The sequence below is a fragment of the Heterodontus francisci genome, unplaced genomic scaffold (genome assembly GCF_036365525.1).
Source record: "Heterodontus francisci isolate sHetFra1 unplaced genomic scaffold, sHetFra1.hap1 HAP1_SCAFFOLD_188, whole genome shotgun sequence".
Taxonomy (NCBI): Eukaryota; Metazoa; Chordata; class Chondrichthyes; order Heterodontiformes; family Heterodontidae; genus Heterodontus; species Heterodontus francisci.
The window spans coordinates 1,898,020-1,970,108 of NW_027140635.1; the positions used below are offsets into that span (position 1 = coordinate 1,898,020).

The 72,089-nt window shown below is 43.2% G+C and overlaps 1 protein-coding gene across 2 annotated transcripts; it reads right to left on the reverse strand.

The window, feature by feature from the left end:
- Positions 1-14,568: 14,568 nt before the first annotated feature.
- On the reverse strand, positions 14,569-58,434 carry LOC137360357 (deleted in malignant brain tumors 1 protein-like). Of its 2 annotated transcripts, XM_068025811.1 has the most exons (19): positions 58,346-58,434; positions 49,581-49,613; positions 47,930-48,244; positions 39,437-39,469; positions 38,369-38,683; positions 36,656-36,910; positions 33,301-33,615; positions 32,042-32,356; positions 28,780-29,094; positions 27,370-27,687; positions 27,230-27,286; positions 26,832-27,149; positions 26,638-26,679; positions 26,130-26,240; positions 24,073-24,180; positions 22,752-22,862; positions 17,315-17,446; positions 15,367-15,523; positions 14,569-15,096 (listed from the first exon to the last, which is right to left on the reverse strand). In XM_068025811.1, the coding sequence occupies exons 1-19, from the start codon at positions 58,389-58,391 to the stop codon at positions 15,093-15,095; spliced, it is 3,300 nt and encodes a 1,099-aa protein (XP_067881912.1). In that variant the 5' UTR covers positions 58,392-58,434; the 3' UTR covers positions 14,569-15,092. The 2 variants fall into 2 exon arrangements, with proteins under 2 accessions (XP_067881912.1, XP_067881913.1); XM_068025812.1 differs by lacking the exon at positions 17,315-17,446.
- Positions 58,435-72,089: the final 13,655 nt, after the last annotated feature.

Below are 72,089 nucleotides of genomic sequence, written 5' to 3' on the forward strand. Positions count from 1 at the left end.
ATTCAGTCCCACTTCTCCACAGGTCACAACAATTTTTCCTAATTTTTTCACTTGCTGAAACAGTCAATCAGATACACTATTTCCAACAGAATAGAACACACTTTACTGAACGAAAATACTAACAGTTTATTATAAAACAAGCTGATGAAAGTCCAGGAATCCTGCGGCGAGTAACTCACCTCCTGACTCCCCAAAGCCTGTACACCATCTACAAGGCACAAGTCAGGGATGTGATGGAATACTCTCCACTTGTCTGGATGGATGCAGCTCCAACAACACTCAAGACGCTCGACACCATCCAGGACAAAGCAGGCCACTGGATTGGCACCCCATCTACAAACATTCACTCCCCCCACCACCGATGCACAGTGGCAGCAGTGTGTACCATCTACAAGATGCACTGCAGCAGCACACTAAGACTCCTTAGACAGCACCTTCAAAACCCATAACCTCTACCACCTAGAAGGACAAGGGGAGCAAATGCATGGGAACATCACCACCTGCAAGTTCCCCACCAAGTCACACATCATACTGACTTGGAACTATATCGCCGTTCCTTCACTGTCGCTGGGTAAAAATCCTGGAACTCCCTTCCTAAGAGCATTATGGGTGTACCTGCCTCCCATGGACTGCAGCCGTTCAAGAAGGCAGCTCACCACCACCTTCTCAAGGGCTATGGAGAAATGGGTAATAAATGCTGGCCTGGCCAGCGATGCCTATTCCCAGGATCGAATAAAAAATTCTCAAGTAGTAATGAACTAAAACAATATCACACAGATCAATTTTTTAAAAATCCAACAATTAATTCTTAAAAGTCCCCTTCTCACCTTAAACAAACTTCAAAATCCCTTTTTACCAGAACCAAATTTTAAAGTTAATTTTTTACATTCGTCCCTTCAAACTCACACACAAACATATACACTGGTTAAGCGAAAACAAGATCTAAAAAAAAAAATTCGATCAGAGCTCTGTTGCAAAAAAAAAAGCATTTGGGTTAACTAGTTGCTCTTTTTGAAGGAAACAGCAGATGAGATATGTTGTTCCAAACTAGCATGCAGTCTAACTTCTGAGCACACACAGCCAAGTTACCAGACAGCAGTTCTCTTCAGGCGGCGTTGAGAATTATTTTAATCAGGCTTTCTTCAAATACAGGGAACAAGGCGACTGGACACCATGGACTTCACAGGGTCTGTTCTGGAATTTTTGGGAAATGAGCTGGGTTGTGGTCTTCTCTTCTTTCTTGACTTTTTCTTCAGACTTGACTTTATCTCCTTCCAGAAGGTAAAACCACACACACTGACCGACAACGAGAAAGCTTGTCAGTTTTTCTGCCCATCACAGTTGTTCTCTGTTACTACTGGGATTGTCCAATCAAAGGAGCACATCACTTTTCTGCCCGCTACCGGGGTTTCGGCTTACAGCCCTAACCCGAGCCTTGTGATAACCAGCAACTCTGTTGCCAGTCCAGCTCCCTCTCAGTGTCCTCTTGGTGGTTTCATTTTTAATTAAAAAAAACTGATCTAACCTTTATTCAGTTGAACCATAAATGCCTTCAAAAATATTTTTTGATCCCAAAAAGAATCACATTTGTTACTCTTGGTAAAGACGGATACAAAGCATTCATTTAACACCTCAACTGTGCCCTCTGCGTCCATGTGTAAATCCTCTTTATGGCCCCGAATCAGCCCAACTCCTCCTTTTGCCACCTTTTTATACGTCTACAGAAAACATAGGAACTCCATTTAATGTTAGCCGCCAGACTCTTCTCATATTCTATCATTGCTTCTCTTACTTGCTCTTCCGCTCTGCCTAGTTCTCAATAATATTTTCTACCTGGCTACTGCCATAAGCACACTTTTTCTTCTTTATATTAATCTCTACCTCACCTCTTTTGTCATTCAGGGAGCTCCGGATTTGTTTACCCTACCTTTCCTCTTCGAAGGAACAAACCAGACTGTGCCCAAACTATCTCTTCTTTGAAGGTAGCCCATTGTTCAGCTTTTGTTTTTCCTGCCAAACTTTGACCCCAATTTATTTTGCCAGCTGCATTCTTACCCCGCTGAAGTTGGCCTTCGCCAAGTGAATTATTCTTACCCTTTATTATTCTTTTCCCTTTTCCACAGTCAGCCTAAATCTTATGATGTAATGATCACTATGCTTTCAGTGCTTCCCTACTGCTACTTGATCCACTTGGTCCACGTCATTCCCAAGTACCAGATGCAGCAGCGACTCTTTTCTACAATGAGGGTTTCAGAAGCAGATGAGCTGAGGCAGGGCTTCAGTCAGGTGATGTTACAAAGAACAGTACAGCACAGGAACAGGCCATTCGGCCCTCCAAGCCGATCTTGATGCCTGCCTAAACTAACACCTTCTGCACTTCCGGGGCCCATATCCCTCTATGCCCTTCCTATTCATATATTTGTCAAGATGTCTCTTAAACGTCACTATCGTATCTGCTTTCACTACCTCCCCTGGCAGCAAGTTCCAGGCAGAAACCACCCTCTGTGAAAAAACTTGCCTCGCACCTCCCCTCTAAACTTTGCCCCTCGCACCTTAAACCTATGGCCCCGAGTAACTGACTCTTCCACCCTGGGAAAAAGCTTCTGACTATCCACTCTGTCCATGCCGCTCAGAACATTGTAAACCTCGATCATGTCGCCCCTCCACCTCCGTCGTTCCAGTGAAAACAATCCGAGTTTTTCCAACCTCTCCTCATAGCTAATGCCCTCCAGACCAGGCAGAGATGGAAATAGGCGATTGTGGTGATGGCACCAGTATGAGTTTATAAGCCTATTTTTTGGTCCAATGTGACACCAAGGTTGTGAACAGACTATTGCAATGTGAGACAGTTACCAGGAAGAAGGAAGGAATTGCTGGCGAGGAAAGGGAGTTTGGAACGAGAGGCAAAATCAATGGGCTGAATTTTAATCCTCCCAGCGGTGTGCAAAACATTGTTGGCCCATATGTGCAGTCTGCGTCTGCTGTGCCAGAGTGATGGAGCAAGCGGCAGCTCATTTTTATACAGTGAGCGGCCGCCCGCCCCACCCCCAATCACGTGGCAGGGACGCCCTCAGCGACAGCAGCAGTGCTGTCAGCTGTCTCAGTACAGACACTGGTGCCATTTTTAAAGGGCAACCAGACCTGCCACAAAAAGTGCAAATTTTAACCCCGAACACACACGCCCTCCACTGCACTGCAAATAAAATGTTGACCATTCCCACCTCCCCCACAAAACACTTAGAATGTTTAGTTGCCTTCCCACCCACCCCTCAAAGACTTAACCTGCTGAGCACCCTCGCAACCCAGCAACTGTCCAAGGTATAGAATTTGCCCCTTCTCCCCTGCACTATAAATGCAGAGTTGACCACGCCCGCCACAACCACCACCATCACCCCCCTACTACTCTAAAAATCGTACTTTCCCCCCATCCCCATGTCTGTAGCGTGATATTTCCTTGGCGGGGAAAGCGAAGGTCTGTAAGTTTCAGCCGCTGCATGGAAGATCCCGGGCAGTCACGAAGATCACAGGGAATTGGACTGAAATGTATGCATGCATTTTACTGAAATATTTAAAGGAGGGTACCGTTGCCGAGCAGTTGGGGTTAGGGGGGAGGGAGGTCACGAGCCTCTTCACAGCTGGGACGATCAGGCTCAGGAATCCCGATGTGTTGCTCCATGGAGACCTACATCATGAGACCAACAAAATCCAGCCCAAAGACTTCAGTCTTCCCTATATTTAACTGGAAGAAATGTCTGCTCATCCAGTACTGGATGTCGGGTAAGCAGTCTGATAATTTAACAACATTGGAGGAGTGGAGAGTGGTGGTGCTGAGGTAAACTTGATGGAGTTCTTGGATAAAACAATGGAGAATGTTGATGAGGGTGGTGTGATTGAAGTTCTAAATATAGACTTTCAAAAGGTGTTTGATCAAGTGACATTCAACAGACAGGTTCGGAAAACTGAAGCCTATGGATTAGAGGGACAGTGACAGTGTGGATATAACATTGTCTAAGGAGCAGCAAACAGAGAGAAGTGGTGAAAGTTTGTTGTTCTGACTCAATGGGAGTATACAGTGGTGTTCCCTAGGGCTCAGTATTAGGACCACTGCTCTTTTGCTCTTGGAGACCCAGGGGTGGGTAGGGCAGAGCTCCTTCTCCGTCTTAACAGAGTTTCCCCTCTCTGCAGCATCTGCTCCCTTTTTTGGTCATATTACAGACCCAGAGACACTCTAACTACAGTCTCCATACCTCGTCCAGAGTTGTGTCACCAAATCCTCTGTCCTCCCTGAATGTCAGCAGCAGTTCACAACACAACCTCCAGAAAACCATCCTCAGCACCTCCACTAACTTTACAATAGCAGAAGTAAGTCAAAAGCACCTCACCTGTAAGTTGAGTACAAAAAATACACGCATACGAATTAGGAGCAGAGGTAGGCCACTCGGCCACTCGAGTCTGCTCCACCATTCAATAACATCATGGCTGATCTATTTGTGTTTCGAAATCCACACAACCATCTAACGTTGATAACCTTTCATTCCTTTGCCTTACAAGAATCTATCTAACTCCACCTTCAAAATATTCAATGACCCCGTCTCCACCACCTTCTGTGGCAGGGAGTTCCGAAGTCACACAACCCTCTGAGAGAAAAATGTTCTCCTCAACTCTGTCCTAAAGGGGTGACCATCTAATTTCAAAACAGTGGCCCCAAGTTCTGGGGTCACCCACAAGATTAGATTAGAGATACAGCACTGAAGCAGGCCCTTCGGCCCACCGAGTCTGTGCCGAACATCAACCACCCATTTATACTAATCCTACACTAATCCCATATTCCTACCAAACATCCCCACCGTCCCTATATTTCCCTACCACCCTACCACCTACCTATACTAGTGACAATTTATAATGGCCAATTTACCTATCAACCTGCAAGTCTTTTGGCTTGTGGGAGGAAACCGGAGCACCCGGAGAAAACCCATCTTTTCCTCATACACCATATCAAGACCTTTCAGATTCTTATAAACTTCAGTCAAGACTCCCCTCACTCTTCTCAATTCCAGTGAAAACAAGCCCAGTCTGTCCAACCTTTACTAATAAGTCAACTCGCATATTCCTGGTATCAATCTAGTAAACGACCTCTCAACCGTCTCCAAAGCATTCAAATTCTCCATTAAATAAGGAGACCAAAACTACGGACAGTATTCGAGATGTGGTCTCACTAATGGCCTGTCTAACTGAAACATCACATGCTGACTTTTATTTTCAATTTCTCCTGTAATAAAAGGGAGCATTCTATTAGCCTTCTTTATTACTTGCTGTACCTACATACTAACTGTTTGTGACTCATGCACTAGAACACCTAGATCACGCAGCACCTCGGAAGTTTGCAGTCCTCCTGCCAAAGTGAACAACTTCACATTTTCCCACATTATACTCCATCTGTCAGAGTTTTGCCCACTCACTCAACCGATCTATATTGGCCTACAACCTCCTATGTCCTCTTCACAACATACTTTCTTACCTATCTTTGAGTCATCTGCAAATTTAGCTACCATGCCATCGCTCCCCTCATCTAAGTCTTTCATATAAATTGTAAAAAGTTGTAGTCCCAGCACAGATCCATGATGGACTCCAGTTGTTACATCCTGTCAATCTGAAAAGGACCCATTCATGCATACTCCCTGTTTTCGGCAACCGGCCAATCAATCTTTGATCCATGCTAATATGTTACCCTCTACACCATGAGCTCCTACTTCGCGCAATAACCTTTTATATGGCAACTTGCCTAATGCATTCTGGAAATCCAAGTGCAGTATGTCAAAGGGATCCCCTTTACCCATTTCGCATGTTACTCCTTCAAAGAACTCCAATATATTGGTTAAAGATGACTTCACTTTCACAAAACCATGCTGTCTATTCGCGAGTGCCTTGAGTTTTTCTAAGTGCCCAGCGAAAGCCTCCTTAATGATTGATTCTAACATCTTCCCCACGACCGATGTCAAGCTAACTGGCCGATTGTTACTTGTTTTCTCCATCCTCCTCTTCTTGAATAGAGGGGTTATATTTATTATTTTCCAGTCTGATGGAACGTTTCTAAAATTAATGAACATTGAAAAATTAACACCAACGCATCTACTGCCTCATTAGTCACCTCTTATAAGACTCCAGGATGAAGCTCATCAGGACCCGGGGACTTGTCAGCCCGCAACTCCGTAAGTTTGCTCAGTGCCACTTCCCTGGTGATTTCAATTTCACGAAGTTCCACTCTTCCTTCCACCACCTGATTTACTGCAATTACTGGAATGTTTTGTGTATCCTCTATAGTGAATACAGAAGAGAAATATTTGTTCATTGCATCCGCTGTTTCCTTATTATCTACTATTAACTCCACATTCTCACTGTCCAGAGGACCAGGCGCAGTGGCGCAGTGGTTATCACCGCAGCCTCACAGCTCCAGGGACCCGGGTTCGATTCTGGGTACTGCCTGTGTGGAGTTTGCAAGTTCTCCCTGTGTCTGCGTGGGTTTTCTCCGGGTGCTCCGGTTTCCTCCCACAAGCCAAAAGACTTGCAGGTTGGTAGGTAAATTGGCCATTATAAATTGTCACTAGTATAGGTAGGTGGTAGGGAAATATAGGGACAGGTGGGGATGTTTGGTAGGAATATGGGATTAGTGTAGGATTAGTATAAATGGGTGGTTGATGGTCGGCACAGACTCGGTGGGCCGAAGGGCCTGTTTCAGTGCTGTATCTCTAATCTCTAATCAACACTCTCTTTACTTACTCTTTTCATTTTTAAATACCTGTAGAAACACTCACTATCTATTTTTACATTTCTAGATAGCTTCTTCTCATACTCTCATGTGTTTCTCCTGATTAACCCGTTAGTCATCGTCTGCTGTTCTTCATATTATGACCAATTATCTGAACTACCACTCATCTTTGCACACTGATATGCATTTCCCTTAAGTGTGATGCTTTCCTTAACTTCATTACCTAACCACGAATGATGGGTCCTTCCCCTTATAGTAGGAATAAACTTATCGTGGATTATTTTGAAATATTCCCATAAATGTCTGCCACTGCTTCTCTAGTTATCTATCTCCAAGCCTAGTAACCCAGTTCCCTTCAGCTAGCTCAGTTTTCATGCCCAAATAGTTGCCCTTATTCAAGTTGAAAATGCTGGTCTTAGATCCACTCTTCTCTGTTTCAAACTGGATGTAAAATTCAGTCATAATGTGGTCGCTGCAAACAAGAGGTGCCTTTACTCTGAGGTCATTAATGAATCCTGTCACATTACATTATACCAAGTCTAATATAAACTGGTCTCTGGTTGTTTCCAGAACGTGCTGCTCTAAGAAACTATCTCGAAAACATTCTATGAACTCCTCATCCAGGCGACTATTCCCATTCTGATTTTTCCAGTTTAAATGTAGATTAAAATCACCCATGATTATTGCTGTACCTCGATCACAAGCAAACAACATTTCTTCTTCTATACTAAGTTCTACATTGTGATTACTGTTCGTAGGTCTGTAGACCACTCCCACTGGGGACTTCTTTCTCCTGGTATTCCTCACCTCCACCCAAATCGATTCTTCATTCTGATTAGCTGAACCAAAGTCATCTCGAACGAATGCACCAATGCCATCCTTGATTAACAGTGTTACCCCTCCACATTTATCTCGCTTCCTATTCTTCTTGAAAGTCAAATACCCCTCAATATTGAGGACCAGGATGCCTGGTCCTTTTAAAAATCTTAGAGGGGATTCCTGGTGCTGCTGAACGTATGCTCAGTTGTGAATGACTAGCACAGGCAGTCAGTGGACACGCACAGACCAAGTTTCAAAGATGTACATCAAAGCTGCTGGAAAGGGACATTGACAATAATCCAAACCCCTCCTCAGACGAACAGCAAATGCAGAGTACTCCCAGGCTAGATCCCTACACAGCATAGGGGTCTGTGCTGGACACACTAGAAGTGGTTGGCTGTTCCATTCACATCATTTTATTGATCCAGGTTTCTGTATCATTTGCACCAATGGCACTTTCGAGTGAAAATCACAGCTGGAGGAGACAGGGAGGGGAAAGCAACTCACTTTAAAAAGGAAATTGCAAAAAGACTCAAAGGCATAAGATTTACAAAAAATTGTGAAATCGAGAGGGGAATGGGACTAATTGGAGGAGTGAGGCCATGGAGAGATACAAACACGAGAATGAGAATATTAAAATTAAGGTGCTGCCAGACCGGGAGCCAATGTAGATCAGTGAGCACAGGGGTGATGGGTGATCGGGATTTGGTGTGAGTTCGGATAAAGGCAGAAGAGTTCTGGATGGGCTGTGGTTTATGCAGGTTTATAACTGGGAGGGTGACCAGAATAGAATTGGAATGGTCAAGTGTGGATTTAACAAAGGCACGGATGAGGGATTATGCAGCAGATGGTCTGAGGCAGAAGTGGAGACGGGACATATTACAGAGGTGGTCGTCGGCAGGGTTGGCGATGGAGAGAATATGGAGATGAACGCAGCTCAGTGTCAACTGGATGCCAGTGGTTGCAAACAGTCTGTTTCAGCCCCCAAACACTGGGCAGTGAGGGGAATGCAGACAGTGGATAGGGAATGGAGTTTGTGATGGTGACTGAAGACAATGGCTTCAAACTCCCCAAGAATGACATGACAAGAACATTAAATCAGTAAAATATGGTTCATAGTTCCAAAAATTGGATACAGACACTCACCAGGGACACCAATAATAGCGAGGATGGGGTAATAAATCGTTTGAATCATCTTCAGTGCATAATAGATCCGATCATCTAATGTTAGCCGAAAATAATCTGCAGTAACTAGGCCAAACCAATAGGAGAAACTCCTGCTTCCCATGGTTGTAACATTCCAATCTATTGCTCTCAGATTCTGATCCATGATTGTAACATTACAATCTATTGTTCTCAGGTTCTGACCCATTATTGTAACATTCCAATCTATTGTTCTCCGATTCTGAACTATCCTCTCTCTCACTGGGGCTGCTGATCCTTGATAGTGCCGGGATGATGCTGCTGTTGACACTATGGGATAACACATTGAAAGGAGACCTGTATTAATAGAAGAGGGAAACCCTCCAGTGACACATTTAGGGTCCATGGTGACTGACATTAATTACAATCACAGAACAAACAGGTTCAGTTAACCCCTTTCAATCCAACTCTTCTTGTGCCACAATAAAGTAGACCATTTACCCTGTCTGAATGGGATGTGCGGGGGATGCTGAGGGAAGGAATGTTGAAAATAGCAGAGGCAGTGGACAGAATGTTCAATCCTCATTGGATATGGGCGTGATGCCAGAGATGGGAGGGTTGTAAATGTTACACCCTGTTGGAGCAAACCCTGTAATTACTGACCAGTCAGTCTAACGTCGCTGGTGGGAAATTTATAGAGTTCACAACCCAGCACAAAAGCATTCGTTGCTTGAAAAAAACACGGGACAATAAATGGACGGCATCAGGGATATGGTAATGACAAATCATATCTGTCAAAGCTCAACAACAACTTACACTTCTTGGTCAAAGCAGAAGGTCTTAAGTCGATTCTTAAGGGAGGAATGTGAGGCATTGAGGCAGTGAAAGTGGTATAGTGGCAAAGTCACTGAACTAGCAATCCAGAGGTACAGGCTGATGCCCTGGGCTCAAATCCCACATGGCAGCAAGTGGGAATTAAAATTCAATCAATTAATAGTTTCAATTCATTAGTAAAAATCTGGAAATGAACGTTCGTCTCAGTAGTTGCCATGAATCTATCATCGATTGTTGGAAAAAAACGATCGGATCTACTGATGTCCTTGAGGGAAGAAAATCTGCTGTCATTCCCTGATCTGGCCTACATGTGACTCCAGACCCACAGCAATGTGGTTGACTCTTAACTGCCCTGTGAAATGTCCTAGCAAGTCACTCATTTGTCATGGGCAATTAGGGATGGGAACAAATGCAGGCCTTGCCAGCGATGCCCATATCCCACACACGAATAAAAAAAAGAGGTGTAGGTAGGGAATTCCAGAGCTCAGGGTCAGACACTGAACACGATGCACCCCACAATGAGACAACAAACTGTCCTCTCACTGCAAGCCAGAGGTAGATCACAATCTGTGCCCTCCCTGGCGCAGCTCAGTTTCCGATACTGAAAAAACTGCACCCCACAGGGACATCACCAACTGTCCCCTCCAAGGGAAAGCTCATGGTCTGGTACCGAAAACACTGCAGTCCACAGGGAAATTGCAAACTGTCCGTTCCCTGGGATAGCTCAGGGTCAGATGCTGAACACACTGCACCCCACGGACACATCATAAACTGTCCCCTTAAATAGACAGCTCAGGATCAGACACTGTACACACTGCACCTCACAGGGCCATCACAAACTGTCCCCTTCCCGGGACAGCTCAGTGTATGATACTGAAGACATCCCAAGACCCTGGGATAGAACATAGAACATTACAGCGCAGTACAGGCCATTCGGCCCTCGATGTTGCGCCGACCTGTGAAACCATCTGACCTACACTATTCCATTTTCATCCATATGTCTATCCAATGACCACTTAAATGCCCCTAAAGTTGGCGAGTCTACTACTGTTGCAGGCAGGGCATTCCACGCCCCTACTACTCTCTGCATAAAGAAACTACCTCTGACATCTGTCCTATATCTATCACCCCTCAACTTAATGCTATGTCCCCTCGTGTTTGCCATCACCATCCGAGGAAAAAGACTCTCACTATCCACCCTGTCCAACCCTCTGATTATCTTATATGTCTCTATTAAGTCACCTCTTCTCCTCCTTCTCTCTAACGAAAACAACCGCAAGCCCCTCAGCCTTTCCTCGTAAGACCTTCCCTCCATACGAGGCAACATCCTAGTAAATCTTCTCTGCACCTTTTCCAAAGCTTCCACATCCTTCCTATAATGCGGTGACCAGAACTGCACGCAATACAGCTGCAGGGTCAGACACTAAACACACTGTACCCACAAGGAAATCACAAAATGTCCCTTCACTGGGATAGCTCAGGGTCAGACACTGAACACACTGTACCCACAAGGAAATCACAAAGTGGCCCCTCCTGGGGATAGCTCAGGGTCAGATACTTCACAGACTGCACCCCACAGGGACATCACAAACTCCCACCCCCCTGGGACTGCTCAGGGTCAGATACTGAACGCACTGTGCACCACACGGACATCGTAAAATGTCCCCACGCATAGCTCAGGGTCAGACGCTGAACACACTGCACCCGAGAGAGACATCACGAAACGTCACTTCCTTGGGATAGCTCCCTGTCAGACACTGAACGCACTGCACCCGAGAGGGACATCAAAAAATGTCCCCTCCCTGGGACAGTACGTGGTCTGATACTGAACACACTGAAGTCCACAGGGTCATCACAAACTCTCCCCTCCTTGGGACAATTCAGGGTATTATTCTGAGCACACTGCACCCCACATGATGAACGTTTGTTACAACATTGCAACTGCAGACTTGGAGAAATAGCTTTCATGCCCTGCCCAGACGACTCTGGTTGTAAGCATATCGATGATTTGTCTTCACTTTTTTTTAAATCAGGAATTAGATCTAGCCAATTATTGAAAGAGGACAAAAACAATTAATCTACCACGGAATTCCATGATGGGATTGTTTATGTAAAAAGTGATGTTGTAGCTGTTGTGTGATTTACATTTGGAAAGCTTCTACATTATGGTTGAAAGCGAGTGCCATTGACCACATCAATGGATCTTGCCGACAGAATCCACTCGGAATTATGAGATAAGGCAAAACACGGGATCCAATTTACTTAATTCTCATTACTGAGTTGGTTAAAGACTAACTTATACCCAAGTTATCTTAGTTTTGATAATCCAGTGCTTCAAATGCAAATATTAAAAATAAAAATGCGTAGAAACAATATTTATTGGATCTATTCCAGACGTTAATTGGCATTGTGCCACTGTTTTTTTTTCATATATAGAGGGTGGGGGTTGAATAATCACCGTGGCTATCCAACCGTAAATGTTATTCTTCCACAGTAATGAATTAAAATACCCTGACATATTAATCTGCTGTTACAGTCTATATTAGTCAACCTAATAGCTAGTGTTCCTTGAATGAAGTATTCCTCTGATCCAAAAGTGCAGGTGTTATGTTCCATGGAAGTGAATAGAGAGTTGGCTATCTCTAGAAACTTTGGTTCATGTCAAAACCATTTTGAAGACATTAAGCAGTGTAGCATTATTAATGCAATATTTTCCCATCAAATATAAATAATTTCAAACAAGTTATAATGGCTGGAGAAGTAATGTTGATTGATTTTCAAAAGCAAGACTTTGCCCCATTATTGACAATTGATTGTTTCACTGTCACAGACAAGTAATATTGCAGAGACAAAAACATCTGTGAGCTTATCTAAAATAAATGTATATTCAACCATGTACATGTAGGAATATACAGGTTGTTAGGTGTTTTTTCCCCCCCAGAAAATGCAGAGCCTCTGGAATACATTGTCAGCTGGTGCCGTGCATACTGACTTTCTCAGCGGCTTCAAGAGGGAGCTCCATCAGTTCCTGACTGTGAGAAAGATTGTGTCGCATAGAAGGTACGTTTGGTTATAGGTAGCACGTTATCTATGATATCTCCTGGAAAAGTGTTTGAGTGTCAGGGGAGCTGGTCATTGGAGAAGAAATTTACTAGTTTTTTTCCCCACATTGTCCCAGGGTTTTTATGTTTTTTTGCCACTCCTCGTGGATTCAGATGCGAATTGGGGAAAGGGTAGAATCGTTTAGCCATGATGGCCCAGCTATCTTGATCTGGGGCATTCCTGATGGGCCAGCTAGTCTTCCTGCCTCATTTTCAGAAGTTCATAAGCTAGAAATTTCCCTCTACGTCTCCTCAGATTGCACAGAGACCTTAATGCAACAAATGATGTCAGTACTTCCTTCCTCAATGTTGTCGACAAAGAAGTAAGTAGCAGAGGATGGAAAGCAGACACAAGTTGGTTATGCTTTCTGATAGCACCATGTCTGGGTTCCTGAACTGTCTGCTTATGCAAGACTAATGTGGATGGCTGATCCTCACACTTGATGACTTATCATGTCTACCTCAGGCACCCCAGCAGAGTTTTGGAACTCTCTAACACAGTATTACTAATGTAAAGTTCCCAATTGCACGACTACCTGTCGTTCCCATCAGCTGGTGGTATTGTTTTATTTTTTTCGCAACATTTTTTGTCTGTTTCAATAATATGTTTGATATTTTAGGGTCGGGTTGGGCATGACCATAAATTAAAGGCCTCGGATCCGGGTCGGGTTTGGGTTGCCTTTTGTTGGGTCTGGCCCAGAACGTGTTTTAAATTCATCCCCGAGCGAGGCTTTATTTCGTGTATCCCTGGGTGCAGGGGGAGGGGGGAGAGGTGTGGGCAGCACTTCAAAACAACCAATGTTTAATCAATTGTTCTTCGACTTCTCCTGTTACAAGCTGCTTCACAATGCAATGACAGGCACACATGTCAGCTTTCGGTGTGTTCTCCAATTCTGCCTCAAATGTCACACGGCAGTGACTAGCACATCAGAGCCATCTCTCACTGTGGGCTCCCGGTCTGGCTGGTGACACAGTGCAGTGACTGGCACGACAGAGCTATGCATCAGTCCGGGCTCCAGGTCTGGCTTCTGACACAGTGCAGTGGGAGGGAAATATGGAAAATCTGTCAAAGAGGAGAAGGCTCTTGCCATCCGCCAATGTGGTAGGAAAGAGGAAGGTTGATCTCAGCGTAAATGATACTTTCCTGTCTCGATAGGGGATCCCCTCACGGAGCAGGAACCCACACCTCCTTCAATTCAAAATGCTCGTCCATTGCCAATACCCACTATTCAAAAACACAGGGGAGCTTTTAAGGCTGAAAAGAGCCCATAGAAAGTTGACATGTTCATCGAAGCATTATCCAATTTCTGTTTCCTCTCTGCAGAGCAGACTGCATTGGGAGTAGCCAATGCCATATACTAAGTTGGAATAAGTACAATTATATGCCTGATTCAGCCAGAAGCAATGTTTGGGACACTCTCCATGAAAAGCGAGGAGGGGAAAGAACAGGTGTTGCATCATCTGACAATTGCATGAGATGTTCTTTGTGGGAAGAGGAGTGATTCTGGGATTGATGGAGGAGTCAACTAGGGCATCACAAAGTGAACGGTCCCTTTGAATTGTTGAAAGGGCGGGGAGGGAATGATGCCTTTGGTGGTCACATGGCTCTGGAGCTGGCAGAAATTGCAGAAAATCGTTGAATGTGAAGGTGTTGCTGTGGAAAGTGTGGACAAGGCGAACTTGATCATGCATTGATTTCTGATCAGATTCTCTTGCTCTCCCGCCATACACCGGAATCCTCAGGGATAATGTAGCGCAGTGAAACAACATTGTATTGTATCTAGGAATTAGTGTATGTTTAGTACTTGAACCATAATATAGGCATTAATATAGACAAAGGCACAAATTCCAACTAAAACATTGAATAAATTCTTTATTATTATTTTAACGTTATTTCCATTGTACATTAACACTTACATTACAAACTGCAGTAATTTTTCCACATCGAGCATATAGCAGTGGAGGAAGCAGTTACAATAAATGCAGATAAAAGAGACAGACCGTATATTTGTTGCCTGACATATTCTTTAGCAGGATATGGAAAAGTGAAGCATATTACACAGCCAACTTTATATAAACTCTTTATTAATAAACAATGCTTTTAATCACTAGAAGACTTGGTTATTCCATGCAGATCAATGTATCTCAGTATTAGCATAGACAGAGACATGATCCGAAATCAATTCTGTTTTGTACTTAATTAAACAGAAAACACACACTTTCAGACAAAATATGGAGAAAAGTCAAATCCAGCTATTTCGACACACAGTAATATGATGATTGATTAAAATAAAGTAATCTTTATATGGTGAAGCAAAGCACATTCAGTATGTTCACATTGTTGGAAAAGTCTCAGATCTAACTCAGAATATTTTCCACCAGTCTCTGCTCCGACTACAGACATCATACACAGGATTTGAGGCTGATTTTTACCTGAAAGGAAAACAAAACTACCTTGAGAGTGTTGAAACAATGCGCACCACCAAAACAAACAAATCAAATACAGTATATGTTTTCTATCAGAATATTCCAGTTTCAATAAGCCTTCTATTTCAATAGTAAATACACAGAATGTTCTCTCTGATACCTAGTCGTCACTGATAGTTGAAAACACCACTCATTATCATATTACTATCAGAGCCAGCCGGGACTGCACACTGCCAGCATAAATTATTGGAACAAATAATAAAGCATTGGGCTTACCGGGTTGAAGTAGACGTGACATGTTGAACCATACAGTCACTGCCCATCGGCGGCGGAATGTCTGGCATTGTGAACGTGTCACAGTGAACATCCTCATTCTTTTCAGGAATGGAGGGACCCGGCAAACCGGGGTCAGTGCGGGTCTGAGTGATGTATACTGCGGACAGAAAGATTATAGATTAATGGTTGGACTGAAAGCGGGTTCAGTGCAGGTCTGAGAGCTGTACCCTGTGGAAAGAATGCCCCTCACCTCAAACTTGTGTTCCCTCGTTACTGACTCTTCAACGAAGGGGAACAGCTGCTCCCTATCCACCCTGTCCATGCCCCTCATAATCCTGTACACCTCGATCAGGTCACCCCTCAGTCTTCTCTGCTCCAGTGAAAACAACCCAAGACGATCAACCTCTCTTCATAGCTTAAATGTTCCATCCCAGGCAACATCCTGTTGAATCGCCTCTGCACCCCCTCCAATGCAATCACATCCTTCCTATAATGTGGCGACCAGAATTGCACACAGTATTCCAGCTGTAGCCTTGCCAAAGTTCTCTCCAACTCCAACATGACCTGCCTGCATTTATAATCGATGTCTCGATTGATAAAGGCAAGTGTCCCATATGCCTTTTTCACCACCCTATTAACCTGCCCTTCTGCCTTCAGAGATCTATAGACAAACACGCCCAGGTCCCTTTGTTCATCGGAACTTCCCAGTGTCGGGCAATTCATTGAATACTTCCGTGTCACATTACTTCTTCCAAAGCGTATCACCTCACAATTTTCAGCGTTAAATTCCATCTGCCGCTTTTCTGCCCATTTGACCATCCCATCTATATCTTCCTGTAACCCAAGACACTCAACCTGACTGTTAACCACTCGGCCAATCTTTCTGTCATCCACGAACTTCGCGATCCTACCCCCCACATAGTCACCTATGTCGTTAATATAAATGACAAACAATAGGGGACCCAGCACAGAACCCTGTGGTACGCCACTGGACACTGGTTTCCAGTCACTAAAACAGTCATCTGTCATCACGCTCTGTCTCCTACAGCTAAGCCGATTTTGAATCCACCTTATCAAGTTACCCTGTATCCCATGTGCATTTCCGTTCTTGCTACGTCTCTCATGTGGGACGTTGTCAAAGGCTTTGCAGAAATCCATGTAAACTACATCAACTGCCCTACCCTCATCTCCAGACCTGGTCACATGCTCAAAAAATTCAATTAAATTCGTTAGGCAGGGCCTCCCTCTGACAAAGCCATGCTGACTATGCCTAATCAAATGTTGCCTCTCCAAGTGGAGATAGATTCTCTCCTTCAGAATTTTCTCCAATAGTTTCCAAACTATGAATTAATGGTTGAAGTGAAAGCGGCATCAATAAGAGTCTGAGAGCTGTATACTGTGCATTGAAAGATTCTGGATTAATGATTGGACTGAAAGCGGATTCAGTGCGGGTCTGAGAGCTGGACCCTGTGGAAAGAATGATTGTAAATTAATGATTATACTTTTGGCGGGTTCAGTGAGGGTCTAAGAACTATCTACTGTGGAAAGAAAGATTATGGATGAATGATTCTGCTGGAAGGGATTTCAATACAGTCATCGATGTAAATCTCAATAATGTAAAAGGGGACTGGAATTTCTTGACCTCTGAATGTTTTCCAGCTCCATTCTGCATGCTGTGTTTTATTGCTGGATGAGAGCAGATGAAGTGGATCGGCTATCCCTGAATCAGGATGTTCAGATTGAACACTTGAATGATTTTCAGTGGGAGTGTTAACAAGAGAGATACCACGCACTGGATAACATCAGGACGCCTTTTCTCAAATAAATCAAACTTCGTTTAAACTAATTTCCTTCAATCACAACATGAATTTAAGTCAACCACGACATCTCCGATTGGAAAGAAATTCAAAGTAATGGCAGAGAGCTGGTGACTGTGAGTTGAACTCACCAAGATTGGCGAGATCACCGCTGGAACTTGTCAGTGTGAAGAGATCATCAGGCCCACTGTCCAGCAACAAGTGATCAGTCTGAGCGTCAATGGCTCCAGTCTCAACATCATCATAATCACCCGGAACAAGACCTGAGTGGAAATAATGATTTTCACTCGAATCAGAAGGTGACACTGAATACTTAGAATTATATTATTAGAAATCAATCTACCCGATCCGGCCAAGGTACACAGTGATCTTCAGGTGTAGTGAGATTAGAGACTGGGGAATAGTAGGACCATGTGTTGGCGCGGTAGATGAGACTTCCTAGGCCCGTACCATACTTAAAAAGACAGCCTGCAATGGATTGAAAGACAGGATCACTAAAAGGCATTGGGTGGTAGGACTGACAACTGGTGCGTTTAGCAGATGGCAGCAGCCAGAGCAAGGGTGGCGCCCAGGTTTTCTCATGCCTACCTGGAAGTCCCCCTCCAGGCAGCAAGGGTAATAAGATAAGTGCATTTCCCTCGTGTTGGGTGTAGGAGGCTTGCTAAGTAGGCAAAGAGGGCATGGCAGGAGACTGAGGAGGAGGTGAACAGCCTTGAGGTGGTCCCATGTAAGGGGCTGCAGTGCGGGAACAGGATTTCAATGGCCTGAAATAGCATGGCAAGGTGAGTGCAGTGCAAGAACAGGATCAATGCCCTGATGCAGTACGGCAAGGTGAGTACGGTGCAAGAACAGGAATAAATGTCCTGATGGAGTATGGCAAGGTGAGTGCAGTGCAAGAACAGAATCAATGCCCTGTTGTAGTATGGCAAGGTGAGTACGGTGCAGGAACAGGATCAATGTCCTGATGTAGTATGGCAAGGTGAGTGCTGTGTAGGACCCGCATCAATGTCCTGATGTAGTATGGCAAGGTGAGTGCAGTGTAGGACACGGATCAATGCCTTGATGTAGTATGGCAAGGTGAGTGCAGTGCAGAACACAGATCAATTCCCTGATGTAATATGGCAAGGTGAGTGCAGGGCCTAACATTAAACGCGCAGCATTAAATGTCACAAAGGATGAAAATAAAATTGGAGAAGAGGTTCCACCATTCATTGGATTCAGATCCTCCTCCATCATAATGCACAGCTCAGTGACCTCCGCCCTTGAGAGGCACAGTCTTCAGTGACACTGCTGCTCCGACATTTGCAGGAAGTAGAGCCTCTGATGGTAACTCCTCTCTACTGGGTAACATCTTCTGCACTAAAGAAGCATGTTGAATGCTACTGTGCGCCTTGTTCATCCACAGTCTCTTCCAGTCTCATGATCCTTGTCCCTCTCTGGTGCTACTGTGCGCCCTGGTCATCCACACTCTCTTCCAGCCTCATGTTCCGTGTCGCTCTCTGGGTGTCTCTGAACGCCCTGCTCATCTACATTCTCTTCCAGCCTCATGATCCTTGTCCCTCTCTGGTGCTACTGTGTGTCCTGGTCATCCACTCTCTCTTCCAGCCTCATGATCCTTGTCCCTCTCTGGGTGCTGCAGCCCAACTGCCAGAGACTGCAGTTCTCTCCAACTTTGATGCTCCTCCACAATGGGAGGCCTCAAAACCGGAGTGGATGAGACCTATTGTAAATTGATGCACTCATTTCTTAAGGACTCCATCCTTTTTACTCTTTATACATCAGTTGCTAGTCACAGTGGACACTCAACCTGAATACCTCCGATGTGTTTGCCTTGTTTGGTCAGTCTCCAGATGGTCCATACTATGGTTCAGTATGTCTCTATACCATCACTACACTGCCACGATGCTGATTGCAGCCAGAACTGGCCTTTCACTGAGAGAGGTAGCAGCGATCATAATACGACTGAATTTTACATTCAATTTGAGGGTCAGACATGTGAGCCCAAGACTAGTATTTTAAACTTAAAGGAGGGCATGGAAGCAGAGCCAACTAAAGTGGAACTGGCAAAATAGGTTAAGGAATAGGTCAATAGAGATGCACTGGCAGATATTTAAGGGGATATTTCAGAATACACTGATTAGATACATTTCAACGAGAAATAAAAATTCTGTGGTTAACTAAAACAGTTAAAGAGAGTATCAAACATAAAGATCAAGCTTATAATTGTGCAAAGATGGGAAGCAGGGCAGAGGATTAGACAGAAGATAAAAAACAGCAAAGAATGACTTAAATATTAATAATGAAGAGAATGTTAGAGTACGAGAGAACGCTGTCCAGAAATATAAAGTCAGTTAGTAAGAGTTTGTATAGATATTTAAACAAGAAAAGAGAAAACAAAGAGAGCGTTGGTCCGATAGAAAGTGAGCCTGGGGAATTAATAATGGATACGAAGGAGATGGCAAATAAATTGGACAGATATTTTGCATCGTTTTCACTATTAAGGAAGCAAGTAACATCCCAGTATTAGCTGCAAGTCAGGAAATGGAGGGGAGGAAGGAACTCAAGAAAATTACAAACACCAGGGAAGTGGTACTCAACAAATTGTTGGAGCTGCGGGATGACAAGTCCCCGGGTCCTGGTGGACTTCATCCTGGGATGTTGAAAGAAGTGGCTACTGAGATAGTTGATGAGTTAGTTTTAATTTTCCAAAATTGCCAAGTTTCAGGGAAGGTTCCATTAGATTGTAAAATAGTGAATGTAACTAAAACAAGAAATGCTGGAATCACTCAGCAGGTCTGGCAGCATCTGTGGAAAGAGAAGCAGAGTTAACGTTTCGGGTCAGTGACCCTTCTTCGGAACTGAGAAATATTAGAAAAGTCACAGATTATAAGCAAGTGAGGTGGGGGTAGGGCAAGAGATAACAAAGGAGAAGGTGCAGATTGGACCAGGCCACATAGCTGACCAAAAGGTCACGGAGCAAAGGCAAACAATATGTTAATGGTGTGTTGAAAGACAAAGCATCAGTACAGATTAGGTTTAAATAAACTGAATATTGAACAGCAGCAAGTGCAAACCTGAAGAAAAACAACCTGAAAAAAACAGTGGGTAAGCAAACTGAACAAACGAAGATGAAATGAAATAAATGCCAAAAAAGATTGTAAAAAATGTAACAAAGAATGTAAAAAAAAAGGAAGAAAAAATAACTAAAAATGAAAGTAAAATGGCGGGCTGTCATGCTCTGAAATTATTGAACTCAATGTTCAGTCCGGCAGGCTGTAGTGTACCTAATCGGTAGATGAGATGCTGTTCCTCGAGCTTGCGTTGATGTTCACTGGAACACTGCAGCAATCCCAGGACAGAGATGTGAGCATGAGAGCAAAGGGGAGTGTTGAAATGGCAAGCAACCGGAAGCTCAATGTCCTGCTTGCGGACTGAGCGGAGATGTTCCGCAAAGCGGTCACCCAGTCTGCGCTTGGTCTCCCCAATGTAGAGGAGACCACACTGTGAGCAGCGAATACAATATACTACATTGAAAGAAGTACAAGTGAATGTAACTCCTTTGTTCAAAAAGGGAGGGAGACAGAAAACGGGAAACTACAGACCAGTTAGCTTAACATCTATCATAGAGAAAATGTTTGCAGCTTTTATTAAAGCCATTATAGCAGGGCAATTAGAAAAAATCAAGGTAATGAGGCAGAGTTAAGATGGTTTTGTAAAAAGGGAATCGTGTTTAACCAATATATTGGCATTCTTTGAGGGAGTTACTGTGGATAAAGGGAAACTGGTGGATGTAATGTACTTAGTTTTCCCGAAGGCATTTGATAAGGTGCCACATAAAAGGTTATAGCTTAAAATAAAATCTCGTGGTATAGGGGGTAACATAGTAGCATGGATAGAAGATGGGCTAGCTAACAGGAAACAGAGTAGGTAGAAATGGCTAATTTTCTGAAAGGCAAGATGTAACGAAAGGTGTGCCAAAGGGATCAGTACTGGGGGCTCAACTTTTGCAATTTATATAAATGAATTAGATGAAGGGACAGAAGGTATGGTTGCTAAATTTTCTGATGACAAAAAGATAGGTAGGAAAGTAACTTACGAATGGGACACATTGGGGGTATAAATATATATCGATAGGTTAGGTGATTGGGAAAAGACCTGGCAAATGGAGTATAATGTGGGAAAGTGAGCAATTGTCCACTTTGGCGGCAATAATGAAAAAGAAGCATATTGTCTAAATGGTGAGAGATTGCAGAGCTCTGAGATGCAGAGAGATCTGGGTGTCCTAATGCTTGAATCACAAAAGGTTAGTATGCAGGTTCAGCACGTAATTAGGAAAGATAATAGAATGTTATTGCTTATCACTAGGGGAATTGAATACAAAAGTAGGGAGGTTGTGCTTCAGTAATACATAGCATTGGTGAGACCACATCTGGAGTACTGTGTATAGAAATGATCTCCTTATTCATTGAAGGTTGTCAATGCGTTTGGAGGCAGTACGGTTAATATTTATTAGACTGATACCTGGAAAGGGTGGACTATATTAGGAGGAAAGACTGGACAGGCTAGGCTTGTATCCACTGGAATTTAGAAGAGTAAGTGCCAACTTGATTGAAACATACACGATCCTGAGGGGTCTTGACAGGGTGGATATGGAAAGGATGTTTACCCTTGTGGGAGAATCTAGAACTAGGGGTCACTGTTTAAAAATAAGGGGCTGCCGATTTAAGACAGTGATGAGGAGAATATCTTTCTCTCAGAGGGTCGTGAGTATTTGGAATTATCTTCCTCAAAACGTGCTGCAAGTAGAGTATTTGAATATTTTTAAGGCAGAGGTAAATAGTTTCTTGATAAGCAAAGGGGTGAAATGTTAGGCAGGTAGGTAGATGTGGAATAATCATTTTCGCCATGAACTTATTAAATGGCAGAGAAAATTCGAAGGGCCGAGTGGCCTACTCCTGTTTTTAATTCGTATGTCTAATGGTCGTCTCTTCCGCCTCCTTATTGGTGGCGAGTCTCTGAAACTCCATTGTTCTCAAGCACCGTTCACAAAGCTGTGAAAAGCTTGGAAATTTGCCATGATTTTCCTCTTTTCAATGCTCAGTTACCTGCCCGCCGCCTTAGAGTGCGGCCTGCACCCACCAGCTTGGCCGACTCCGGGAATATCAACTAGTGTTGCAAAGACGTCGGGTTTCCTTTGCACCGTTATCAACCGGAAGTTTGCCTCCCAGTCTTTCGCCATTGCTGTGACAAAATTCTGCCCTCCGTTTTAAAGTCACATATATCCCTTTGAATCACCCATCCAACATGTGCACAATTTCTACATTTGACCACCCAGACAACAGTGTCAGAAAACATAATGAATTGAATGTTTCATTCCATTTTACTGCTGGGGGCAATAGGTATTATGTTGTAAAAGTCCAAATTATTTCTCAATTGTTTTCATTGAGATTAGTAGGCAAATCTACGCGTCTTCGGCATCATCATTTTATGGCATATAAGTTCTGATGTAGTTAGCTGTTGATTTTGGAAAGCAGACAGCGTGATGGTAACAAGTAAAACTGTACCCACCCTGAATACTGGAGGAGTTCCCGTCAGGATTTTCTGATCCAGGATCCGTGTCACCCAAACTGTGGCTGGTGTAATATTCAATCTGATTGAGGGACTCAATGGAATCAGTAACTGTTAAACACAAACATGGATGGTTATTGGAGAAATGAATTGGGACGTTCGAGTAGATAACATCATATTGTCATCATCTGGTGACAATGTCCTGGGACTTTGTATCAGACACGAATGTGGAACTTCATTCATCGCAGGGACTGCAGTGGTTCAAGAGCAACTGGGGATGGACCATAAATGTTGGATCAGCCAGCGAGCAGTCCGAACAATACTCAATACAGCTGGTGAGTCAGATTTCAGACATCAGAGCAGAGATAATATTGCAAAACATAGGCGGTTAGCATAGTTTCGTAATCCAGTATCTGTCCACCCTGTCCCTGTCTGTCTTCCTTTCAGAGTCTCAAACGGCCGCCGGTGACTCTAAAAGGGCCAGAAAGGAGAGCAAGGAGACGAATATCGGATTTATTCTTCTGGATGCGTTTTGCTTTAAACCGAGAAATTTATCTCAATGGTTAAATCGCTTCCCAAATTTAGCGCAAGACAAAACTTTTATCGATTCGGTAGTGTTGTTGCTCCAGTATGGTGAAGCAGAATTTGTAGATTAATGTTCAACTCAGAATAGAAACTGTTAGAATACGTTTTTGTAGAAGCCACAGTTTTCAGGTAAAGTGTTCCTGATGGGAACGTGTTCTGATCCAGAAATCCAGTCCCCTAGAGAAATAAAATCTGAGAGAATGTGACTCTCTCCTCATGGGAGCAGTGATTATTTATGGTCTAATTTAAAGAGAATATAATGAAATGATAGTGACAGAGACTGCAACGGCAGCAGACACAGACAATGTTATCAAGGATGTGACGATAAATGAAAGATTGAAGAGAGTTTCAGTCGATTTATGACATTCCGTTGCTCTTTGAGATACTATGACATAAAAAATAATATGAAGAACCGATGTGTTTATTATTCAGGGGTTCAGGTATCTGAGGCAGTCCGTGTGCAGCCGGAAGGGAAAATGAAACAACGATTTTCGTTGCTAGTTACACGTTGTTAAAGCAATACCAACCGTTGGGAATCTTCCCAAACCCATAGCTCGTCATACTTTGCACACAGATATAAAGACTCTCGCACTGTGATAGGACTCCTTCACATGGAGATAGATAGTGAGCGAATTTCTGACAGCGGTCAGTCAGTAAACTGACTCTTAAAATGGGATATTTAAAGGGAAGTGACATTTGTCCAGTGAAAATTCGGCATAAAATATAAAACTCAGACCTGAACGCCGGATCTGAGAGGAATCCTTGCCTGGTGGAATATTCACAATCTCTTCATAAATTGCTTGGTACAAACCATCCCGTGAACCCTTGCCGTTCCTGACAGAACCTGTCGGAAGGAGGGTGGGTAGATTACCGTTTTGGTCCAACCTAGGAGCGTTTAACAGTAAATTATCTGCAAACACATCCACATCACAGAGATGGAGACAGTAGGAGACAAAGCCAGGTATTGTGAATAAGGAATAGGTTTGTTCGTGTATGTCTATGTGTCTGTTTTTCTGCATACTCATATATTCACCTGCCACAGACTGGGGATAAATGAGGGAAAGAGGAAAACGCCAGGCATCAGGCAAAACAAATTCCAACTGATTACAGTTGGGCCCGCAAGTGGAATTCAGCTGAAGAGAAGCTGGATTAAGTTGTCTGATTCTGTGACAGTATCAGTTGTAAGTATGATCAAGGAACCTATTGTTCTTTGGTATTAGATTAGATTAGAGATACAGCACTTAAACAGGCCCTTCGGCCCACCGAGTCTGTGCCGACCATCAACCACCCATTTATACTAATCCTACACTAATCCCATATTCCTACCAAACATCCCCACCTGTCCCTATATTTCCCTACCACCTACCTATACTAGTGACAATTTATAATGGCCAATCTTTTGGCTTGTGTGAGGAAACCGGAGCACCTGGAAAAAACCCACGCATACACAGGGAGAACTTGCAAACTCCACACAGGCAGTACCCAGAATCGAACCCGGGTCCCTGGAGCTGTGAGGCTGCGGTGCTTACCACTGCACCACTGTGCCGCCCTGTGGTATGTTCCGTCACCGTGAGAAAAGACTCATGTACATAGTGTAAGATTTAGGTTCGGGATTCACAGTTTACCCAACAAACGTGGTCCAGAAACAAAAAGTAATTTTGAAATATCAAGCTTATGAAGAAGCTACAGTTTAGATACGATACATAAGCTAAATAGACAGAAGAAGTATACGATCCATGGCAGATAATTTTGTTGCCACTCTCTGCAGCTGCAAGGGCAGTCAGTCTCTCTCTCTCTCTCTTTCTCTCTGTTTTCAGCACTTCCATTTAGCCGAGCTGCCACGAAACTGTCTATCGTCTGCCAGAAGGGGGATGCTGTATCTGCTCTTCTGAGCATCCATCGATATATTTTACCTTGGGGGTCTGGTAGATCACCCTATGTCAATCACTTATTCCAAAGCTTCTAACCAATGAATACAGGAGATGTACCTGGGATGTCGGGTGGTCACCTCCCCCTTTTCCAACACTCTGATCCCCAAAGGCACCTTTCACCTTATCTGGTGCTTGGTATATTTTGCAGATTTCTACCAGGCACTTGTCTAGAGAGGGTAAAAGCCTCCATCTTATTATCTTTAGGAATCTTTTTTCTGTGCTGGTCGTGTCTTGGCAGAGATAACAGGCCTGTGGTATCCTAGCTGTAGAAACTATCTTAATAAGAGAGAGAGAGAGCTATTTCTATAAGAACACAATATTATTATGAGAAATTTCATTTATTAAAAGTCCCATTTCTTACAATAAACCTGGAGTGAGTTGGATGGGTGAAATATGAGTGGAAGCATTGTTTTGTAATGTAGAATCACCTCTGGTCCTATACAAGTAACAGCTCTCAAGATAACGGACAGAACACGAGTATACAGATCGAGATTGGATGGCCAGAGCCAGAAAATAAAAGGCTGGAATTGATGAACAATGGATGAAGGAAGATTAACAGTCAGATAAATAGCTGAATGCAGGAATCAAAATGTTCAATTAAACTTCCTGATCCATTGTTGCAACAAGTAAATTCTTTCAATATTCTTCATATACTAAGTGATGAACTCTCACCGTGAATGTGAACACGTCAAACAACTCTCCATTTTAAATGTCACAGTTTACAAATTCCGGAGTGCATTGAATGTAGATAATCAGCAAAAAATATGACAATGTATTTCTAACAATGAACTCGAGTCTTGCAAGGGATATGATACAATATCAGGGATCTAGTGTTGGTTCTGTGGTAAGATATGAGCCTCACCTCTTCTGGTTGACTTTTTCTGTATAACTGCCATCAGTGCAATCAGCACACAGATTAGCAGGACTCCGAAGCAGACCGCGACTAGGATGGAAGTAGTTTTATATCCCTGTTCTTAATGACAACAATACAGAAAGGTTCAACACAGTCCGTCTTGCATGAGAAAATAGTTACAATAAGTAATTAATAATTATATCCACTGCTTCCGAGTAATGACTCAGCCGAACATTTCCCAGTCTGTGTGGTGCACATTGCTCCAGAGGAAAGTGTGAGTCAGTCTAAATTGCAGAGACAGTGCCCCCATGTTTCTGATGAGTACAGGACAGTTCAGGTACAACCAGAAACTTGAATTAAAGGAATTTCAAACAAACGCTTTGAAATATAAGGTAAAGAAAATAAAACATGTTCCAGTCAGTGCGAAAGCGCTCATATTACCTTCAGAAAATGGCAACAATACCATTCCACTAATGCAAACACTGACGCTAGCTCGAATACTAATAATAGTAAGTACCTGCAGATATGTCCGGGAAAGCAATTGGCAACACATCGACCCCTGTGGAATATATTGTACAAAAAGTTTAGGAAGATGAAATTTCAGCACTTTACATTAAAACGATAAATACTGTTCTTAATTTCCTGAACCGACGAGTCAATTTAACAGAATAAGGAACCCTAAACCCACTCGCTGAACCCTGGCACCCTCACCAGAACAAATCACACTGGCATCTTCCTTGTGGTCACAGTCAGATTGAGCAGGCGATGAGGAAGGACAGTCAGACAGGGAAGACTCGCTTCCAGTGCACTTCACCTTATCCAGCCAGATAACACCGTCACCCTGGGAAAAGGTAGCCCCTCCTGGGGCCAATAAAGCGGGGCCACAACCCAGCTGTCTGCAGACAACATTGGCATCGGTTAAATCCCAGGAGTCATCACACACCGTGCCCCATATGTTATTGCACAATATCTCCACTCTCCCGGAGCAGTTGTTGTTACCTCCAAACAGTCGCAACCATTGTGCCGAATCTGTCAAAGAGAATCAATGACTATTATTGATGTAGTGTAAGACAAGTTAGATAGTTTGCATAATGAAGAGGAGCACACACCTGATTCTCGCATGCAGTCCTTTGATCTTTGGGGCTGCTCCTTAGTTATTTTTGCTTCTGTTGAGAAGAGAAACATGCTGACTGTATAAGATATCAATGTTTGAAATGACACTCTCACATTGAGAGGTTTGTTGTGTTACCTGTACAAACAACACCAGCATCATCCCTGTGTTCACATTTGTTTTCACCCCACGGGTCTGATTGGCACTGCCAAAGGGTCGACTCGTGTGACATACACTCAATTTCATTGAGCCAAATGGGTCCGGAACCTTCTCCAAATGACTTTGTCTCATAATCGATAGATTTTAAGAGACCACACTGTAACTGTTTACAGATCACTTCTGCATCAAGTGGATCAAGTTTATCCAAGCACACTGTTCCCCAGGTGCTATTGTAGAACACTTCCACTCTCCCCTCACAGCGATGCTTCCCATTCACCAGCCGCAGCTCTTTGTGCTCTGTCAATGACACAAGAAATATCCAGATGGTTAGACTGATAATTCGTTGTATCTTCATACTGCACAGCTCAACACATGCTGCACCAGTTGTCTTTACTGATTGCCGGTAATTGTTTCAGAAAGCTAATAGAAAACATCTGCAATTCAAATTTGTAATTAAGAATATTCGACATGAATTACAAAAGGAAAGGTCACGCTTGATCAACCATATTGAATTCTATGAAGAAGTTACAGAAAGAATAGACAGGAATGATGCAATTTTTTAAAAGTGCGTGGATTTTCAAAAGGCCTTCGAAAAGGTACTACAGAGTGGAATCATGACGGAGGTCACAGGATCAGTAGAAGAATGGATTGAAAACAGGCTACAAAACATATCGTCAGGGTTAAAGGCAGTTATCCAGAATGGCAAAGGTCGGAAGTGCTGTTCCACAGGGATTGGTTCTGGTGTCACTGCTGATCAACATTTACATCAATGATTTGGATTTAGGAATTGAAAGTGTGATTTCAAAATGTACAGGTGATGCGGAGCATAGTTAATACTAATGAAGAGTGTGGCAGAATACAAAAAAACAGAATGGGCGTGCAATTGGAAAATTAACTTTAATACAGAGAAGTTGAAGTTAGTGGAAGTTGCTAGGAAGAATAAAAAGGCAATTAAGAGCGCAAATGATGTATTGGAGCAAAGAGATTATTGGCTATAGAGAAACTAATCACATATAAAGTGTCAGAGACCAAAGCTAAGGAACATAAATGTAAGATTGTCATTCATAAATCCAATAGGAAATTCAGAAAAATCTTCTGTTTTTACCCAGGCAGTCTTTGGACCAGAAGCAATAGTTGAGACGAATATCACAGCTGCCTTTAAGGTGAAGCTCGATCAGTACATGAGGGAGGAAGAAATAGGAGCATGCACAGATCGTGGTAGATGCAGTAATGTGGGGTGATACTCGTGTGCAGCATAAACCCCACATAGAGCTTTGAGCTGAATGGCCAAATTATTGCTGTAAATTGTATGCAATTCTATGTAATATCTTCCGTGTGAAGTCAGATGTACAACACTGCAGAAAATGAGTACATTGTGAGTATCCTTACCTGAACACATGATCTTCACATCCTCTTTATGAGAACAGTCGTGATTACCCCACGATGCTGAGTGACATTCCCAGAGAAATGATTCGTAACCGGAACAATTCAGCTCATCCAACCAAACTGGCCCTGAACCTGGTCCACAAGAAGCAGGAAGTGCCAGGTCCACTGCATTCCCACAACCCAGCTGCTTACAAACTACGTCAGCGTCCGCCAGATCCCAGGAATCATCACAAACAGAGCCCCATGTCCCATTGTAATAAATTTCCACTCGGCCAGCACACAGGCTTCCACCGTCAGACAACCTTAACTGGATGTGGGCTGATGGACGACAATACAGGAGGATTATATTTTCAATACACATTCATCACATCACTATCCAAGTCATTGTTTATTCTCCAGCTAAATTAAAATCATATTTTCTTAATCTGCTAGGTATAAGAAAGTATCCAATCTGTTCTACACGTACCTATTGCAAAGAATGTACAACTTTGAAATGTTTCAGATATTTCTGACTCCGACGAACTATGTCCTCCACACCCACCATTTTGTGCTGAATGCTGTGCACGTTGTTATACCGCCAAATGAATTAGTTCTTATTAAACGTTCCACTCACGCTATACAGGCATTTTAGAATCATTTCCAGAAGGGGATTTGTTCCTTGTCGTTTGACTTACCCATATTCTTTACTTTTGTTTGATATTTACTTTCATCTCCCATTTAATTTATCTTCAGGCTTACGTTAATTTCACCAGACCCCTCCACATTTTACTAATTCGCAGACTTATCCACAAGCCTACTTATCACTTCCTGTGCAGACTGCACAATGCAAAGTACACACTTACAAACCCACAACATCTGTCTTCCAGTATGCAGCATGCAGGTGCTGGCAGACTTTTGGCGGTAGTTCTGATGTAAGTTCCAGTGTGCAGAGTATTAGTGTACTTACATCATTATATCACAGAATCAAATAATAGTTACAGCACGGCCATTTGATTGCACTAGCTCTTCAAGAGAGCGATTTCCTTCGGGACATCATACTCTCTCTCCCGTTCCTTCTCCCTGAAGTTGCAATGCCATATGGCATCCGTCAGAAAGACTTCCACCTCCGTATCATTGTTCGATTTCGCCATTAGTTCAGCCCATTTACTTTTGAAAGGCTCATCTGTGCCATTGTTCCCTCCAGAATGGATTGTTCCAATGCTCTGCTGGCTGGCCTGACATCCTACACCCTCCAGAAACTTCAATTCACCTAAATCTCTTTGCCAGAACAGCAGAAGGTCCCACTCACCAGCAAATCGGTGGTCGTTGTTTAAGAAAGCAGAGAGAACAGGGGGAACTACAGACCTGTTTGCCTGACGTCGGCCGGAGGGAAAATACTAGAATCTATTGCAAAGGATGTGATTACTGGGCACTTCGAAAATAATATTCTGATTGGGCAGAGTCAACAAGGATTTGTGACGGGCAAAACATGTTTGACAAACTTGTTAGAGTGTTTTGAGGATGCTGCTGGCAGAGTGGATGAGGGAGAACCAATGAATTTGAACTGTCAGAAGGCTTTTGGTAAAGTCCCGCATAGGACGTTACCAAGCAAAAGAAAAGCACATGGGATTGGGTGTAATGTACGAGCATTGATTGAGAATTGAGTAACAGGCAGTAAACAGAGCGCACGAATAAATGGGTCATTCTCAGATCGGCAGTCGGTAACCAGTGGGTTACTACAAGGATCAGTGCTTGAGCCCCAGCTGTTCACAGTCTATATCAATGATTTGGACTTGGGGACAAATTGTAATATTTCGAAATTTGCAGATGACACAAAACTTGGTGTGAATGTGAGTTGTGAGGAGGATGAAAAGAGGCTTCAAGGGGATTTGGACATGCTTAGTCAATGGGCAAGGACATGGCAGATGGAATATAATGTGGATAAGTGTGAGGTTATCCACTTTGAAAGGAGGAACGGAGGGGCAGAGTATTTCTTAAATGGTAAGAGATTGGAAAGTGTTGATGTACAAAGGGACCTGTGTATCCTTGTTCATAAGTCACTGAGAGCTAACATCCTGGTACAATAAGCATTCAGCAAGGCAAACAGACTGTTAGACTTTATTGCAAGTGAATTTGAATACAGGAGCAAACAAGTCTTGCTTCAATTATGCAGAGCATTAGTGGGGCATCACCTAGGATATTGTGTGCAGTTCTGGTCCCCTTGTCTGAGGAAGGATATACTTGCCATAGAGGGAGTGTAGCGAAGGCTCACCAGACTGATTCCTGGGATGGTGGGACAGTCCAATGAGGAAAAATTGAGGAGACTGGGCCTTTACTCGCTGGAGTTTAGAAGAATGAGAGGCGATCTCACAGAAACTTACAAAATTCTTAAAGGGATAGACACGGTTGATGCAGAAAGGATGCGGGGTCTAGAACCAGGGGACACAATCTCAGAACAAAGAGCAGCTCTTTTAGTACTGAGATGAGGAGGAACTTCTTCTCTCAGAGGGTATTGAATCTTTGGAATTTTCTATTGAGAGGGAGTTGGAAGCTCAGTCACTGATAAGCTCAAACCAGAGATCAATAGATTTCTAGTTGCTAATGACATCAAAAGATATGGGGATAGTGTGGGAATATGGCTTTGAGGTAGACGATCAGCCATGAAATAGAATGGTGGAGGAGGCTCAAAGGGCTAAATAGCGTATTCCTGATCCTATGTTCCTGATCTACTTGGTTTCCCCTCCACAATATCATCATCATGTTTAAATACCTCTAGGATCTCTCACCCCTCATCCTATCACCATAACCGCCTCCCGCTCTAAACATTCCATGGCCTCTACTTTACTCCATTCTGGCTGTTTGTACATCATTCACTATCCCCACCCACAATTGGCATCCGTTTCTTTAGTTGTTTTGGACCTGAGATCGGAAATCCATCCCTAAACATCTCTGTTTTTCCACTTAGAAGTCGCCCTCCTGAAATCTACGCCTGTGACCCAGTTTCAGTCACTCGTTTTACTGTCTTCTTGTTTGGTTCTATGTACATTTTCCATCTGTTGCATTCCTGTAAAGTGCCTTTACATTTTGATGTTTGTTATAGGCGCTATAAAAATGAAAATCCTCATTGCTGTTCAGTTCTGGCTGTGTCATTTTTCTCTGCACTCATCCTCTCAGTATAATGATTTGTTTAAGAGATGCCTTGGAGAGTGACCTATATTATCACTTTGTCAGCAGAATACAAATTCCACTTGATTGGCTCTGTAAAAGTAGTGAGCTATTAGTTCACCTGAGCACAGGACCCCGACATCCATACTATCAGTCAGAGACGAATTCAATGTGAATAAGCTGCAGTTCTGGAGCTGCGATTCGTTTCCTTCACATTCGACATCATTCACCCAAACGGGCCCTTCACTCTTTCCGTACTTTGAATAGTTATAAACAGCTGTCGCTTCACCACAGCCCAGCTGTGTACAGACCACGTTAGCATCATTCAGGTTCCAGAGTCTGTCCTGCAGTCTCCCCCAGCTGCCCTTGTAGTAAATCTCCACTCGCCCATCACAGCGGCTTCCCCCGTTAGTCAGTCTTAGTGACCAATGTTCATCTGCAACATGAAATACATTGAGGACGGGTTAAACTGAAGCCAAACTATCCCATCATATACTGCCTCACACTCGGTTAGTTATTAGTAATTTTAATAATTAAAGTTTCTGTTATGTAGACAGTTGCTCTTTACCATTACCTTTTCTAAGTGAATCGATTTTAGAGAGATACTGAGCAACTTCTGCAGGCTATTCTGGGGAAACAACTTAAAGTGAACTGCGGGCGAATGGCCCAGACTGCTCTGAATGTGCTGTGATGGAAGACAGGAGCAGGGCTTTCAAATGGATTCTTATTGTTCACAGATCATCTTATCCAATCCGGGGAGAAACAGACAGGTTTGAATTGACAGAACATTTCCCATGACGTCCCAGTGCAGTTCACAGTAATGAAGTACTTTTGATTTGTAGACACTGCGATATGCCAAGCAGTTGATGGGCATCTTATTGAATGACAGAACAGGTTCGAGCGGCCGAATGGCCTACTGCTGCTGCTATTTCCTATGTTCTCATGTTCATTGTGGCAGGGAGAAAATACCAGAGCTCCCTTCTGTGCAGCCCTGGAGGAGCACTATACAGACAGCAGCCGTTCAAGAAGACAGCTGACCAGCACCTTTTCAAGGGTAATTATGGAAAGGGAATATAGTTAGTCCTGCCAACATCACCCATATCCCGTGAATGAACAAATAAAAAAAGAAATAGAGGTGCAGCATTCCCATTGTATATCATGGTCCCCATTTTACTGTTTGAGCGTTTCTGCCAACTGCTCGTATAGCGAACTCTGAATAAGGCTCTGAATTCAGAGAATAGAGATACAAGAGACATTCATTTGTTAAACAAGTGGTGCATTGATACTTCTTACTTTAGTGCTAATTGACATGAAAATAAATCGGCTGACAAAACAACTCAGTCCAGTTTCGTTTCAGTTCAATAGTCTGAGATGACTCACCTGAACAGATAACACTGGCGTCATTTTCATGTGAGCAGCTGAACTGACCCCAGGACGAAACAGGACAATCCCAGAAGTGGGTCTCATTCCCCCGGCACCTGTAGTTCTCCTTCCACACTGGACCGGCTCCTTTCCCAAAGTGAGCTCTTCCGGGGGTTGCGGTTGCTGTGCCGCACTGAAGGTGCTGACAGACCACGTTGGCGTCTTCTAAACCAAAATAATCAGCACACAGCGTCCCCCACTGCTCTCTGTATAGCACTTCCACCCGGCCGGAGCATCGGGCAACTTCAGATACCAGTCTGAGTGCTTTGTGATCTAATTAATAATAATTATAATAATAACAATAATTGTATTAACAAATAACAATAATGCCGCAATTAGCCTAGTTACACTGAAAATAATTTTAGGTGGATTCACATTTTATCTGGTTACAGCTGAATTGGAGCAATAGCTATTACTACCAGTACTGTGATTATTACTACTTCTGCAGCTACTACTCGCTAAATCACAACTTCTACTATTACCTGTATCACTGCTAATATGTTTTATTATTTTACTGCTGCTACTATTGCGATCACACGCCTTCTATTACTGCTGTTAATACTATTGCTGCTTCTACTCCTGTTAGCTCCAGAATTACTGGTACTGCTATTACTGCAACTATTGCTGTTACTATTACTGTTACTATTACAGTTACCATTACTCCTATCACTAGTACCTGGAACAAAGTTACAGAAAACAACAATTGTGCCTTGAAGCTGTCCCTCCAAACAATTAGGTCATGACTGAACAGTATCTCAGCTCCATTTCCCTGCCTTTACTCGATATCTGTTGATACCTTTTCCTAATAAGAACCAAATAATCTCAGCCTCAAAATTTACAGCTGCCTTTTGGGGAAGGAAATGCATGACCTCCGCTATTTCTTTTTTTAAGGTAAATGTGCTTCCTAATTTCACTTCTGAATGGCCTGGCTCCGATTGAAGATTGTTCTCCATGTTCTGGATTCTGAAACCACAGGAAATACTTTCTTGGTATCTACTCATCGAATTATATTATCGCTTTATCTTTCTAATTGCAAAACCATCAACTTTCGAAATTCAGGGGTAAACAATCTCCATGTTTCAAACTTGCCCTCACAATTCAACCCTTTTATCCCTGAACACCCAAACCCATTTGCTCCTCTATAGTTACTGGACTCACAGCATTAGGAAAATATTTCAGTGATTTTTTTTTTATCCATAATGTATGCCTTCACACTTCTCGCATTGACCTCGGCCTGCCGCAGACTCGACCACTCATTTGATCTGTCTGTGCCCCATTGTAACTTCATAATTGCATCTACACAACATATTGTGCTTCCAAACTTATTTATATGGGTGAACCTGGTCACCTGACTCTGTATCCATTCAATCTTCAGTTAATATGATGAAAAGCTGAGCCCGCATACAGATCTCTGAAGAACATTACTTGTCTCACCCTTCCAATCAGTTATTCACTTTATCCGTAATCCCTGTGTTTTACCTTTTAACAAATTACCAACCCATGTAACAAGGTCACCTTTAATCCCGTGCACTATATATATTTCTGCCAATGATCCTTTCGGTGGAACCTTATCAATTGCCTCTTGGAAGTCCATATGGACATCAGAAGACACTCACTTATCCTCCTTGTTAGGAAATTCCTTAAAAATTCAATGGCACATTTTATGCTTTAATAGAATCAGAGAATTATACATCACAGGAGGAGGCCATTCGGCCTATTATGTCTCTGCTGGCTCTTTGAAAGAGAAATGCAAATAGTCCCACTTCCTTGCTCTTCATAGCGCTGAAATGATTCAAATTCAACTATTTATTCAATTTCCTTTTGAATGTGATAGTTATTTTTGAATTTGTTTCCACAACCATTTCCAGCAGTGTAATCCAGATCAGAACAGCTAGCTGCAAACTTTTATTCCCTGATGTCCCTTCAGGATCTGTAGTGAATCACCTTAAATCTGTGTTTGCTCATTACTGATCCTTTGTTCACTGGAACAATACAATGTTCGTTACTCTAACAAACTCTTTATGATGCTGAACAACGATACCAAATCTTCCCTTAACATTTTCTGCTCTAAGGGGAAGAGGTCCAGATTCTCTTGTCTCCCCACAGAACTGCAATCCCCGCCTAAACATAATACTCTGGAAAATCGCCTCTGCACGCTCCTCGGACTTGATGTAATTCCTAAAATGTTCTCTCTAAAATTTGAGACAATGCTCCTGCTGGACTTATCATTCTTTTATAAGTGTTCACCATGACTTCACTTTTTTGACTCTATTAATAATGTCCAGGAACTCCTATGCCTTTTAACAACATTCCCGTTTTTTCCACAGTCAAAGAGAAATGCACGTACACCCTCTGCTCTCGATGTTTCTGCAATACCTGCAAATTTTTATAATTTCATTTACATTAACTCTCCTCATTCTGCCCACGAAAATCAAGTGAATTAAAAGCAATTTACATTTAACTGATCAATACAGACTTTAATTTAATAACACATATTCTTCCAAATGACAATGATTTTTCAGCCGGATTAGTCTCTGCAATTTTCTCCTTTCGTGTCGTTAGACTCAGTGACCTGTAGTTGCAGGGTGCACCCCTCATCTCATACTTCTGTTGGCTCCCTTGTCTACTGTTTACATGTTTATAAAAATACATGTGGGTTCATTTTTATGTTGTACACTAATCTATTCTTCCAAACTCTGTATGAACCTTTTACTTCCCTATTCAGTTCGCCCTGTAGTTTTTGTATTCCGATTGAATTGCCACTGAACTCCGAACGTGACCTTTATGATACGCTTCCTGTTTCTGCTTCATTTTAAACTCCATCTCTTTAGTCATCCGGGAATCTCTGGTTTCGGACTGCCTTCCTTTGCCCCGAGTGGGAATGTGTCAAGTCTGAATCCAAACTATTTCCTATTTGAATTCACATTTACTGTCTTACCTGCCTATTACGAATGTAATGTTTGACCTGTCAATTTCCGATTCCAATCGATCTCAGCCAATTCACTGTGCCTCACAGATATCTGGCAATTCCCAGGTGTTTAGTGAACCAAAACCGTCACAAGGACAGGCAGCAGTCCCAATATCCTCTTTATCCCCTCTGAATAAATGCCATCTAGTCCTCGTGCACTTGTTAGTTTTGAGCCGAACATTCAGCACGTTCACCACGAAAGTGAAGAAATGTAACATGATACGCTGTTTTAACAAACTTCCCATTTATTAAACTGGGAATGTTTCTAACCTGTCACTGTCTATCAGAGATGGAAGCACAAAATTTGTAGGTAACGACTTGTTTCCATTACTATCAAGTTTGTACCTGAACAGATTACGCCAACGTCCCTCTGGTGTCCGCAGCCAGGAGGACCAATAACAGGCCCTGACCCTTCGCCAAAGTGAGCATCAAGCGGTGCTGCTATTCCAGAGCCACAACCGAGCTCTTTGCAGACAACTTCCGCGTTCGGTAACGACCAGGACCCATTACCACAAACTGTGCCCCAGGTTCCATTCCAGTAAATCTCCAGTCTGCCCGCACAGGGACTGTTTCCATTTATCAGTCTCGGCTTGACATTTCCTGGGAATTATATGTTAACAGTGAGCATTTTAAGGCGATTGATATTAAAAGTTGGTTGGAGTTTCCGTCATCTTATCAATATACGATTTCTCTGTTTATTTCTCGTCAGCTGAAAGAGCCCTAAACATTGTGACCATATTGTATCCACATGTCGCATGTGAGGGAAAGTACTTACGTCATCAATTTCTATCGCGTGGCAATGTAAATTGTAAATTATTTTTAAAGATAATTTCGCCCATTTTCTGGTTTTCATTTGAAAATTGTGTTCAGGTACTACAACATAATGGTCACCTAGAATGTCAAAGATTGATGAATTTAAATCGAAATGACGCAAGCGAGAGGACACGTCTATTTATTGTGGACAGGTTATCTGTTTAACTCACGCACACAGACCAATCTCCAGCATACCAAATAATGAGAAGTCTTGGACTGAATCGTGAGTTACGAAGTAATCAGATTCTGAAAATTCAATGGCGATATGGATAAAGACCTGAAGAAATTCGGATGGAGACAATGAGTTATCCAGGAACAGCATGTTCCCAGACCGTTTCTGGTCCTGTACATCTGGGTACTTACTTGGAAGGAGAATTGTTCTAAAATAGTCACCAGGGATATTAATGTCAATTCACATTACTAAATACGGGCATATTTCACGGATAGCCATTTTGCCTGGGGCAATATCCCACAACCAGCAAGCATTTAAAAAAGCAATTAATAGGCATTGATAGTGACTGGGCGAGAACTATGGGTCAGAATTGCGGGAGAATTAATTCTCCGCTCCTTCTCGAGCAGTTCCATAGGATTCTCCTTATTTATTAGAACTATTTGCAGTTCTTCAAGCCTGAGATTCTGTCACGGTTGTTTCAACAGTGATCAAAAGAATGGGACATACAGTAGCGATGGGATCTTACTGTGCAGTTTCCTCCCGTGATACACAGTACCCGCTGATCCATTACTCCAGCTCCCCGATGCTGAAAAACCTCCGCTACTCCCCGATGCTAAAAAACCTCCGCTGCTCCTCAGTCTCTGCTTCACAACATGTTTACGATATCCAATCTGGAGCCAAGCGAGCAGCGCAGGCGCACAGCCGGGCTGACAGCGCATGCCCGAAAGCGGCTGCTGGGTTGATGAATGGAGAATTGGATTGAGATTGTGACATTTCCAGCGGTTCCGCTCATTCACTGGGTAAATCTCAATGGAAACTGCTCTGTCTGTATTGTAAATGTACTAAGTATTTAGTGCTCCCGTTGGAGAATTTTGATTAAACATAATACTAATGGTATAATTTTAACAAATAGTGATTCCAATATTTTAAATAATATTAATTCTAACCGGAGAATACTGGAATGATTATCATTTGACTTTCTGGGAACGGATCATCCCGGATTATTTTACTTCTGCTTTTTCCCGGAATCCATCAGCCGCGGCGGGAGATGAGAGACTGAGAAAGATTTTTACCTGAGCAGATGACGCCGGCATCATAGGAGTGTGAAGTGGGATAGTGACCCCAGTGAAATGTCTTACAGTCTCGCAGAGCGGCCTCGGTCCCGCGGCACTCTACATTCGCCGTCACAACGGGTCCGGAGCCTTTCCCAAAGTGAGCTCCGCCCGGTGCAGAGACCGCGATCCCGCAGCCCAGCTCCCGACACACAACAGCGGCGTCTGGCAGGCCCCAGAGACTATGTTCCACAGTTCCCCACTGTCCTCTGTAATGAATCTCCACTCTGCCAGCACACCGACTGCCCCCATTCACCAGTCTCAGCTTCACTGTCTCTGTAAAATATTAGAAAAATCATCAAGCCGTTACAGTCTTTTAAACCCACAGGTTCCCAGCACATGGACCCTCCCGATTCAACAGGCCAGTGGGGAATCAGTGTCAGACTGTGTCCAGAATCCGAATAAAATATGGAGTAAATACTACACATGGCAAAAAGGAGAGGGAAATTGTAATAAACGGTGTAAACGAGCAGGGAACCGGGAGACAGACGCCAATTCCCACCAACACAGCGGCTCCGATGGGTTCCGGTTAGCGATAGGCTCAGAATATATTTAACTTCTTGAAAGTGGGCAGATGGGCGTGGCTGCATTGCTCACATGTTTATCGTGCGCTGTACTGATTGGCCGAACACAGTGAGATCCCAGCACCAGGAAAGATCAGAAAAATTGCAAACTCACCCACCACAGCCAATAAACAACCGGCTGGATGGTCATGTGACGTCGATGTCAGCGCCGATTAGTGAAGTGCGCCTTTGGGAGCAGCAAGAGCGTGAGTAGTGCTGATCATTCACTCTGCTCTTCAGAGACCCTCAGTTATTATCCCTCCGCATGAAGTCGGCAGCCATTTCTCAGCTAGAATTAAAGATCTTTAGGAACACTGTGAGGGACACACACCCTTTCTGACTAGCAACCTGGCAGCGTGTTAATCCGTGATCAAAAACACGCTGAGGTTGTCGCCCAAGCTTAATATTTAATGAGATTAATTAGAGCAGAGCAACAGCAGACAGTGTGAAAATAAAGGGCGATTACCTGATGGGTCAGGCTGACTGTCCCCAGGTCTGCCTGAAATGAGAAGTTGACAATTAGAATTAACTGGGGCACGAAATGAATGAAACTGTCAGAAAGAAAAGACACAAATGCAACTAACTGCACGTACACCCTCAGCTCTCGATGTTCCTGCAACACCTGTACATTTTTATCATTTACATTGACTCTCCTCATTCTGCCCACTAAAATGAATCACTTCACTCTATTCTGCGGAAACATTGATCTGTGAGGTATCTGCCAATGTTAATTTAGAGCGGAGGGGATGGAAGCTAGGGCAGTTGCATGCTCCTCTTGCAGGATCTGGGAGGTAAGGGTCACCACTTGTGTCCCTGCTGACTTCACCTGTGAGCAGTGCACCCAACTCCAGTTCCTCACAGACCGCTTGAGGGAACTGGAGCTGGAGCTGGATGAACTTAGGATCATACAGGAGGCTGAGGGAGTGATAGAGAGCAGTTATAGGGTAGTAGTGACACCTAAGTTACAGGATAAACGTCGCTGGGTGACCGTCAGGGGAGGGAAAGTGAATAGGCGCACATTACAGGGATCCCCTGTGGCCGTTACCCTCAATAATAAGTATATCGTTTTGGATAGAGTTGGGGGGACGACCTACCAGGGGAATGACACAGCTGCCAGGTCTCTGGCACTGAGCCTGGCTCTGTGGCTCAGAAGGGAAGGGGGGAGAATAGGAGAGTGATAGCGATAGGAGATTCAATGGTTAGAGGAACAGACAGGAGATTCTGTGGTCGCGAACGAGACACCCGGATGGTATGTTGCCTCCGGGTGCCAGGGTCAGGGATGTCTCGGGTCCAGTCTACGGGATTCTTAAGGGGGAGGTGGAGCAGCCAGACGTCTTGGTACACATCGGTACCAATGACATAGCTAGGAAAAGGGATGAGGACTTGAAAAGTGAATATAGGGATTTCGGTTGGAAGCTAAAAGGCAGGACGAGCAGAGTAATAATCTCAGGTTTGATACCGGTGCCACGTGCGAGTGAGGCTAGAAACAGGGAGTGAGTGCAGCTGGTGTAGGAGGGAGGGCTTCAGATATGTGGATCATTGGGATACATTCTGGGGAAGGTGGGACCTGAACAAGAAGGACGGGTTGCATCTGAACTGGAGGGGCACCAATAACCTGGGCGGGAGGTTTGCCAGAGCTCTTCGGGAGGGTTTAAACAAGTTTGGCAGGGGGGAGGGAACCGGAGTGACGGATCAGTGGATGGGATAGCTGTTGAACAGGCAGATCCAGAGTGCAGAGAGTCTGTGAGGAAGGTTAGACAGTTGACAGGGCAAAGTTGCAGCCCGTATGATGGGTTGAACTGTGTCTATTTTAACGCAAGAAGTTTCAGGAATAAGGGTGATGAACTTAGAGCATGGATCAGTACTTGGAGCTACGATGTTGTGGCCATTACGGAGACTTGGATATCACAGGGGCAGGAATGGATGTTGGATGTTCCGGGGTTTAGATGTTTCAAAAGGAATAGCGAGGGAGGTAAAAGAGGTGGGTGAGTGGTATTGCTAATCAGGGATAGTATCACAGCTGCAGAAAGGGAGGTCGTCGAGGAGTGTTTGTCTACTGAGTCAATAAGGGTGGAAGTCAGAAACAGGAAAGGAGCAGTCACATTATTGGGAGTTTTCTATAGACCCCCCCAATAGCAACAGAGACATGGAGGAACAGATTGGGAGGCAGATGTTGGAAAGGTGCAGAAGTAACAGGGTTGTTGTCATGGGTGACTTCAACTTCCCTAATATTGATTGGAACCTCCTGAGTGCAAATAGTTTGGATGGAGCAGATTTTGTCAGGTGTGTCCAGGAAGGTTTCCTGACTCAATATGTAGATAGACCGGCTAGAGGGGAGGCTATGTTGGATTTGGTGCTTGGCAACGAACCAGGCCAGGTGGCAGATCACTCGGTGGGAGAGCAATTCGGTGATAGTGACCACAACTCCCTGACCTTCACAATAGTCATGGAGAGGGATAGGAGCAGACGGGATGGGAAAATATTTCATTGGGGGAGGGGGAAATTACAATGCTATTAGGCAGGAACTGGGGAGCCTAAATTGGGAACAGATGTTCTCAGGGAAATGTACGAAAGAAATGTGGAGGTTGTTTAGGGAGCACTTGCTGCGACTGCTGGATATGTTTGTCCCGATGTGGAAGGAAAGGGATGGTAGGGTGAAGGAACCTTGGATGACAAGAGATGTGCAACAGCGAGTCAAGAGGAAGACGGAAGCTTACTTAAGGTGGAGAAAGCAAGGATCAGAAAGGGCTCTAGAGGGTTACATGGTAGCCAGGAAGGAACTGAAGAATGGACTTCGGAGAGCTAGAAGGGGACATGACAAAGTCTTGGCGGGTAGCATTAAGGAAAATCCCAAGGCGTTCTACACTTATGTGAGGAACAAGAGGATGGCCAGAGTGAGGGTAGGGCCGATCAGGGATAGTGGAGGGAACTTGTGCCTGGAGTCGGAGGAGGTAGGGGAGGTCCTAAATGAATACTTTGCTTCAGTATTCACTAATGAGAGGGACCTTGTCGTTTGTGAGGACAGCGTGTGACAGGCTGATATGCTCGAACAAGTTGATGTTAAGAAGGAGGATGTGCTGCAAATTTAGAAAGACATGAGGATAGATAAGTCCACGGGGCCAGACAGGATATACCCAAGGATATTCCGGGAAGCAAGGGAGGCGATTGCCGCGCCTTTGGCGATGATCTTTGCGACCTCACTGTCCACTGCAGTAGTACCAGATGATTGGAGGGTGGCAAATGTTATTCCCTTGTTCAAGAAAGGGTATCCGGATAATCCTGGGAATTATAGACCACTCAGTCTTACGTCAGTGGTGGGCAAATTATTGGTGAGGATTCTGAGAGACAGGATTTATGATTATTTCGAAAAGCATTGTTTGAGTCGAGATAGTTAGCATGGCTTTGTGAGGGGCAGGTCATGCCTCACAAGCCTTATTGAATTCTTTGAGGATGTGACAAAACACATTGATGAAGGAAGAGCAGTGGATGTGGTGTATATGGATTTTAGCAAGGCGTTTGATAAGGTTCCCCATGGTAGGCTCATTCAGAAAGTAAAGAGGCATGGGATACAGGGAGATTTGGCTGTCTGGATACAAAATTGGCTGGCCCATAGAAGACAGAGGGTGGTAGTGGATGGAAAGAATTCAGCCTGGAGCTCGGTGACCAGTGGTGTTCCGCAGGGATCTGTTCTGGGACTTCTGCTCTTTGTGATTTTTATAAATGACTTGGATGAGGAAGTGGATGGCTGAGTTAGTAAGTTTGCCGATATCACAAAGGTTGCTGGAGTGGTGGAGAGTGTGGAGGACTGTTGTATGTTTATATGGGATATTGACAGGATGCAGAGCTGGGCTGAGAAGTGACAGATGGAGTTCAACCTGGAAAGGTGTGAAGTGATTCATTTTAGAAGGTCGAATTTGAATGCAGAATACAGGCTTAAAGACAGGATTCTTGGCAGTGTGGAGGAACAGAGGGATCTTGTTGTCCACGTCCATAGATCCATCAAAGTTGATAGCGTTGTTAAGAAGGCTTATGGGGTGTTGGCTTTCATTAATAGGGGGATTGAGTTTAAGAGCCACGAGGTTATGCTGCAGCTCTATAAAGCCCTGGTTAGACCACACTTGGAATATTGTGTTCAGTTCTGGTTGCCTCATTATAGGAAGGATGTGGAAGCTTTCGAGAGGGTGCAGAGGAGATTTACCAGGATGCTGCCTGGATTGGAGGCCATGTCTTATGAAGAAAGGTTGAGGGAGCTAGGGCTTTTCTCATTGGAGTGAAGAAGCATGAGAGGTGACTTGATAGAGGTGTACAGGATGCTGAGAGGCATAGATAGAGTGGATAGCCAGAGACCTTCTCCCAGGGCGAAAAGGGCTATCACCGGGGGGCATAATTTTACGGTGATTGGAGGAAGGTTTAGGGGAGATATCAGAGGTAGGTTCTTTACACAGAGAGTGGTGTGTGCGTGGAATGCACTGCCATCGGTGGTAGTAGACGCAAATACAGGAGGGACATTTAAGCGACTCTTGGATAGATACATGGATGATAGTAGAATGAAGGGTATGTAGGCAGTTTGATCTTAGAGTAGGTTAAAGTGTCGGCACAACATCTTGGGCAGAAGGGCCTGTACTGTGCTGTACTGTTCAATGTTCTATGTTACCTGTCTGTCCATGTCTTGAAATGTATTCCTATTCTTGTCACTATTTACTGCATTTCCCACTTCCGTGTCATCTTCAGACGTTGAAATGAAGCATTGTATAACAGTATCAGGTTATTAATATATATTAAAAGGAGCAGTCGTTCCAATTTCGACCCAATGTGACACCGCGACACACTTCCCTCCAGTTTCCAAAAACGTCGTTCACAACTAAATGATCTTTTCATTCCCTTGGACAATTTCGTACCACACAACCACTCAACTTTCAATCCTAATGTTTTCAATATTACTAATAAGTCTACTCATTGCCTGATATTTTATCCAACGCCTTTTAAAAGTCCGTGTACATAATAGCAACTGCAAAACTCTCAGCAGAGCTCATCGGTGCTTCAAAGAACTCAATCAACCTTATTAAGTCAATTTACCTTTAACTGATAAATGCAGACTTTAATTTAATAACACATCGTCTTCCAAATGACAATTAGTTTTCAGCCAGTTTATTCTGTCTAATCTGTTCTCCATCAGTGTCGTTAGACTCACTGCCCTGTAATTGCAGGGTGTACCCCTCATCGCTTACTTCTTTTGACTACCTTTTCTCCTTTTTACATGCTTATAAAAAGACAGTTGGGTTCTCTGTTATGCTAAACACAAATCTATTCTTCCAAACTCCGTAGGACTCTTTTACGTCCCAATTCATTTCTCCCCGTAGTTTTTGTATTCAGATTGAATTTCCACTGAATTCCGAACGTGACCTTTATGATAAGCTTTATTTTCAACCCTATTTCTTTAGTAATCTGGGAATATCTGGCTTTGGATCGCCTTCCTTTTCCCCCGAGTGGGAATGTGTCTAGTCTGTATCCAAATTATTTCCCATTTGAAATCGCATTTATTGTCTTACCTGCCAATTGTAATAATACCTGTAATACAATACCTGTAATGTTTGATCTGTCAATTTCCGATTGCAATCTATCTGAGGCAGGTCACTTTGCCTCAGAGATCTCTGGCAATTCCCAGGGGGTTAGTGAACCAAATACAAGACAAAGACATTCAGCAGTCCCAATATCCTCTTTATCACCTTTGAATAAATACCACCTAGTACTCGCGCACTTGTTAGTTTTGTGCCGATCATTCAGCCTGGTCACTGCAAAAGTGAAGAAATGTAACATGAAACGCTGTTTAAAAGCCTTCCCTTTCTGAACATGGGAATGTTTCTAACATGTCACTGTCTATCAGAGGCGGCAGCACGATATTTGTAGGTAACCACTTTGTTTCCATTACTATCGGAGTTTGTACCTGAACATATTACTCCAACGTCACTCTGCAGTCCGCAGCCAGCCGGACTGAGAACAGGCCCTGACCCTTCGCCAAAGTGAGCATAAAGGGGCGCTGCAACTCCAGAGCCACCACCGAGCTCTTTGCAGACAACTTCCGCATTCGGTAACGACCAGGTCAAGCTAACTGTGCCCCAGGTTCCGTTCCAGTAAATCTCCAGTCTGCCCGCACAGGACTGGAGGATATCGAATGAGGTACCATTATTCAAGAAGGTTAGCAGGGATGGACCAGGCCGGTGAGTCTAACATCAGTGGTTGGAAAACTATTGGAATAAATTCTGAGGGACAAGATTAATCTCTACTTGGAGAGGCAGGGTATAATCAGCGGTAATCAGCACGGTTTTGTCAGGGGAGATCCTGTCCAACCAACTTGATTGAATTTTTCGAGGAGGTGACGAGATGTGTAGATGACGTAAATCAGTTGATGAAGTCTACATGGACTTCAGTCAGGCTTTTGATAAGGTCCGGCATGGGAGATTGGTTAAGAAGGTAAGAGCCCATGGGATCAAGGCCAATTTCGCAAATTGGATCCACAATTGGCTCAGTGGTCGGAGGCAGAGGGTAGTCGTTAAATGTTGTTTTTGCGAGTGGAAGCCTGTGACCAGTGGTGTACCGCAGGGATCGGTGCTGGGACCCTTTCTGTTTGTAGTGTATATTAATGATTTAGAAATGATTATTGGAGGTAAGTTCGCAGATGACATGAATATTGGTGTTGTCGTAAATAGTGAGGAGGAAAGCCTTAGATTGCAGGACGATACAGATGGGCTGGTGAGATGCATAGCTGTGGCAAATGGAATTTAATCCTGAGAAGTGTGAGGTGATGCATTTTAGGAGGACTAACAAGGCAAGGGTATATACAATGGATGGTAGGACGCTAGGAAGTACAGAAGGTCAGAGGGACCTTGGTGTACCTTTCCATAGATCACGGAAGACAGCACCAGGGACATTACGATGGAGCTGTATAAAACGATAGTTGGGCCACAGCTGGAGCACTGTGTACAGTTCTGGGCACCACACTATAGGAAGGATGCGATTGCACTGGAGAGGGTGCAGAGGATATTCACCAGGATGTTGCCTGGGCTGGAGCATTTCAGCTATGAACAGAGACTGAGAAGGCTAGGCTTGTTTACTTTAGAACAGAGAAGACTGAGGGAGGATATGATTGAGGTATACAAAATTATGAGGGGCATTGATAGGTTAGATAGGAAGAGACTTTTTCCCTTAGTGGAGGGGTCAATAACCAGGGGGCATAAATTTAAGGTAAAGGGCAGGAGGTTTAGAGGGGATTTGAGGAAAATAATTTTCACCCAGAGGGTGGTTGGAATTTGGAATACACTGCCTGAAGTGGTGGTAGTGGCAGGAACCCACACAACATTTAAGAAGTAGTTAAATGAGCACTTGAAACGCCAAAGCATACAAGGCCAAGTGCTGGAAAATGAGACTAGAATTGTAGGTGCTGGATGGCCAGCACAGATACGATGGGCCGAAGGGCCTGTTTCTGTGCTATATGAATCGATGACTCTATGAGGGGCTGCGTCAATCACCGGTCTGAGCATGGCATTTCCTGGGAACTATATGTTAGCAGTGAGCATTTTAAGGTGCTTGATATTAAAAGTTGGTTGGAGTTTCCGCAATCTGATCAATAATCCGATTTCTCTGTTTATTTATAGTCAGCTGATAGAGCCCTAAACATTGTGATCATATTGTACCCACATGTCACATCTGAGGTAAAGTACTTATGTTATCAATTTCTATCGCGTGGCAATGTAAATTGTCAATTATTTTCAAAGATAATCTCGCACATTTTCTGGTTTTCATTTGAAAACTGAGTTCAGGTACTACAACATAATCAGCAAGCAGAATGTCAAATGTTGATGAATTTAAATCGAAATGACACAAGCGAGAGGACACGTCTATTTATTGTGTGCAGGTTAGGTGTTTAGCTCAGGCACACAGACTAATCTCTAGCATATCAAACAATGATAAGACTTAAACTGAATCATGAGTTACGAAGTCATCAGATTCTGAAAATTCAATGGCAATATGGATAAAGACCTGAAGAAATTAGGATAGAGACAATCAGTGATCCCCAGCAGGTCCCCAGATTTTTGCCGGTCCTGGACATCCGGGTACTTACTTGGAAGGAGAATTGTTCTAAAATAGTCACCAGGGATATTAATGTCAATTCACATTACTAAATACGGGCATTTTTCACGGAAAGCCATTTTGCCTGGAACAATATCACACAACAAGCAAATTGTGTAAAAGCCAATTAATGTGCTTTGATAGTGACCAGGCGAGAACTATGGGTCAGATTTGTTCCTTATCGACCAGTTCCAAAGGATTTTCTTAACTGATTGGAACTATTTCCAGTTCTTGTAGCCTGAGATTCTGTCAGAGTTGTTTCCATATTGACATTCCGTAGCAGTGGGATTTTACTGTGCAAGTTTCTCCCTTGCTACACAGTAACCGCTGACACATAACTCCAGCTCCCCCCATGCTGAGAACGCTCCCTACCCTGCTTCCGAGTCTCAGCTTCACAACATGTTTAAGATATGAGATCTGAGGCCAAGCGAGCAGTGCAGGCATACAGCCGAGCTGACAGCGCATGCTTGGTAGCGGCTGCAGGGTTGATGAATGGAGAGTTGAATTGAGATTGTGACATTTCCAGCAGTTCCGCTCATTCAGTGCGGCTTTAGGGAAAATCTCATTGGCAACTTCTCTGTCTGTATTGTAAATATGCTGAGTATCAGGTATATTCTGCACCTGGTGGAGAATGTGTATTAAATATAATACCAAAGATATATTTTTAACAAACAGTGATCCTAATATTTTAAATAATATAATTTTTAACCGGAGATTACTGGAATTATCATCTGATTTTCCGGGTACTGACAGTTCCAGATTAATTTACTTCCGCTTTTACATGGATTCTATCAGCTGCGGCAGGAGTTGAGAGACTGAGAAAGATTTTTACCTGAACAGATGACGCCGGCATCATTGGAGTGTGATTCAGAATAGTGATCCCATTGATATGACTTGCAATCTCGCAGAGCGGCCTCGGTTCCGCCGCACTCGACATCACTCGTCACAACGGGACCGGAGCCTTCCCCAAAGTCAGCCCAGCCCAGTGCAACTTCCGCGGTCCCGCAGCCCAGCTCCCGACACACCACAGCGGCGTCCGGCTGGTCCCACAGATCATGATGCACAGTCCCCCACTGTCCCCTGTAGTGAATCTCCACTCTCCCAGCGCACCGATTACCGCCATTCACCAGTCTCAGCTTCACTGTCTCTGTAAAACATCAGAAATATCATCATGCGGTTACAGTCTATTAAACCCACCGGTTCCTAGCACATCGACCCTCCCCATCCACCAGGCCAGAGGGGAATCAGTGTCAGACTGTGTCCAGAACCTGAATAAAACAGGGAGCAACTATTAAAAATTGCAAAAAGAAGAGGGAAATTCTAAGAAACTGTGAAAACGAGCAGGGAACCGGGAGACAGCCGGAAATTCCCACCAACCCAGCGGCTCCAATGTGATCCGGTTGGCAATCGGTTCAGAATATATTTAACCTGCAGAAGCAGGCATATCGGCGGTGCTGTAATGGCCACATGTTTACCGTGCTCTTTACTGATTGGCCGCACACTGTGAGATCCCAGCACCAGGAGAGTTGAGAAGAAATTGCAAACTCACCCACCACAGCCAATAAAACCCGGCTGGATGGTCATGTGATGTCGATGTCACTGCTGATTGGTGAGCTGGGCCTTTGGGAGCATTAAGTGTGCCAGTGGAGCTGATCATTCACACTCTGCTCTTCAGAGACCCTCTGTTATTGTACCTCCACATGAAGGCAGCAGCCGGCTCTCAGCTGGGTAACAGTGTGAGTAGAGCTGATCATTCACACTCTGCTCTTCAGAGACCCTCTGTTATTGTACCTTCACATGAAGGCAGCAGCCGGCTCTCAGCTAGGTAACAGTGTGAGTGGAGCTGATCATTCCCACTCTGCTCTTCAGAGACCATCTGTTATTGTACCTCCACATGAAGGCAGCATCCGGCTCTCAGCTGGGTAACAGTGTGAGTAGAGCTGATCATTCACACTCTGCTCTTCCGAGACCCTCTGTTGTTGTACTGACACATGAAGGCAGCAGCCGGCACTCAGCTAGGTAACAGCGTGAGTGGAGCTGATCCTTCACACTCTGCTCTTCAGAGACCCTCAGTTATTGTACCTCCACATGAAGGCAGCAGCCGGCTCTCAGCTAGGTAACAGTGTGAGTGGAGCTGATCCTTCACACTCCGCTCTTCAGAGACCCTCTGTTATTGTACCTCCACATGAAGGCAGCACCCGGCTCTCAGCTAGGTAACAGAGTGAGTGGAGCTGATCATTCACACTCTGATCTTCAGAGACCCTCTGTTATTGTCGCTCCGCATGAATGCAGCAGCAATCTATCAGCTGGAATGAAAGGTCTTTATTAACACTGTGAGGGACACACTCCCTATCTGACTGGCAACCGGGCAGCGGGTTGATCCGTGATCAAAAAGACGCTGAGATTATCACCCAGGCTAAATATTTAATGGTTTTTATTTAAGCAGAGAGATAGCAGAGAGTGTGAAAATAAAGACCGATTACCTGACGGGTCAGGCTGACTGTTCCCAGGTCTGCCTGAAATGACAAGTTGAGAATTAATGTTCACTGGGGCACAAAATGAATGAAACTGTCAGAAAAAAACACTCAAATGCAAATAATGACAGGGTCACTTTACGGAAGAAGTTATACCGGGATCTGTTTTCATTTCTGAAAACCGAAAATACAATTTCTGCAACAAATTAATATTGGTAATGGGCCAAAAAAAAAAATCGAGATTTCTTTTCACATAAACACACACCCTCTCTCACTCCTTGTCTGACGGTGGGTGGGCCCCATGTATTACCAGTGTGAAAGTATTACTAGTCTGAGAAGGCGGTGGTGATGGTCCTCTCCCTTATAGAATCTTCCAATGAAGCAGCATAGAAAGACGCCATTCGGCCCATGTTGTCTATGGTGTCTCTTTGTAAGACCTGTCTAATTAGTCTCACTCCCTTTCCCCATCGCCCTGTAAATTTGTGCTGATGATGCTCTGACCATTGATGACATGTGTGTAGGTGCCCTGAGAAGAGGCTAGCGATGGATCCGCTTTTAAACCCGCTTGTGATGGCAGTCTCAGTGAATTCAGCTTTCTGGTCCAATGTTCATGCCGGGATGGGAACATAAATTAAATTAAATCGATCTCGATGCCTTTTAGTTAACTGAAAATTCTTCCCATTGGAACTTTCAAATTTATGTAAAGGTGTATTTTGGTTTTTCCACCATTTAGTTAATTTATAACTTCAGCAAACAAAACAAGATGAACGGTCTGTCAGCGTCCTAACTCCGTGCTGACTGAGTATTACTAAGTTCCTGCTGTTGTCATTATCTGGTCACCTATACTCGCCGACTTGCCCTATTCTTTTACCCACTAATGATGTTCAAACTATCGTTTTCCGGTTTACTGGTTAAGTGTTTCTTCATTTTTAAGAATGCAGTCAGTAGGTTGACCTGTTCCCTATCCCCCTGGTGTTGATATGTGTCGCATGCATCGTTGTCTCTTTGTATATTCTGCTGATATACTATAGACAACGGGAAATCGATTCCTGTCCTCAGCTGTGCTTACCGAGTAAACTTAAATGCGTTACAGTTTCCCAACTATAATCTCACAGGTCTCTTTATGCAGATAGTTCTGCAATGTAAATAGTGTGTGACTTCTGCCCAGTCCTGTAGCCTCAGAATTCCTACCAACATCCCTGGATAATAGTCAACTCCCGCAAATTCCCCTTTTCCAGTGACCAAATGACAGACGAGTTGGAATAATCTTTCTGTATTTACTGAAAAATGGTTCCAACCTCAGTGCTTCAGTAGAGTCCGTGAATCTTCATCAATCCACTCAGTCATTTCCTGTAATCTTCATACATTTATCATGTTAGCCTGTAACCACCCAGGTCACGCCTTTTTCCTTCCCGCCCCTCCACCACCATCTCCCCCCACCCACCCCGCCCCCCCCCCCCCGCCCCCATATAATCCAATGGGTCAAGGAGAAAGCCCACCAATACCTTCTTAGGAAAACTAGGGATGGACAATAAATGGGTGCAGAACAATATCGCCAAATGACGATAGTGGTTTAAGAAAACACCCCGCCATTCTCTCTGGCTACGTAGGGTTGTTCAGTAAATTCTGCCTAGCCAGTGAGCTCAAATCCCGAAAATGAATCTAAACAATCTGTAACCGACACTCCAATACTTGCCTGTTCATCGAATTTATCTCTTACTGTCTCAGATAAATGTTCAGTCGTTCCCCTTTCTCAATCATTACTATTTTCCCATTTATCTACCCTACTCCTCATATCTGCTGATCCCTCGATTTTCCCTCTCATCCTTCCTCACAGTTTCTAACTGCTCTCATTGCTGTTCACGAAACATTTTGAATGCATTTCTTGGTGTACCATCACAAAGTTACTTTCCTGATGTTTAGATAAATAAATGTATCAAGTTAATTTCTCATTTTATACTCCACTTAACTTACTATTGTACGGCAGTACCACAAACAGTAATATGGAAATATTAATTACAAATAACAATACACTCCAATGAGGTGAACTGAAACGGGACAAATGTGGAACATCCAAAGCCCAGAATTTAACCTCTTGAATGATTTACAAAACCACAGACAGGCGTGGTTTAGGGATTATAAAATACAGTCAATACAGAGAGTTTATAAGTACATGCTTCTCATGGCAGATTATTGCATTTAATTATATTACTTAATTTAATTATATTATCTAAAATTATTTTAGGTCTAATTTGAATTAATTTCACAATTAAGCGAGATGTTGTGGATTCAGAAGCATATTAATTGATAGAATCACAGTTATTATCGCATTACCTGGAACTATACTCCAGGGAAAATGTTGTCACTGATACCGCCCTCAAAGAAGCCCAGTCTCCGTCAGTCATGGATGAACTGGACGAACAGCCAACAAAATCGGAACTCTGTGATGCCATTGATTGTATAGGCAGTGGTAAAGCCCCCGAAAGGACGGCATTGACCCTGAAATAAATCAAGAGTGCCAAGCCTGCTATACACTCAGCACTCTATGAATTGCTTTGCCTGTGCTGGGATGAGGGGGCAGTATCACAGGACATGCGCGATGCCATTATCATTACCCTCTATAAGAACAAGGATGACAACAACTACCATGGAATCTCCCTGCTCAGCATAGTGGGGAAAGCCTCCGCTCGAGTCGTTTTAAACAGACTCCAGAAGCTGGCTGAGCATGTCGACCCTGAGGTACAGTGCCGCTTTCGAGTAGAGAGATCCACCATTCGCCAGCTACAGGAGAAATGCCCTGAACAACAGATGCCTCTCTACGTTACTTTCATTGATCTCACCAAAACCTTTGACCTCGAATGCAGACGTGGTCTCTTCAGACTACTAGCAAAGATCAGATGTCCACTAAAACTACTAAGTATCATCACCTCATTCCATAACAATTCAGCATTGTGGTGCTTCATCAGTCCCCTTTCCTATCCTGAGTGGCATGAAACAGGGCTGTGTTCACGCACCTACAGTGTTTGGGATCTTCTTCTCATTGCTGCTCTCACGTGCGTTCAAGTCTTCAGAAGAGGGAATTTTCCTCCACATAAGTTCAGGTGGCAGGTTGTTCAACTTTGCCCGTCTTAGGTCGAAGAGCAAAGTATGTAAGGTCCTCCTCAGGGAACTCCTCTTTGCTGACGATGCTGCATTATCATCTCACACTGCAGAGTGTCTGCAGCGACTCATCGACAGGTTTGTGGCTGCCTGCAACGAATTTAGGCCTAACCATCAGCCTCAAGAAAACGAACATCATGGGACAGGACGTCAGAAATGCTCCATCCATCAATATTGGCGAACACGCTCTGGAAGTGGTTCAGGAGTTCACCTACCTCGGCTCAACTATCACCAGTAACCTGTCTCTAGATGCAGAAATCAACAAGCGCATGGGAAAGACTTCCACTGCTATGTCCAGACTGGCCAAGAGAGTGTGGGAAAATGACGCACTGACACAGAACACAAAAGTCCGAATGTTTCAAGCCTGTGTCCTCAGTACCTTGCCCGATGGCAGCGAGGCCTGGACAACGTATGTCAGCCAAGAATGCCGTCTCAATTCATTCCATCTTCGCTGCCTCTGAAGAATCCTTGGCATCAGGTGGCAGGACCATACTCCAACGCAGAAGTCCTCGAGGTGGCCAACATCCCCAGCATATACACCCGACTGAGCCAGCAGCGTTTGAGATGACTTGGTCATGTGAGCCACATGGAAGATGGTAGGATCCTCAAGGACACATTGTGTAGCGAACTCGTCCCTGGTATCAGACCCACCAGCTGTCCATGTCTCTGCTATAAAGTCTGCAAACGTGGCATGAGATCCTGTGACATTGACCACAAGTCGTGGGAGTCAGTTGCCAGTGATCGCCAGAAAAGACAGAAGTGCAAGGCGAGAGCCAACTGTAGAACAGCCCCGACAACCAATTTTATCTGCAGCGCCTGTGGAAGAGTATATCACTCTAGAATTGGCCTTTATAGCAACTCCAGGCGCTGCTCCACAAATCACTGACCACCTCTCGGCGCTTACCCATTGTCTCTCGAGACAAGGAGGCCAAAGGCGAAGCTTCAAACCACAGGCAAAGCACCGGACAGAAGGAACTCACATCAAACAATCGGATTATGTACGTCAATAGCATTATCAGTAAATTTTAACAATCTATCTCCATAACACATTAGCTAGTGCCTGAAGAAGCATTACCAGTGTTAGAAATAACCAAACACACACCGAACATTTACAGAACCGAAACAAATTGTTCTGGGCACTGTCTGTTGAATTTCAATTTGCAAACGAATTCAGAATTTGTTCCACAAGATGTCCAGAGTATGGGACATGTGGAATAAAATAAATTGACTTAATAGGAGTAGGAGTAGTTCATGCTGCCTACTCATACTACTCCGCCGTTCAATAAGATCATGACTGATCTACTGCCCCAAATCCACTTTCCCGGCCTTTCCCCAGAGATTGGGAAACAACTCCGGATCTCCCCTTAAACATTGAATAGCACGATACAAAAGTATGAGGAATGTGGAAAGAAATTCATAAACAATTCTGGATATTAAATGCTGCATCAAATGTATGAATCATGTAGAAAGAGACTGAGAAACACTAATTATTACACGACACCGTGCATATAAATATATGAAATAGAAAGCATGACTTAATGTAAAAAAGTTTAGTTTTGAAGATTATCACGGACTAAATAAAACTGCTCATGCAGTAAATCGCTCTTTGGAGAGTGTAATTGATAATTCTATTAATAATCAGTACAAATGTAACAACATTGCTTCCACCTCCAGTTAATATATTATACAATATTTATAGTCCTTTCCGAACATTCCAAATGCTGTACACACGTTTTAATCTAATTCTCTGTGTCACACAGCACTTCACTGAGAAATTCCGGGACAGAAATCTCAATGTGGGATGAGTCGGCAAGATGCAGATACCTGTATTCTGCATTTCTGACTCCCATACACTCAACTGTAACACTGTAACACTGACCACTTTCTACTTCCAAGAGGCTCCATTTTAAACGCTTGATTCGAATTTTAACTGCTGTCTGCTGCGTCTCTACCAGAGCCATAGGAAACAAAATAAAACCAACTGTTGCGGTATTTATGTCCAATTATGGTAATAAACCTAAATTTAACTCAAATCGCCTCCGAAAATGCAATTAAATGTTAATCAGATGATTAATATTAGATACGTTTGTACTGTCATCGACAGTTCCCTCCGTGAGTTTGATGAAGTTAAAGTAAAACAGGACAAAATGTATTAAATGATGCATTTATAAATTAAAGAAACTGTTTCAATATTCACTTTATAAATATGCACATTTCCTACAAATTGATTTTGATCAGCAGCCGATTGGTAAAATAAACGATTCAGGGAGTCAGATGCATTTCATACTTTCTGTCCGTTCTATGGCTTGCAGAAAATATTCTTAAATTACCGTCAAAGTCAGGATTTTAGAATCGAATCGCTTTCTACAAAAACAAAAGAAAATTCATCACGGAAATATCTAATAACATTAAGGGAACGTTTCCCTGTCGTTAACCAGCATTTGTTGTCGATAGACAATAATAAATTTAACCAAACCAGCACTGGAAACTGAATGGAGCCATTGACCGAAAAACTCCACAAAAATATAGAAAAGGTGGAAGGAGACTATTCAGGATATCTCATTAAACACTTCACTATGTTTTACATAAAAGGCGCATGTAGAAGGAGATTGTGTCACATTAATTATTACTCGATAGTGTACATATGAGAAATAAGGTGATTAATTTACGAAACAAAGCTCTCCATTTTCAGGTTCATCATTAAGTAAACAACAATAAGCAGAAAATCCTCCGGAAATCTTAGAATATTCAGCAACATCATCTTTTGCAGAGACTCTTCACAATGACATTAATAATTAATGCTCAATGAAATAATATTGGTGCTGCCTCTAGTTAATATATTATACAATATTTATAGATCATGTGCAACACTCTAACACTGAAAATACAATTTGAAATATTTTATTTCATTCAGTATACCACACCGGGTCAGTCAACACTTCGAATGTGAAAGAACTTGGACAGAAATGCCCGTGTGGGTTCAGTCGGCAGTAGATTTAGCTTTGACTGCAGTTCTAAAATCCCTGTGTTACCATCGAACACAGACTACTGTGTTTAAAAAATCTCCTTAGAATTTCAACTGCAGTCCTTTGTGTTTGTTCAAGCGCTGCAGAGAACCAAATAAAACACATTGCGGCAGTATTTGTGTTCAATTTTGGAATTAAATCAAAATCTCTCACATGTACGACCTGGGAATTTAATAAGATGCAACATTTTCCAAAAACAATGTTTTCGAAAAGCAACAGAATGGATAATAGTTCCCTGTTTAATACTGATAGAATGTAAAATCAAACCAACAACCTAAGATCCGTATTAAAATCAAGAAATGCTGGAACCACTCAACAGGTCTGGCAGCATCTGTGGAAAGAGAAGCAGAACTCTGCTTCTCTTTCCACAGATGCTGCCAGACCTGCTGAGTGGTTACAGCATTTCTTGTCTTTATTTCAGATTTCCAGCATCCACAGTATTTTGCTTTTAAGATCCGTATTAAATGTGAATTCTATAAATCAGATAAACTATTTCAATATTCACTTCATACTCTAGCAATTAATAATTTAAAAAGCATGCTTGCTTATAACAATGATTCTGAGCAACTTGCGATTTGAGAAAAGGATACAGGGAATCATGTGCGCTTCATTTTTCCCTTTTCTGTGGCTTGAATAAAATGTTCTTTAAATAATTCACAGAACAGGATTTTAAAATCCAATTAGGTAACATTCACGGAAATATAATTCGTTAAATACATAACGTATCTGATAACACTGGGGCAAAGTTGCCCTGTCAATAAACCAATAATGTTTATTTTAAAAGACAGAGATAAATAAATGGAACCAAACACGCACTGGAAACAGTGCAAAACAGAATGGAGTCATCGACAGAATAAAACAATAAATATATAGAGCCGTTGGAATGATATTGAGGAACAATATCTCTAACTCATTGCACGCTGCATGACACTGAGTAAAAATATGCGATTGGTAAAACTTAACTAACTTTAGACACTGTACATATAAATGGTGGAAATAGGGTGATGTCTTTTAATATAAAAGTTGCTAATATTGAAGATAATCACTAAATAATCAATAATACAGAGCAAAATCCCCAAGGATTTAAAAACTTGCAGTAACACCATTTTTGCAGCTTGCACTTGATCATAATTATACTAATAATTAAAACCAATTGAAAAATATTGTTTCTATCTCCAGGTGAGATGTTTTTATATATTTTGTATAACACTTCAACACTGAACAAACTATTTTAAAATATTTAGTTTCATCAACTGTATCATTTGGAGGTTTGGCAACACTTGTATTGAGAAATTTCTGTGACAGAAAAGTGTGTGGGGGTTCAGTCGGCAGTCGATGTAGTTTTAACTGGTGTTCTACACTCAGTAAGTAAACTTACACCCAGACTCTGATGTACTCTATTCAAACAAAAACCGCACTATACTTCTATCAGGCTCGCTTTAAATAATCAGATGAGAATTACAATTCCAGCTGGCTGTGTCAGTGTAAGAAACGCAGGAGAAAAAAGAAAGCAAACTGCTGCCGTCTTTGTGTTCGACACACATCTCAACTGGGAATTTAAAATACCCGTTAATGAAATGTAAAATATTCCAAACTGGTTTACTGTCACCAAAACAATATTACTGTCAGCAACAGCTCAATTGGCAGCACTCTCGCCTCTGTGTCAGGAGTTGGTGGGTTCAAGTCTAATTCCAGAGACTTGATACAAAATCTGGGCTGCCACTCCAGCACTGTACTAAGGGTGTGCGGCACTGTTCAAAGGGGTTGTATTTCGAAGGAGAAGTTAAACCCATGTCCTGTCTGCACTCTCAGGTGCACTCTTTGGAAGAAGGGCAGGGGAGTTATCCCTAGTGCTCTGGCAGAAGTTGATCCCTCAACCAACATCAAACGAATGTATATATTATTCTGGTCATTATCACATTGCTGTTTGTAGGAACTTGCTATGTGGACCTTGGCTGCCGCGTTTTTTACATTACAGTATGGACAACACTACAAAACAGTACAGAATTGACAGAAAAGCTCTTTGGGACGTCCTGATGTCGTGAAATGCGCTGTATGAACGGAAGACATTTTTATATAAATGGTGGGTGATTCCTATTTGTGACTGATAGAGCTTAAAATGGAAACAAAATGTGTATCAAATGAAACTTCTACAAATTAAATAAACCATTTCAATATCCATTTCATACCTTCCCAATGAATCACAACTGTAAATAAAATAGAACCGTTTTCTGCAAATTGATCGCAGACACTGACAGATTCTATTCTAACAACGAAGCGGCTCTTTTTCTAACAGACTCCGTTTAAATAATCCCATTAGATTTTCAACTCCAGTCTGCTCTGTCTGTTCGAGCGGCAAGTAGAAGGCAATAAACAAGTTCTGATATTGCATTAAACTCTGCACAAGGACATTAAAATGTATAAAGCATTAATTACTTTCTACATCACCTGACTATGTTCTGTAGTAAAGACGCTAATCATATTAATGATGCTCATCGTTCAACAATAATCAGTATATAATCATTTTTTCAGTGAAATAATCAGTTATTTCAGTAAATAACATAATACATTCAATAATCCGTAACTCACAGTTCAAAAACTGCAGTAGAAACAGGGTTAGGAAGGACCACAGCATCGTTCTGTCACTGGGTATAGCGATGAGTCCAGAACATTAACCGAACGCTGTTCTCAAACACTAAAAACTCCCACTAGCAGCTTCTGACACTCCGGCTGTTGTGGTAGTTAATCCTTTAATAGAAGTTTCTACAGAAACCAATGTTTCCTTCCAAATAACGAATAGATGTTAACTTGCGTGAACTGTGAATTACAGTCTGGTAAAATGCACCAATGAGAAGAAATGTGACCATTAATGGATACAATAAATCCATGTTTCAACTAACAGCCTATCCTGCGAGGTCAATGATGTGTGACACTGTGAAAAGTAAACGAGTCACTGATCTGGCGTCCAGATCATAGAATCATAAATGCACAAGGAAGACCAATCCGCTAATTTAGTCAGAGTCGTCCCTTTGAAAGAGCTGTCTAATCTATTGTCACATACGTAGCTTTTTCTCATAACTCTGCAAGTTAGTCCATTTCAAGGACTTGTTCAATTGACTTTCAAAAATTCCTCTGGAATCTAATTTCATCACTCTTTGAGGTCGTGCTTTCTAGATCATAACAAGCCACTGTGTGAACAAGTGTCTGTTCATCATCCCTTAAGTTATTCTACCGGTTCTACAGAAGGCCTCGGACCCAGGCCCAGCGCTGGAACCCCAGAGAAGAGCGAGATGAGTCGGGGTCACGGAGCCAGCCCGTAAGGCCCCAGTGAGAGGGTTTGGGTGGTGTTATTGTGGTCCCGGCGGAGTGAGGTCCCGGGGAATGATGTGGCTCCTGGTGGGGGTGCTCTGTGGGCCACTCATTTCCCAAGAATGAGGCAGCGCCCCACCCCACCGACAAGGCCGCAGGGAGAGTGCTTTGTTTCAGAAGGTCTCCTCTCCATGTGGCGGAGGACCCCGCCACTGGTAAGATCCCAGTGGCGGTGGAAGGATCCCATAACTTGGCAATGGGATCTTCATCCTGTCACATCCCCTGCCACCCGCCGTATTTCTCCATGCCCACTACCCTCTCCCCTCATGGCTTTCGTTCACGCCTCTGGGGGCCATTAAAATCCCGGCCGTGATCACTGATGACCGACTCATTTGTGACGGGAAATAATTTCACCATTCTTACTCTATCATGACCCCTCATCAATTTGAACTCTGTTAAATCTCCTTAAACTTCTCTGCTGTAATGAGAACAATCCAAGCTCCTCCATTCTGTCACCTAAATGAAATCCCTCACCCATGGTGTCTTCCTACTATCCCTCCTCTGTACCCTTTCCAGGGCCTTGACATTCCTCCAAGGTATTCATGCCCGGAACTGCACACATGACACCAGTTGAGGCATAACAATTGATTTGTAAAGGTTTACTTTGATTTCCTTTATACATTCAATACCTCGATTTTCAAAACAAGTATCCCATACAATTTCTCAATCAGCTTCGCTACTTGCAATGCAAGGCTCGAAGATTTATGGACATGCATTCCCCGGGTCCCTCTGATCGTGCATCCCCTGAAAATGGTACCATTCATATTATACTGACATGATGTTTCCCAATGAGAATCACTTCTGACTTGACCGCAATAAATTGCATCCACCATGGATCTGCCCATTTCACCAGACTGTGCATGCCCTCCTGAAGTCTGCTATTATAATGTTCATGATTTACTGCAGAGCCAAGTTTGTACCATCCGCAAATGTCAAAATTACACATTCTCTCCCCAAGTCTATGTCATTTGTAGGAAACAAGAAAAATCTGTAGTCTTAAACCCAACCCCCGGGTGATCCCCACTCTCTGTTGTCAGGAGAACATCCATTCTCTACTGCTCTCAGCCTCCTATCTCATAGCCAATCGACTACTCGATCTGACATCGCCCCTTTAATAATATGTATTCCTACTTTCTGAATACGTCTGTTGTGAGATACTTGGTCAAAATTGGATGCCACATACACAAGGCCTACTGTAGTTTCTTACTTCATTATATAACTCAATCAGGTAATTTTCACACAATTGGTCTTTAACTAATCCGAGATGACTTTCCCATCTTAACCCATGTTTCTGCAAGTGAGAATCAATTGTTGCCCTTGATGAGTGTCTCTCGCTGTTCTCTCAATCTTCACTGTCGTTAGACTGATTAGGCTGTAGTTGCAAGGCTTACACTCTCCTCTTTCTTTTTTTTTAACAGGAGTTTAGCATTTGCAGAATTCCTGTTCTATGACACCAGTGCAATATGCAAGGAGTATTGTAACATTGTGGTCAGAGCTTTTGTTATCTCCAACCTAGCTTCCTTTAGCAACCTAGGATGCATCCAATCTGCACCAGGGGAATTGTCGACATTTAGTGATGTTAAACTTTTTGTCACCGCCTTCCCATCTATTTTATCCTCTGCAAGATCTCTACCTCCCTCTCCTCGACTGCGACATTAACTTGAACCTCTTCTTTTGTGAAGACAGATGCAAATTACTCATTCAGTACCTCAGTCATACCCTCTGCCTCCACAGGAATATTTACTTGTTTGTCCATAATCTGCCCCATCATTCCTTTAACTATCCCTTTTACTGTTACATATTTGACAAGATTTGTGATCCCCTTTTCTGTTAATTGTTCATTTTTTATACCCTTTCTTTGCCCTTCTTGTATTCTTTTACTATTTCTCCCGACACACTCTGCATTCTGTTTGTTTTTAGATTATATTCTTTATATGGCATTTGTAATGAATCTCTTCTTTCTGTTTTACTTTAACTGACAACACTTTTTTTTTCATCCAGACAGTTTAGCATGTAATGCTCCATATTTACCTCGAGACTGACTATTCCAATGCAGTCTTAGCTAGTCTCCCTCTTTGCATCCTTAGTTCAGTCGAGGACATCCAAAGCTCTGCTGCCTATTTAAAACTCACACCAGGTCCCATTCATCCATCACCGCTGCACTCGCATTAGTTTCTGGTTATGCATCTTAACAATATTGAAATTCCCACACATATTTTCTAATCTCTGAATGACCGCTTCCCTCCCTACCTCTGCAATCTCCTTCAGCCCTATCAGATATTTGTGCTCCTTCAATTCTGAAATCTTCAGCATTCCCAAATTTAATCGCTCCATCGCTGAAGGTCTTGTTTTCATTTGTCAAGATCCGAAATTCTGGAATTCCCTCCATAAACCTCTGCCTCGCTACATCTTTTTCCTTCTTTCAGATGCTGCTTAAAACTTAACACCTTGACAATGCATTTGATCATCTGCCATAATATCTTGTTACGCTGCTCGCTATCAAATTTTGTCTGATAATACAACTTGAATATTTTAACTACGTTAAGGACACTACATAAATAACAAGTTGTTGCTCTTGTTTCTCCTCTTTCCCCTTTTACTATGGTTTGTCACAGACTGCATTAGCGCAATTGAAGGTGAAACCATTTCTATATTTCTCTGAACTTCGGTGACAGAATAACTCCATAATCGAGTGCTCACTGTTAGGGGGTGTGCAAAATAAACACTGAGCTATTTAACGCATCGTTTTCTGAATGGATGAGGGAATCGTTGAATCCCCTAGTATTTTGTTCTTCTCTAGAATTGTAATATTATCCCAGATCAATGCTGTCTCCCACTTATTTCTTTTCCCCTTCTCTATCCCTGCTGAACACAATGTTTAGTTCCTGATACTGCTGATGTTTAAGACAGATCTCCGTCAAACCTATTTTATCATAACACTATGTGGCAACTTGCGGATGAAAGCTCATCAATCCTATTTCTGCCACTTCTTTCATTAACCCTCATGCATTTCATACCATGCTAGTTGGCTTTGCGTTTTGGCCTTTTACTTCCCGCTCTTACTGCACTATTCTTTGTGTTGTTGCTTTTTTCTCCCTTTTAATTATCCATGTACCCTGTTCCTTCTCTGTTGTTGAGTCTGGTGTCCCAAACCTGTCATATTAGTTTAAACTCTCCCTCACAACACTAGTTAAACTTCCCTCCAGTACATTGGTCCTAGCCCTGTGCTGTTGCGACTTTTGTGTCTTGTCCAGGTCCTTCCTGGTCCAAATCTGGTCGTAGTTCCCCGGGACTCCTCCTTCCACGATTTCTGCAGACACACATTCACCTGCACTATCGTCTGGTTCTGTATTCACGGGAACGTGGCACTGGCAGTAATACAGATTATTACCATTGAGGTCCTGCTCTTTCATCTTTTTCTGCCTGTAAGACCTCAGTCCTTTCCCTACCAGTGTCATTGGTTCCCATATGGACCAGGACTTCTGATTGTTCCCCAATCCTCCACATAATGTTCTTCACCCATTCAGTGATATTCTTTACCCTGGCACCAGGGAGACAATCGACCATTCCAGTCTCATGTCTGCAATTGTAGAAACACCTTTCTACACCCCTACTATCGAATCCCCAATAGCAAATGGATTGCTACCCATTCTTGTGCCCTCCTGTACAGCCGAGCCCCGCACAGTGCCTTGGAATTGTCTCTGTCTGCATTCTCTCGTGCTGTCATCGTTCTTACGGATATTCAACACGAAATACCAGTTTTTAATTTTTTTTCAAATTCTTTCACGGATGAAAGGCATCTCTGCCTAGGCCAACATTTATTGCCCATCCCAGTTGCCTCCCTGTAAAGTACCTGCAACAGAACAATAACATTTAAAATCACAGGTGAGTGAAATCAAGTTTCACACAACTACTCAATCTCCCAAACATACACAACAGTGGAACAGGAGCCTTCAAACCCAGTGACCCTTTCCAATTAGTGTGATTCTCAGGAATACTCCACACAAAGGAATGCAACATATCGAGGGAAAATAATGCATAAACTCGTATGTCTCAGCTTTTTGCAGGAACTCCGACCGTTAAATCTCACTTATAGCTGGGAACGACAGTGTCTGAGAGACAGTGGTAAAATTCAGAATGGGGAAGTGACAAATGAGTGATCAATGTTTCCAGTAAATCAGATGAAAAGAAGTACAAGTCGAGATGTGCTTTCCAAAACTCTCTCTAGCAGACAGATTTTATTGACCTGACTGCAGACAGGCTAGGTGCAGTTTGATAGAACCAAGGTTTTGGGACCTTTGTGTTTCTTCAGTGTCCCACTGCAGTTTAACCAGCAGACTGGGCTCGGTTCCCAGAACAGAGCACTAAGAGTGCTACCACTGCTAGCGCCTGTCATCTCAAAACACAAGTGGTTTCCCTTTAGCCATAAAATGGGACAACAACCTTCATCAAGATGGATGGAGTTACACAGAACCGCGGGATGGGTGTCATCCATCTTGCTGTTGTAAATTGTTTAAGCTGCACTCTGCAGACAAGTGGGAAGTATTCTCCCAGCTCTTGACTTGTGCTATGTTAATGGTGAAATGAATGCGGAGCCGATAGATGAGTTGCTGTCCGTAGTATACATAGTATTTGACCTACATCTGTCGCTACAGTATTTGAATGCCTGGTCCAGTAAACAGTCTGGTCAATGGTAAACCCCAGGATGCTACTGTTGTCGTATTCGGCGATGTTAACGTCGTTTTATGTAAAGAAGCGTTGGTTATACTCTTTCCTGTTGGAGAAGGCAATTAGCTGTCATGGGTGTGTCGCGAATGTTATTTACCACTTATCTGCCCAAGCCTGTATAAGAATGACATCTTACTCGAAATGTAACAGACATTGTAAAGCAAAAGGGATTATTCTTCTCCAGTTATAAGTGCGCTTTAGAATGAAGTGTATTTAGCTCTTGTTGGATTGTGAGGGAGATTGCAGGAAAGATTTCAGCTCATGCCATTTGCTCTAGATAGTTCTTCCTGTTAGATTGTGTTGGGAAGATGAGGACAGTGATACAGCCCGTGCAGCAAAAGAGCAGTTGTGCATCACCTGCAATTGCATGGGATGATGCCATGGAAAGGCTTGTGAGAATTTGGGTTGTTGGAAAATTGCCAAGCTGTCACGGAGAGAACTGTCCTTTCAGAAGGAAAGTAAAGGGGAGGGGAAGATGTGTTTGGTGGCGGCTTCACCAGAACAGGTGCGACAGGGACAGAGAACACTGGGAGAATGGGGACTCAGAAATGAAGGAAGGGAGGGAAGTATGTCTTCATTTTTGGAGCAATCTGCCTACCGGAATGTGCTATAAGCCACTGATTGTCACAGTTACATTGATTACAATTGCTCACATCCTGCTTCCTGTAAGGACTCTATTCTATTCTCCCAGCTTCTCCATCTCTGTCACCTCTATCCTTACAACGCTGAACATTCACTGCAGTGCTTCTGATGTGACTTCCTTTTTCTCACCTGTGAGTTATGTTCCACCATGGTTGAAAGGGCCTTTGAACCTCTCCATTCCATTGCTCACAGTTCCACTCTCACTTTTTCCATTCTTCCCTTCACTATAATAAAGTTTCCCTTATCCTCAACATTCACGCCACTGGCCTCTACATTCAATGAACTATCCTCCGCCACTTCTGCCAACTTCACCACAATTCTACCACCAGACATCCTCCTCTCCATTTTCAGACTTCTGAAGGTACAGCTTGACCCACTCTTCCTTCACTCAAAACACCCACTACTCTTCCACTGTCACCTTCCAATGCAAGTGTTGGAGATGCGTTAACTGCCCTTTCACCTCCTCTCTTTAAACCGTCAGGCTCGCAAACAGTGAGTTACTTGTGCCTTTTATTTAATCCCTTGTATTCATTCTTAATAATGCATTGTCCTCTGCACAGCGGAGACCAAACACACTTTCTTCAATTGCTTTAATGAGCACTGACATTAAGTCTCTTAGCTTCCGGTCACTTGCCATTCTAATTCCCTATCCCACTCCCAACTGATCTCTTGGTTCTCGTTCTCCTTCACTGTTTCCATCTTCCTGACTCAGCGTCAACTTCAAAACCAAAAACAAAGCTGCTAACTATTGCTCCCATTTGTTTTTGATAGCAGGCATTGGGAATGATCCTGCTTTTCATTTAACCACTCTCCCTTCCAATCGATCACAGTTTCTCTCTTTCAATCCTTCCTCCTGTCCCCCTTTCCCAGCCTCTGTGCTTATTTAAACACAGTCACAGCACATCATTTTCCAGTTCGGAAGTATATTCTTCAGCCGGGATGTTTAAGTCTTTTTCTCTAAAAATGCTGTCTCGCCTACCAAGTAGTTCCAGCATTTTCTGTTCAGATTTCAGATGTCCAGCATTCACAGTATTTGCCTTTTAAAGAAGATGATGTCTTTGATAAATGAGGTGAGGTCGTAATTGAATGAAAAGACAAAGACATACACAACATAGTTAAATAACTTTGGAAGAGGCTGGCAAAAGGTAATATGATGGGATTAGGAAAGTGATCTCCTTAGGCTCACACTTGGTCAAATGCTGCCTTGATGGTGAGGACAGTCAACTCGATTACCATTCCCACCGCTACCACTAAAACAGCAATCGTTGTTTTTCTTGCCCGGTTTTGCTGTATTGGCCCTCCGTAGAGCGGCAGAGTGTCTGAGCCATAACTCTCAAAAATGCTGCACATTTACACTCCATATAAGGACTGTGTAGCTTTATTGGGAAACCTGCCAAATATGTGAGGAAATGTGATCACTGATCGAGTCTGTCGAGAGACGCAGAACACACAGACAGACTGACTGGGAATCACAAGTTTCGATTTTGTACAATTGAGCGACATGGGGAGGAATGTGAAGTTTTCCCTCTAAAAGAAAAAGTAGTCTGTTTTCTTGAAGGTAGACCATTTGGAGTCAAGAACGGCTTTCCATTACCGAAATATGGGGAAAGCAGCTCACAGTCTGCAGAGCCTCAGAACAGTCACTGCGTGTTTTGCCGTTCTGTTGAACTGACAGGAAGCACCTGGCATGTTGTTGTTAGTTCTGTGCTTCTGTTTTTCTTGCCTGCTGCTCTGCAATATCAAGATCCTGCAACAGTATATTTCACCTCAGAATTTGAACTTTGCTGCATAAAATCCAGTATCGGGGGAAGCATGTCTGTGCAATATCAATAATTATTGGAAAGGTTTGACATAAACGTATCACTTACCACAAAGACTGAATAACAGTAGACAATTACGGTAATCTGTGTACACTTTCCCTGATGTATAACACAAAATATCAGCAGTTCGAGATAAAGTCGGCTTAGTCCAAATCAATCAGCAAAGTCAGATCCACCAGGAGCATCAATTCTCCCTGTGATTTTACAGTAAAATAGAAGAACGCATGGGATATTAAGGCTATTTCCTGTATAGGTTAAGGCTGCAGGAATACTGTTAGGATTCAAATACAATCAGGAGGATTGAAACTGTGTAAATGTAAATCGTTAACTCGCTGTGATCCGATCTTCGGAAATGCATTCTGTGTCAATGTCAGTTGTGATTCAATTCAAAGAGGGGATCTGAAGGTAAACGGTTGCTTCAATAAACTGTCCACTGTAACTCAATAAATAACATTGAATGTCAGCCTAATTTCTCTGGGATTGAATGTAGATCTGGCAATGGAAAAAGTCTGAAGAACTAAAACAGGTCAATAAATGAACACAGCTGAGGTGCCACGATAAAGTTAGCACAGTAAGAACACCTTCAAATAATTCACTCCCCAGATGCCACGTAGAATGAAATAAAAGCCCTCCAGAAATGGACATTTAATAAACAATTCCACGAACTGTATTGTCAAACTAGACGAAAATCATTTGAAACAAGGCAAAGCCCCCCATAACTCTTTCTCACACTCTTTGGTTTCTGCAGGTGTATCCGGTCCTTTCCCAATCTGATTGACTCGTCCCCCTGAGCTGTGTTTTGCAGATACCACAGTGTCACAATTTCAGTATGAGCCATGGGCGTTGACAGCAACCGGTTGTAGGAGAAACTGGAAATGCACACCCAGAATGGTGGAGCATTCAGGTCTTTGAGTCAATCTCTTGTTTCTGTGAGGAGCTAATCAATCCTGTAAACAATGACACTTACACATGAACATAGTGAAAATGGTAACACGAAGCAAGAAACTTTCAGCAATCACTGATACTCAGCAAAGAAGCTATATATAATATATAATTTCTCAGATACCTAAGAGAATGCAGTATAAAAGTAGAGATCTGAGATTCTCTCTGCCAACACTGTCATTTCCTGGAATTCCTGTTAATAATGTGACGTTAAGGTGACACAATAAATACTGACGTTAAACAGAAAGTGCTGTAAATACTCAGGAGTCGTGACAGTATCTGTGGAGACAGCGTCAGCATAGCAGGTCTGTGACCTTTCATCAGAACAGAGAAGGGTTTTCAGCAAGTGAAAAGGAGGGATAAAGAAGAAAGAAAGGTAAGTTGTGTGATAGGATGGAGAGCAGGAGAGATGATTTTTTACTATTCATTCATGGGATGTGGTCGTCACTGGCTAGGCCAGCTTTTATTGCCTATCATTAATGGCCCTTGAGAACTTGGCAGTGAGCTGACTTCTTTAACTGCTGTAGTCTTTGGGGTGTAGCGCATAATGCTGTAAAGAAGGGAGTGTCAGGATTTTAACCCAGCAACAGAGAAGCAACGACAACATAGTGCCAAGTCAGGGAGGTGTGTGGCTTGGAGGGGAACTTGCAGGTGGTGGTGTTCACGTGCATCTGCTGCCCTTGTCCTAATAGGTGGTAGTGCTCACGGTTTTTGTAGCTGCAGTCGAGGGAGTCATGGTAAGCTGCAACAGTGGATATTATAGATGGTACACACTGCTGCCATTGTGTTGCCATCCATGGTGAAGGGAGTGAATGTTGAAAGTATGGATGTGGTGCCGTTCATCGGGTTGGTTTGTCCTGGATGGTGTTGAACTTCCTGAGTGTTGTTGGAGCGACACTCATTCAGGCAAATGAAGAGTATTCCGTCACTCTCTTGAATTGCATCTTGTAGATGGTGGACAGACCTGCTCTTGCAGCTGCAGTGTTTATGTGACTGATCCAGTTCAGTTTCTGGTCAATGGTAACCCCAGGATGCTAATAGCGCTGGATTCATCAATTATAATGCCATTGAACATCAAGTGGAGATGGATAGATTCTCTCTTGTTTGAGATTGTTGTTGCCTGGCATTTGTGTGGCGTGAATGTTACTTGCCAGTTTCTACCCCAAGGCTGCATGTTGCCCAGGCCTTGTTGCATATGAACACATGTTCCTTCAGTATATGAGGTCTCACAAATGGTGCTGAACATTCTGCAATCTTCAGCGAATATCCCCACTTCTGAATTATAATGAGGGAAGGTCATTGATGAAGCAGCTGAAGATGGTTGGATCGAGCCACTTCCCTCACAAACTACTACAGTGATGTCCTGAGACTGAGATTATTGACCTCCAACAACCACAACCATCTTCATCTGTGCTAGGTATGGCTCCAACCAGTGGAGCGTTTTCCCTCTGATTCCTATTGACTCCAGTTTTGCTAGGGCTCGTTGATGCCATATTCGGTCAAATGCTGCCTTGTTGTCAAGGACAGTCACTCTCACCTCGGCTCGTCAGTTAAGTGCTTTTGGTAATGTTTGAACAGAGGCTACAATGAGTTCAGGAGCTGAGTGGCTCTGGCGGAACCCAAATTGAACTTCAGTGGGCAGATTATTACTGAGCAAGCGCCACTTGATAGCACTGACATTGACGCCTGTCATCACTTTTCTGATGATCGAAAATAGACTGATAGAGTGGTAATTGGCCGGGCTGGATTTGTCCTGCAATTCGTGTTCGGGACATATCTGGTCAATTTTCCTCGTTGTCAGGCGGATGTCAGTATTGTAGCTGTACTGGAATAGCTTGGCTCGGGGACTGGTCACTTCTGGTAGACAGGCCTTCAGTACTATTGCTAGAATATTGTCATAGCCCATAATCTTTTCAGTATCTACTGCCTTCTGCGATTTCTTGCTATCACGAATGAAGACTGACATCTGTGATGCTGAGCACCTCAGGAGCAGGCCGAGATGGATCATCCACTCGCCACTTCTGGCTGAAGATGGATGTGAATGTTTCAGAATTTTCTTTTGCACTGAGATGCTGGCCTCCCCCATTTTTGAGATGTTACTACTTGTGCTGCCTCCTCCTCCTGATAGTTGTTAATTTGTCAACCACCATTCATGATTGGATGCAGAAGGACTGTACAGTTTCTTCTGTGGTGTTGGAGCTGCACTCATCCAGACAATTGAGTGGTGAGAGTATGAAGAACGACTTTTAACTGTTAGCTTGTAGGTTTAAGAAAGTACAAAAAGCTAGTGGGTGGGGGTGGAGTAGTTTTATATGAACTGTGGTCGAACATGGAGTTAATCGACCAGAAAACTTACCTGTTCTATCTACAATTTAGTTTATCTGGTATGTCATGTGGCTGGAAGCCTTTCCTGATTCAACAGGCTGAATGTTTCAAGTCATTTGGAGATAGCCTAGAAGTCAGGAGGGCTGGCAGGATGGGTGGGGAGGCATCGAGCTGGGAGCTGATCTGTTGGCTGTGGAATTGTTTAGCTCTGTCTATCACATGCTGCTACCACTTTTGGTCATGCAAGTAGTCCTGTGCTGTAGTTTCACCAGGCTGACACCTCATTTGTAGGTATGCTTGGCACTGCTGTTGGGATGCCCTACTGCACTCTCATTGAACCAGGGTTGATCCACCAGATTGATGGTAATTGTATAGTGGGGGATATGCCAGGCCATGAATTTACACATTGTGGTTGAATATAATTCTGCTGCTGTTGATGGCCCATATTTCCTCATGGATGTCCAGTTTTGAGTTGATAGCTTTGTTCGACATCTGCCCCATTTAGCACGGTGGTCACACAACACAATAGTGGGTATACCTCAATGCAAAGACAGAACATCTTCTCCACAAGGACTTTGCGGTGGTCACTCCGACCAATGTTGTCAAACAGATTCATCTGCAACAGGTAGATTGGTGATTAATAGGTCAAGCAGGCTTTTCCCTGTTGTTGGTTCCTTCACCACCTGCCACAGACCCTGTCGAGCAGCTATGTCCTTTAGGACTCAGCCAGCTCGGTCAATAGTGGTGCTACCGAGTCACTCTTGGTGATGGACATTTAAGTCCCCCACCCAGAGAGCATTCTGTGCCCTTACCATCCTCAGTGCTTCCTCCAATTCGTGTTCAACATCGGGAAGCAATGATAAATCAGCCAATGGTGGGGGACGGGGGAGGCGAGGTTGGGGGCGTTGGTAGGTGGTAATCAGCAGGGGGTTTCCTTGTGCATGTTTTATCTAATGCCATGAGACATCATGGGGTCCACAGTCAATGCTGAGGACTCCCAAGCTAACCACACCCTGACTGTATACCAGTATGTCAACTCCTCTGCTGAGTCGGTCCTTCCAGTGGGATAGGACATACCCAGGGATGCTGATGGTGGTGTCTCTGGGACATCGCCTGTAATGTATGACTCCGGAAGTATAATTATGTCAGGCTGTTGCTTGACTAGTCTGTGGGACAGCTCTTCCAATTTGGTACAAGCTCCCAGATGTTAGTAAGGAGGACTTTGCACGGTCGATAGGGCTGGGTTTCCAGTGCATAGGTCAACGTTGGGTGGTTCGTCTGGATTCGTTCCTTTCCTTAGACTTAATAGAGGATTGATAAAACTGAGTAGCTTGCTAGGCCATTTCAGAGGATATTTTATGAGCCAACCTGATTGCTGTAGTTTGGAGTCTCATGTCGACCAGACCGGTAGGTATTGCAGATTTTCTTCACGAAAGGGCAACAATCAATAATGATTTCATGGTCACCATTAGACTTGCTTTTAATTCCAGTTTTATTAAATAACAGTGATACGACCGAAAGGGAGTGCTAACATAAAATAAACGCAAAATACTGCAGGTAATGGAAATCTGAAATAAAACCAAAAAGTGCTGGAAATACTCAGCAGGTGTTGCAGCATCCGTGGAGACAGAGGCAAAGTTAACATTTCAGATCTGCGATCTTTCATGAGAACTGGTAAATGTTAGAAATGTAACAGGTTTTAAGCAAATAAAATGGGAGTGGGACAAAAGAGAACAAATTGGAAGGTGTTGATAGGACAGAGGGTCACAGAGAATAACTGTCAAGGAAGTCATGGGGCAAAGGCAAAAAAAAAAAGAGTGTGTTAAATGGTATGGTGAAATACAAAGCGTTAGTGCAGAGAGGGTGTTAAATGATAGAATAATGAAAGACTTCGCACGAAAAAATGGGCAGGCATATGATAAGACAGAGTGTAATGAAGAAACACACTGAAATAAATTGAAATAAAAAAATGAAAAATACAAAGCAAAACAAAAAAAAGTTTTCAAATTATAAAAAAAGGGGGAGGGGGGTCAGGAGGGCCGTCATGCCCTAAAATTATTGAACTCGCTGCTCAGTTGGCCAGGCTGTAGTGTGCCTAATTGTCAAATGAGGTGCTCTTCCTCGACCTTACGTTGATATTCACTGGAAAACTGCAGCAATCCCAGGATGGGCAAGTGGGAATGGGAGCAGGGGGAGTGTTTAACTGGCAAGCGACACAAAGCTCGGGGTCATGTTTTCAGACCGAGCAGAGGCATTCTGCAAAGCGGTCACCCAATCTGCGTTTGGTCTGCCCAATGTAGAGGAGACCACCTTGTGAGCAGCGAATACAGTATGCTACATTGAAAGAAATACAATAAATCGCTACTTCACGTGAAAGGAATGTTTGGGGCCTTGGACAGTGAGGAGAGAGGAGGTAAAAGGCAGGTATTACACCTCCTGTGATTGCATGGGAAGGTGACCTGGGAAAGGCCCAAGAGGTCAGGATAATGGAGGAGTGGACAAGGGCG

Bases quoted from the DNA above. Each gene is read 5' to 3' on its own strand.
- LOC137360357 (XM_068025811.1), bottom strand. From the start codon at position 58,391: ATGCTGTGGTCCTTCCTAACCCTGTTTCTACTGCAGTTTTTGAACT. The intron at 49,614-58,345 runs GTGAGTTACGGA...TTGTCATTTCAG, and splicing joins TCTACTGCAGTTTTTGAACT to GCAGACCTGGGAACAGTCAG. The intron at 32,357-33,300 runs GTGAGTCATCTC...TTCATGTTGCAG, and splicing joins CGCCAGTGTTATCTGTTCAG to ATGAACATTGGTCACTAAGA.